Raw genomic sequence first — 71569 nt, 5'->3', positions numbered from 1 at the left:
AGACCCTCTCGGGCCTCCCTGAACCTGCAGAAAAAGAAAGTCTAACCTTCTGAGCCCGGCATTCGTGACCTCCATAGTCTGATGTCAGCCCACCTTCCCAACATGTCACTCTCCTTCCCTTCACTTACTTTATCCCTCAGCCCAGCGGCCTCTGAACTCAGCCTGTCCTGGTTCATTTTGTTACCAATCCCCAAGATGTCTTCTCCTCTCATCTCAGACTGTCGAGTCCTTCCTGTCCTTTGAGAACTGACTGGTTCAGCTGCTCCCCTCTCCACAAAAAGCTCCCCAATCCTTCACGGCCCCTGGGCTTTGCCGTTCTGTCCTTCTCCTGTGAGAACATATTCTCATGTAAAGAAGTCCGGGAATGGGAGTGGGGAATGGGGCGCCTGGGACAGTGAACAAGACTTGAAATCCTGCCCTAGTGTTGAAAGAATTGGGGGCAGGTAGCCCCAGTAATTAAGAGGGAACAGAAGAGCAGTTATCATGTAAGTGAAGAGAAGCTGGAGTCAACAGGGAATCCCTTGAAGATGACCTCCATGGCCCATCTGAAAAAGAACCTTCTCTGCAGCATCCCTGCCAGTAGTCAGCCAGCCTTCAGTCCCACTACCCGGTAATACAATAAGGGGCGGTGGGGGGAGAGTCAGCACTCCCCTAGGCAGCAGATTCCATTTGGACAGAATTCCAATTGTTAGAGAAGCTTTGTCCTTTCTGTCCATACCTGTCCATATTTGCCTCTCCAACCTAGACCTCTGGTGCCTTTCTCTTCATTTGGGGGACAAATGGCACAAGCCTAATCCCTCTTCTACAAGTACGTGAAGGCACCTGTCAAGTCCCTAAGTCCTCCCTTCTCCAGGCTCATATGCCCTAGCACTTTCAACCAATCCTCACAGGACACAGATTCGAGGCCCTTCACTGTGCTGGTCACCCTCCCAGCTGATGGATCAGTGGTCTTCTTAGACGGGGGTGCCCAGACCAGAGCATGGCACATAGGGTGTTATAGGGCAAGATCATCCCTATCCCTGGGTCCTGTGCCTCATTGTCAGTCTGAGGATGCACGCAGAAGCTGGCTCTTCATGAAAATGACATTATGAATAGTATTGAAGATCAATACAATTAATTGTTCATGCTTTGCAACTGTTCACATTTAAATCAATGAAATTCTTCCCACAAAATGTCACAACAACTCATATTTCACTCTTCTGATTCTTCGTCAGGATTCTTTGTTTGCTGATTGTCATTTCTTAAGTCAATTAAAGTTGGCAAATAGGAGCTGGATAAGGACATATGGAGCTAACTTTGTGAAATAATGTTTCATGAAAAGGGCAGATGAGTGAGAATCCACTACCTTTCCTAGCTTCCAAACACCACGGCTGACTTACGTTGAGCTCACAGCCCACCAGCATCCCTCTTTCCTCCTGCCTCCCCTTCTGTTCAAACACACTTTTGCCATGGCCACATCCATGGCTCATCTCATGCTTGTGAAGTAGGCATTTTTGACCTAAGTGAAAGACCTATTCAGCTTAATCATGTTCAGTGTTGTCTCTTGTCAAGATAATTTTGAATCCTGATTCTGCCTTTTAACATTAGCACCATCCCAGCTGTAAATGTGTTGAGTATCTCATCTGTGCCTTTATCTAAGTCGCTCATACAAGAATTGAATAGCACAGGGCCAGAGTCCTGGGGCACTCCACTGGAGACCTTCGTGCAAGTTGACATTGAACTATTAAAAACCAACATTTGTGACCAGTCATTCAACCAGTTTTGAATCTGTCTCATTGTGCTGTCATGTAGCTTCCATATTTCCATCTTTTCCCCCAAGAATAGTGTGAGAGACTTCATGAAGTGCCTTGCTACATCTTAGTAGATTGTGTCAACAGTATTTCCTTGAAATGCCAGTAATAATAATTTTGTTGCTGTTGTTTTTGTTCATTTGTGTCTGACTCTTGGTGACCACCTTCTGAGGTTTTCTTGGAAAAGATACTGGAGAGGTTTGCCATTTCCTTCTTCAGCTCCTTTTCTAGATGAGGAACTGAGGCAAACAGGGTGAAATGACTTGCCCAGGGTCACACAGCTAGTAAATGTCTGAGGCTGGATTTGAACTCATGTAGATGAGTCTTCCTGATTCCAAGACTAGAGCTCTATGCACTATGATACCTCCTAGCCGTCCCAGTAACAATAATAGAAAGAAACAAAGGGTTAGTCCAGTATGACAGGTGCTCCCAAACTGTTATCCTGACAGTCTGCCAGCGTCAGGTCTGAAAAACTACAGTGAATGTTCTGAGCCCCCATGCCCACCTGGAATGCCTCAGGAAAGGCCAACAAGTCTTACTGAGAATCATGCAGTCTGCTTGCTAATCAAACAAAATGACTTGGGTTACCCAGGAAGCCTTCAAATGGCTAGAAAAGAGCCAAGAATAGATGCCATACAATAGGCCACCACAGCCCCAGTAACTCCTAGTGGACTTTTCCACCCGGGAGGTGGGAGGCTGGCCTCACCTTGGGCATGGGAGACCAGGCAGCTTTGTTCCCTCCCATGAACTCCTCTGCCCCCAACTCTGCTTCATGCCTCAGTCAGGCAGCACTGTAAAGACCCTTGCTGCAATGCCTGGGGGCCACTGGCCTTCAGCCTGCTCCAGGTAGTCCTGGAAAACCTCTCATGCTCCTCATGGCAGAAACCTATCCTGATCCTGGTAGGCTGGTTTGACACTTTAGCTGTCAACAACTAGGGTCTGCATTAGGCTGGCTGCTACAAGTCAGTATTTCATTGTGTGTGAGCTGGCAGGAGATGAGGGACAGAAGGGAGAAATCTTAGGGTGGTCCTCTCTGTCTCTGTCTCTCTCTTTCTCCCTCCCTCTTTCTCTCCCCTTCTTTCTCTCTCTCTCCTCCCTCTCCATCTCCCTCCTCCCTCTCTCCTCTGTCTCTCTCTTCTACTCTCCCTCATTTCTTCTCCCTATCCCTGTCATTCCCCTTTCATGTTCTCTCAGTTCTATTTTTTCTGCATCCTATCCTATTCTGTGTTTCTCTTTCCGTATTTTGTACCTGTCTGTCAACAGCAGATCTTCTGCCCATGAAGGGAGTCTCTTTAGGCCCAAACCATCATGGGACAGGGTTCAGCCCATGCATCCAAGAAGTGTATCTTATTGACCCTCAAGCATGATAGGAATATGATTGATTTCCAAAAAGACTCCTTATAGCTTTTCCCAGTAAAAAAAAAAATCAGCCTCCACAAATTCCATGAGGTTCACTGAAGTATCTGTAAACATAACTTTTAAGCATTCATAAGTCTCACAGTCATGAATTGTTGGCATCTGTATGAGAACTGGTAGCAGCAAACATGAGCACCTGCTAACAGATTACTGCATCATACGTAAAGCAGCCTCCAGTGAGAATGTCACGTCATTCAAACCAAGAGCATCAGTCTGATGCAATACACAGCACAGAGTGTCTCCTAGCAGGCTCCCACACAGTGACTGGAGATGTGGTTCCTGTATGCAACCCACCCTCTTAGACTTGTCTTGAGGTTCCTTTATCAGCCTTGTTCATTCTGAGCTTGTCATTCCTGACATTTGGTCATACACCAAACATGATTCTTACACCTAGAGCACAATGAAGACATATAATGTGCACATAGGCCATATACAGAACGCAGGAATTGAGGCTATTATCATATACAAGGAAATCAATTACATGCACGGCATTGAGGGGCATCAGTGGGTAATGGGCTCCATGATGACTCTGCTGCCACCAGTCCCAAAGCATCGCTCATCAGCTTGGTCCCTGCCCATCCAGGGAGACCCCATAGTGACTTATTGTGGTCAAGGACCCCTCTACTGGAGGGTCACAAAGCACACCTGTTGTAACAGAGTCTGCCATGCTGCCAGCAGTTTGAGCTGAGTTTCCTGACCTTGACTTTGGAGAAGCTGCTCCCTTCCCTTTCTGGAAAACTGGGGCATCTTTCCCCTTCCTCAGTCCTGAGGTTCCTCTGTGCTCTGCCATCTTCACCAGACTGTCACCTCCAAAGGCTGAGCAGTCCCTCTGGTGAGTCCTTCTGGTGCCTTTCGTCTGGACCAGCTGCCTTGAACTTGGCAAAGACAGCCACATACTGGCTTGCTTGTCTTCAGTGCCGCCTCCCTACTGGCCGTGTTGGGTCTGTCTTTTACAGGCCAAAGCTCATTTCTCTGGCATGGAAAACAAGCAGAATTGGGAAGGAAAAGCCGGTGTCTCCTGTCACTGATGGTCAGCCCCCATCTACCCAGAGCCGCAAGCCCACTCTTGCCTTTTACTGGGTGCGGCCAAGCCAAAACAAAACAAGGTTAAAATAATCCACTCCTTAACAGTATTCCCCTGACCTCATGCTTCCCTTGAGCACCATGGGCACCCTCTGTGACTGGGCTGTGTTGCCCTCTTCTGTACATGTCCCTTTATTTGTTTTTTTTTTTAATTTTTGCTAGGTAATGGGGTTAAGTGACTTGCCCAGGGTCACAGAGCTAGTGTGCATATCCTCTTAAAAAAAAAGTCCAAGTGGATTGGTATCTAGGCTAGTCTTCTTAGACAGTTTCAGTGTGTTTGTATTGGAAATGAGATAAGATCTGTAAAGTACTTAGCATGCTACCTAGCACATAGTAGGTGCTTAATAAATGCAGTGGATAGAGGCTGGGCCTGGAGTCAGGAATAGTTGAGTTTAAATCCAGTCTCAGACACTTCCTAGCTCTGTGACCCTGGAAAGTCACTTCATCTTTGTTTGCCTCAGTTTCCTCAGCTACAAAAAATGGAGATAATAACACCACTTCCCTCTCAGGGCTGTTGTGAGGACCAGAGGAGATGATACTACGTGCACTAAAGCACCTAATAAATGCTCTCTAAAAGCTTGTTCATTTTCTTTCCTCTTTCCCTTCCCTTTGTGTCTTCAGCATTTTATTCTTAGGGTTTTCTTTTCGAGCACTTATACCTTTTTTTCCCCTTAGGCAAGTAGGGTTAAGTGACTTGCCCAGGGTCACACAGGTAGTAAATCTGAGGCCATATTTGAACTCAGGTCCTCCTGACTCCAGGACCTGTGTACTATCTGCTGTACCACCTAGCTAGCCACTCTAGTGGTTTTCTTACAGGGTCCTACCTATCTTTCCTGTGAACCCTTTGAAATCTCTTCTACCTAAATCAAGAGGGTAGATCAGGCTGTTCTGGGCTTTTCTCCCATTCTCCATTACAAATTCAAGATGGAGCTGTTGCTCCTTGCCCTTCCTGCCAAAGTTTTAGCCATTTTCACCTCAGAAACCAGGTAGAGTAAGGAAAAGGGGTGAAGAGAATCACTCGGACTACATTGTCTGACGTTGGTGCCTCACTTTTTGAAAGATATGAGCATCCTCAAGTCAAGTCAAGGAATAGCTCAAGCAGGTGTCTGTGGATGGGCATACAGATGGATGTACCAGTAAGAAGGAAACAAGTATTTATTAAGTGCCTACTATATATCAGGAACTTTGCTGAGCACTTCATAAATATCGTCTCATCTGATCCTCAAAACAACTCTGGGAGATAGGGTTTATAATAATAACTATATATAATATGTACTTATATATCATAATTAATAATAACCCCCATTTTATAGTTGAGGAAACTGGCTGACAGTGGTTTGTAAGGTGACAGATTGAAAAAGTGGGGGGAGTCCAAATGAGGACTGGAACTGAAAGCCTGGGGGACTGGGAGGATGGTGGTTCCCTTGGCAGTCACAGGGACATTCCAAAGAGGGGAGGGCTTGGGGAGAAAGATAATGGATTTAGTTTTGGACACGTTAAGTCTAAGATGTCTATGGGACGTCCAATTTGAGATGTCTAATAGGTAGTTGGAAATATGATACTGGAGTTCAGAAGAGACGCCAGGGTTGGATGAGAAGATCTGAGAATCAACTACATAGAAATGATTATTAAGTCTAAGGAAGCAATGAGATTGCCAAGTGAACCAGTAGAGAGGAAGAGGAGAAGAGGGTGTGGCTTAATCTGGATTAAAAAGTCAACCTGGGAGTAGTTGGGTAGGAAGGGGAGACCCAGGAGAGAGCAGAATCATGGAAACTCGGAGAGGAGAGCATGGTCAACAGTGGGCCACACAATAGAGGGGTGGAAAGGGATAAGAATGGGGAAGAGGCCATTGGGGTTGGAAATTCAGATCATTGGTAACTTTGGAGAGAGCAGCTTCAGGGGAATGATGAGGTGGGAAGTCCGACCACAAAAGAGAAACCTTGAGTGTCGATGTTTGGGACGAGAAGATTCCAATTCAACACATGGGAAATGGATCTACTACTTAGAGCTGCCTCCAAGTAGAATAGATATGCAGAGCCATCATGGTGTAGAGGCCGGAGTTCTGCACCTGGGGGCTGAAAGACCCTGTCTCAGACACTTACTCTCTGAGCAACCCTCTCTGTGCCTTAACTTCCCCATTTGTAAAATGAGAAGAGGGGCTCATGCACTTGGATCCTTTGGAGGCAGAGATCCCCCCTCACTGGAAGGGTTCCAGCCAAGACAGGCGAGTACTTGTTGAGGGTGGGGGGTGGGGTAGAGAGAATTCCTTGTTTTGATCCAAGTTGTACCAGATGTTACTCATATCCTGCCAACTCAGATTCGGAGGTTCCATGACGGGCAGATCTCTCCATGGTGAAATTAAAAATTTAATAACTTAGGGCTTATCTTTTTGAAATGAGGTGGGGAAAGATTAAAGCTAGTCATTGCAAAGCATGAGTTCATTTTTTCAGCAAATATTTGTTGAGGGCTTTGTGTGTGTGTGTGTGTGTGTGTGTGTGTGTGTGTGTGTGTGTATCTCACTTCTCTTTCTGGGACCCTGCCCATGCTCTGGGCTTCAGGCACAGCAGCAGCAGTACTGCCTACATTCTCTGAGCATTGTGGTTTGCAAAGGACTTTCTTCACTACAACAGGGTGAGGTAGGTAGCACAAAAGTTACTATCCCCATTCTGCAGACAAGAAAACTGAGGCTTGTAGAGGTTAAGCATCAGAACTGTGATGTGAACTCAGGTCTGACTCCAACAGTACAGTTATTGTTGTTGTTTTTCAGTCCTGCCCAACTCTTTGTGACCCCATTTAGAGTTTCATTGGCAAAAATACTGGAGCAGTTTGCCATTTCCTTCTCTAGCTCATTTTACAGATAAGAAAACTGAGGCAAACAGGCTTAAGTGACTTGCCCCAGGTCACACAGCCAGCAAGTGTCTGAGGCCAGATTTGAACTCAGGTCTTCCTGTTGCCAGGCTTGGCTCTTTGTCCACTGAGGCACCTAGTACAATACTTGTATCTGGCTTGTGAGGTGAGTGGGTGGCCATTTCCCCCATTTCATGGAAGAGAAAGCTAAAGCTCAGAGAAGCTAGACTTGAGATCATAGAATTTAGAGCTAGAAGTCTGCTCCAAAGCCAAACACTCTGATTTCACTCTTCTCTTACAGAGGAGGAAGCCAAGCATCAGAGACACTAAGTAACTGGCTGAAGGTCATACAACTCATTGGTGGTAGAAGGGTCCAGAAGCCTTAACTCTGCCCTTCCTGGTGAAGGGCACAGAAGGGCCTGAGCACCCAAAGGGAGCAGTGCCAGAGAGGACGGAAAGGGCTCAAGAGCTGGGTCAATAACCCGCATGGCTGTTCAGGGAGTGCTCTCATCCATGGAGACATCACAAAACTCAAGTATGGAAGATGGGAGCGAGCGAGGGTGATGGAGAATGAATCCGACAAAGTCTCTTTATCCTCCCTATGGTCAGGATGTCCATTGCTGGAATGTTTGCAGGGCATAGCTGTGGACTTCATCCTCAGCTGGAGGGAGTTATGAAGTGACCATTTGTTTCTGGGCTGGGTCTTGACTTGGCATATGTTGCTGTGGGTATTAATTATTCTGTATGCTCTATTCTCTGGAAGCTCCATCAACTAAGATGAAGTAGCTGGGGGGCACATTGGTTAGAGTATGGGAATTGTGGTCAGGAAGACCTGAGTGCAAATCCTGCCTAAGATGTGTATGAGCTGTGTGACCCTGGGCAAGTCTTGGTTCCTTTCCACCTTGGTTTCCTCACCTGTAAAGTAGGTATGATAATAGTACCCACCTCCCAGGGTTGTTGTGAGAACCAAATGAGATTATACATACGTACATACATACATACATACATACATACATATATATATGTATATATATATATATGTATGTATGTATATGTGTGTGTGTGTGTGCGCACGCTCACACACACACACACATACACACATATTGCTTTGCAAACTTTAAAGAGCTGTATCAATGCTAGCTACTACTGTCATTGTTCCTAAGAGGACAACATTGGTAGGTAGAAAGGATAATAGAGGTAATGAGAGCCCAAATCTACTATACCCAGCAGAGGGGACAATCTTGTCCTTTCCATTTTACAGATAAAGAAATGGAGGAGGGCCAATGTACCCCTCAGTCATTCATTCTTCCATTTGGTATATTTGTCTTCCACATGAAGCCTCCTGGGGCTGATGGAGCTGGCAGGGGAAGGGGAAGGGAGGACAAAGGAGACCTCTTCAAGTATGTGAAGGATTGTAACATGGAAATGGGATCAGCCCGAAGGATGGAGCCAGAAATAATGACAGGAATTGGCCAAAAGGTAGATTTGGGTTTCCATAGTGATGGCAGCTCTTCCAAAGCAGAGAGAGCCGCCTTGGGGGAGGGGGAGGGGCTTCCCCTCATTGGAGGGCTTCCAGGATAAGCTGGACCAGCACTTGCCAGGCTTTGCACAAAAAGTGCCTCCTCTGCCATGGGTTGGAGCGAAGGATGTCAAGCCTCAAGCCAAGGCTGGATACGAACCAGCCACTTGTCAGGGACATGTAGAAGAGATTCCTGTAGAGGCTTGGGTTGTATTGCATGTCCCTCAAAGACTTTCCATGTCTGGGCATCTGTGAGTCTGTGAAGTCAGTAAGGGGCTGAGGAGGGACATCAAGCCAGGTCCTTAGACACCAAGTGACTACAACCCACATTTCTCAGAATCTTATGGAGGACAGAATGCTATGGAGGCAGGCTGGAACAGGCAGGTACTAAAATGTGTTCACTGGGGGCATGGTCTCCCCTGAGATCACAGACCCATCCTAGTAGTAGCCAAGGGTCGTTACACAAGATTCAACTCAAAGAGATGCCTTGGTTTGAAGACTTTGTTATGCATATGATTTCACATTTTAATAATCTACAGAACTGGTTTTCCCTTCAGCACAGCTCACTCCTCTCCTCTGTGCCCTTCCAACGAATGTTCCTCTGGGTCTCTAGAGCCAGGATGTGTGGTTGTGTCCACAGGGGGCTCCCTGCCAGGGCCTCAGGTCATCCCTGGGGACCTGGCTGATGAGGAACGCCTCACGCTTCCCTGAGCTCAACCTCAGAAGACAGCCCCCCCCCCCCACCCATCACTGGCCCTTGTCATGGAGCCCGTGCTAGAGTGCAAGACAGCACTGCCTGCTGGCCCCTGGGGCTCAGAGGGCTAGAAGCTGCAGAGGGCAGCTGCAAATCAGAATTGTGACCAGCATGGATCAGGAAGGGATGGGTATTTACCGCCTGGATGACACAAAGACGCCGGGACCGTCATCTACACATCCAACTCGGGCTCCATCTCGTTTGAGAAGAACAGAAGCAAAACTTTTATTAAGCTGCAACAACTTGGCATTGAGTCGCTGAGTGGCCAAACATCCCATACAGTGGTCTCAGTTTACAGGTCAGGAGGCTGAGGCCTGGAGAGGGCAAAGTGAGTGGCAGAGCCGGAAATCCGACCCCCGGGCTTGGTCTTCCTGGTCCACATCTTCAGCCTTCCCGTCCCCCATGCCTTGGTTCCTATCGTGGATTGGTCATTTCACATGGATTCTTTGGTGAGCTGGGCTTCACGGTCCTGTCAAATAATGACAATAACAAGCGAGGCATGGTGACACATTCTCTGTGTTTTTTTCCTGCTCTTTGATGAAGGAACATCAGAGCAGACTGTGGCACTGGCCACTTGCTCCCAGAGCAAACCGCCTGAGTTCTGGAAGCCGAGGTACACGCAGTATTCTGAGGATAGCTGAGGTCCCTCCTCCGTGGCTCGTGGATTTCCTCACATGGGTATACGTCCTCTTTTAAATATACAATGCCACTTGATCTCGGTGGCCTACTCTGTTTGTTTTATTTTATTTTGGGCAATTGGGGTTAAGTGACTTGCCCAAGGTCACACAGCTGGTAAGTGTCAAGCGTTTGGTGTGAGGCCAGATTTGAACTCAGGTCCTCCTGACTTCAGGGCCAGTGCTCTATCCACTGCGCCGCCTAGCTGCCCCCTCTATTTTAAATAAGGCTCACTATTGAGAGCTGGAATCCCCTTGGGTTTTATTCCCCCAAGTCTCTGTGATATCTATGAGGCATCACAAGTTTGCCCCCTTGCTCAAAGAGCCGTTCGCTCTTGTTGCTTAAGTTTTGGCTATCCCTTCCCCCCCCGCCCCCCATGTGAAAGTGCACCCTTCCCTCTCCATATTTTTAGGACGATTTGCTTCTCCCCTTTGCCCTCAAGAATTCTATCTTTGTCTTACATGCATTTATACCTGTATTACTTCAGTAGACTGAAAGTTAGTTGAGGGGAAGACTGTCACAGTCATCTCTGTATCCTGAGCAGGGAGCAAAGGAGCAGGAAGGAAACAGACATCTAAGAGAAAGGGAAAGGCTGACCTTCAGACTGTACTGTAAAGTAAACCTAAGTGCGCACCAATCCATTGAGGCAACGTGGTCACCAATCAGAAAGCCTTTTTTTCTATCAAAGCAGAGTCAAGCATCCTTACTTAAAATTTCAGTCTTATTTATATTGCAGTTGTAACCCAGCTCCACAGAGCTGCCGAGTACCTTCCTGGGACTGCGGTTGGGAAGTTCAAAAGTCACAAAGATCAGCAGGCCAGAGCACACGTGTGCAAGCATGTGCCCACACACATTCACCAGGTGTGTGTGTGTGTGTGTGTGTGTGTGTGGGCTTTTGGCCTTGAGGGGAGCCTTCTACCAAGAAGTCATGTGGAAAGAAAGAGCGGAGAAATTTAGAGAAATTTAATTCTGCCCCAGAGGACTGTGACCACAGCCAGTTCCCACGCTACTTCTTCCAACGTGGCAGGGAAGGAGGGATGGAGAAGTGGGACCTGGAACCCAAAGCAGTCAGAGCAATAGGAGGGGAAACCTGGTGGCTGAGGGTGGCTGGAGGACAGCTGTGCGGCAATCAGAAAAGTAGAGGAGAGATCAGGGTAAACCACCCACTGCAGGGACTGCTCAGACCCAAGCCCCCTTCCCAGAGCAGGTGAGGGAACGCTCGTAATGGAGTCTGAATGAAGATCCCTGCCTCCACCTGGCAGGGAAAGAGCCACCTGCTGCTGGCCCTCCCCCAGCTGTCTATTGAATCATTGAATGTTTCCTACGTTTTCTGTGCTTGGCTTTAGAGCTAATAAATCACCTGGCCATTAAGATGATTTCTGCTCCAGCCTGCAAATTGAGGGAAGGGAAGTCAGACAACAGGACAACCAATCTCTCTGGGTTTACTGGAAGGTGGCTGCAAGCCAAGGAAAAGCACCTGCATTTGGTGGTGATTCACTATGTGCCATGATCTTTGAACCTGGAAAGAAAGGTGGTCAGGAGAGAAGCCCAAGTCAGGTGGTGAGCAGAGTCCTGAGGCATCTCCTGAGCACAGCTTTCCATAAGCTGCTGTCAGCTGGCTTTTCTAGCATCAGCACTTTGCCTGCCCACATCCATGTCTCTATCATAACCAATGAGAAGGTGAGGGATCTGGTTCCTCAGGCCCATGAAATATAGAGAGGCTTCTTTAGGGACACCACCCTGTGAAGTATGGATGAAGTGTGGGCTACGACTATCTCCATTTCATTGATAAAGAAATTGAGTCTCAGAGAATGGAGGTGGGTTGTCCAAGGTCTGGGGTTAGGCACCTAACCCAGACCTCTGAGCACTCCCCTGTGATCCCTCCAGGGCCTTTCGGACTACTGCTCTGGTCTTTGCTGCCCCCATCACTCCTAGAACCTGTCTCTAAGTATAGGGAGCTGTCATTAAGGTGTCGGCCTTTCTGGGGCCTCTGAGATTGGGGCTCACATCCTTAGAGTGGCTAGGCGCCTTGGGGACTGGTATGGGCCAGCCACCACAAGGCAATCAGCATGCATGGCTCTCTGTATGGCAAATGCTGCTTGCTCAAGTCCAGAACTCACTTTCACGTCACAGTTTTTGTGGGTTTACATTGAAAATTCACATTGTTCATTAGTAAGAGCTAATTTGCCTCCTAAGTGCGTGTTTGTTGGCATTTCTGGGAATCTTGAAATAAACAGAGCTACCCGAACACTTTGTCAAACAACGCTCGAATCTTGGACTTTACACACAGCCCCCCCTGAGTTTAGATGTCATGGAGTCAACACCACTGAATTTAAAGTCACAGGACCTGGGTTTGAATCCCATACAGCTAGCTAGTGGGTATTTATTTACCAGCTGTGTGACCTTAGGCAAATTGCTTGACCTCTCTGGGCTTCCGTGTCCTCACCTGTAAGTCCAGAGACTTGGACTCAGTGGTCTGTAATGTTCATTCCCACTCTGGACCTTTTGCTTCTTCAGAGGGAAAAAAGCCCTGGTGCCATTTTGGAACTAACTTCTTTTGTGTTTCCTGCCTTTGGTACCAAAAAGATATTCACCTATGCTATTTCAGTTAGCATAACTGATCAGGTTATTGAAGGGGAGCTCCCTCTCCCATGTTCTGATGGGGGATTCACCAATGACCCATAGGGAAAATACTCCTCCTCCCCCCTCCTTCCTGGCACCTCATCCTTCAGGATGGCTGATGGCACAGCCTAGGAACACTCTTCTGTCCTTTCCTCCTCCTGCAAGAGCACCTGAAGTCATTCTAATTGGGCCTCCTTTGCTACTTCATGGAAACCTCACCTCCCATTTATTCATGAATTTCTTTCTTATGGAGGAAAGGCACAGGAAGGGAGTGTGCTGGCTTGACAGGGACCTGTCCAGTCATTCTACTATTTGAAAGGTTTTACTGAGCATCTGGTACCAGAAAGCTCTCAACAGGCTAGAATATTGGGATAAATTGCATAAAATTTAATGTAATAAGTATAAATACATTGGGGTTCAAAAACAGCTTTACAAGTACAGGTGTGGGGGAAGAATGGCTTGATGGGTGTCCATCTGAAAGAAGATCTGGGGCTCCTAGAGGCTCTGGTGGGGCCACCATAAGAGCAAAAGGGGCTTTGGCTGCAGACATGAGGTCGTGGCTGTCCTGCTCTGGACAGACCTCCTATGGACAGGTGTGTTTCACTCTGCCCATCACACTTAGGGAGGGTGTTGTGGATGGGCTGGAGAAGATCCAGAGAAGGGGGATCAGGATGCTAGCTACAAAGAAGTGAGGACTGGCTCAATGTGAGCAAACAATTGCCAATAAATCTGCCACTTAGAAGTGGAATGGGCTGCTTGAGGAGATGTTGGGCTCCTTGTCCCTGGGGCTTTTCAGTCTTGTGTGGGCATCCCTCAAGGCTCTGTCCTGGGACATTTCTTTTCTTCATCTTTGATCATTCCCAATCACACCCATGGACTCCATTGGCATCTCTATGCTGATGGTGCCTGCATTGTTCCATCCAGCTCTTTATGCTGATGGCGCCTGCATTGTTCCATCCAGCTCTAGTATCCATTGACATCTCTATTCTGATAGTGCCTGCATTGTTCCATCCAGCTCTTTATGCTGATGGCGCCTGCATTGTTCCATCCAGCTCTAGTACCCGTTGGCATCTCTATGCTGATGGTGCCTGCATTGTTCCATCCAGCTCTTTATGCTGATGGTGCCTGCATTGTTCCATCCAGCTCTTTATGCTGATGGCGCCTGCATTGTTCCATCCAGCTCTAGTATCCGTTGGCATCTCTATGCTGATGGCGCCTGCATTGTTCCATCCAGCTCTTTATGCTGGTGGTGCCTGTATTGTTCCATCCAGCTGTAGCTTCTCTCTGGAATTTGAGTATCTCCAGCTGCCTTTCATGCAACTTGACTAGGTGCCCTGGAGGCATCTCAAAGTCAGCTGTCCAAAGCAAATCTGGTTACGTTTCCCCATAACTTCTTCTCTTCCAAGCTTCCCTACTTATCTGCAGGGCCTTACCCTATTTATAAACACCCAGATTAGTCTCCTTGGAGTCATCCTTGTCTCTTTCCTCTCCCTCAATCAACCAACGTTGACAGCAGGATGTGAGATGCTCAGGATTAGTGATCATTTTGATAGGTTTCATTTTTTGACAGTGGTGATCATAAGTTTGTGTTTCTGGGGACACAAGGCTAATTCAGAACCTTGGACATTCTATGAAACTAGATTGAATGGGTTTTCTCAACTTCAGCCTTCTGTTAACTAATAGAGTTAATCCTGAAAATGCTGGATTTGGGGCCATACTGTGTGTTTTGTTTCTTTTTGTTGTGTTTTTAATTTTGTGGATTTTTAGAATGATTGTTACTCTATAGAAATATCAAAATTGTAGCTCTTAAAAGCACATTTCTTCTTTAATTTTTTTCTTAAATTAATATTTATTTCCTCTTTTCTGACCACACTCACATTACTGCTAGAACTTGGGAATGCTAGTTGTAGGAGAGGCAGGCAGGTCCCAGGAGCACCTTGAGGCTGGGCATTCTTCTGCAGTCTCTGAGAGTGGTATCGGAATAGGATTATATCAATATGTAAAATGTAAATAAACAATAAGTAAAATCTATCTCTGGTCTAGGAATATGGTGTTTAGGGGTTCAGAAAGAATGCTTTTTCTCTGGGCACTCAATGGGGTGGGTGGCCCTCAGTTTACACTTGGAACTTAACTCCCTCCTGCTAAAAGCTAGCCACACACACGCACACACACACACACACACACTCACTCACTCACTCACTCACAAATATGGAGAAAGTCCATGTATCTAAGTAAACCAGCAAACAGGAATTGGAGAAATGATACAAAATACAAAGAATTCACACATATGAATGAGTTCTTGAGGTGGATATGAGTTGAGATCTCAGCTCACACCAAGAGAGAGATTCTGATTTTATCGATAGTCTCCACAGCCTTTGGAGATGAGGGCATGTGGAGGAGCTGGCTTCACCTCCTCCTCTGAGGCTCCTCTCCCCATTTTCCCTGAAGAAGCTCCAGAACCTGAGGTCTTCTCTCCCCAAGATGCTCCAGCTCCTCCCTAGCCCAGCCCTCAGCCTCAGCTCACTGTTCTCCCTACCAAGGAGGAACCAGTAATCTGCACCAACACAGCCCCACCCATAGGGACCCAGGTTGGGTTACATATGGATAAGCCCCTCCCACCCCAGGCAATGAAATCAAGCTGCTTTTTTATTTATTTAGGTGGCCTTGGGCTTCTTCCTGAGTCTCATTTCCCCTGAACAGAAATGGGTTTCCATGCTGTAGTGTAGGATGAATACCTAACACGGTTCAAATTCAAGGTGTCTCACATCTTTCACCCCTCAAGTTGTATTAATCTAGTCTAGTTTAGAGAAGGCTCCCACGGGCTCCACAGCCTAGCACCCACAGCCCAACTAAAGGACATTCTCAGCTAAATTGCTGAGATGGAAAGATAAACCACAAAATCTAGATTCTCACCTTAGTAAAAATGAGTTGGATTCACAGTTGATTTAATCAGAAGCAATGGATTGGTTTTGCAAGAAGGCTATAGCCTGCTTTTTGACAAATTATTATTTTAATCCTGTAATTATTTGATGTGATTAATCAGAGCAGTCAGGAAAGCAAATATTTTTCATCTGAACTAAATTTGCTGTCGGAATGATTAATTCCCTAACTCACACCTTGCACAGGAGTCTCTTGTGGGACTTTTATGAATAAATTAATTAAAGCCCTGTTGGCATTGTGGCTTGCTCCTAAGTTGAGTCTGCAGGGCAGGGCTGAAGCCTTGTGTAGTGATGGTCTGAGGTCACAGGCAGTGACAACCACCAGAGGAGTGTGGGCGCCTTCTGTCCTGTTTCAGGGCTGGCCCCTTTTAGATGTCTGCAGAAGGAGATAATTGTCTCTCCACTCCCCACATCAGGAATTTGCCTTGGTAGCTCAAAGGATTGAGGAGCACTTTTCCATATGGAGTGTAGGTTAGCAGCATGGTCCCCCAGGAGTCACAGGACGAGATGAAGGGACACGGCTTCCCCCCCCCCTTTAGCTAACCCCCTCAGAGATGGGCACACAGCTGTGAGGTGTCACTTGGCACTGATATCAAGCAAGGGAAAGAGAGCTGAGGCTGCCTCATAACTATGGGGGCAGAGGCCAAAAATGGGGATGGGGTGGGGCAGCTGAAGTGACTCAGCAGTGGGGGCAGTAGATCTCTGACCAGCAGGTGCTGAGGAAGGTCAGAGTCAAAGAGGGAGAGGTTAGGAACTAGGGAAAGGTGAATGTCAACCAACTGTAGCCAAGCTCTCTGCATTTGTGGGGAACTCCCAGGACGTGAGCCAGAAGCCCCTTGGTTCTATGCCAGGCTCCCAAAGCTGCATTTGCTCCAAGATGACATCTGAGGGTGCTGCCCAGGGTCCTTCTCCCTCCTACCTCTTTGGCTCTGTACCAAAGAGACAGTAGCACCATGGACTCGGGGATTGTTTCAAGCAGGTCCTTTGGGAGGGACTTGGCGACTGGGAGTCTTTTAGGGGACTCACCTCAGGGGCATTTCCTTTGCCTCCTTCATTGCCTCTGGGGCAGCAGGCTCCAACATGGCAGCTGCAGCCCCCCTGCTTCCTAGATGGTGTATGGGGCTGCACTGGACCCCTCCCCGCCTCGCCCGTGAGGCCCAGGATGGAGCTACCCAGGCTGCCCCACATGGAAGGACTTTGTCGCCTTTGGGGATGCTGGAGGTACTGCCCACTTCCACAGCAGGGCCTTTCATCTCCTTTTCCATATTCTTCCCTCCCCTTCCTAGCCCTCTCTGCAGCCGCTTTGTCCAGAACAGAAAAGACCCTGCACCTGAATATTCCATGGCCAAGGAGCAGGCCCATCTGTCCTGGGGTGCTCACCTCCACGGGCTCAGTAGACAAGCTTATGCCTCAGCGTCCGGCTGGACGTATCTGCTGCTCCTCCGTTTGGCAGGTGAGGAAGCACAGATCACTCCCCTGCATCCGCTGCCCTGCCTGGCAGTCACCGCCATGACTGACACCAGCTCCCTCAGCCTCCTCTCCCCTCTGGTTGGAGGGCACAGCCTTAATTCCTTCCAGCGCCTTCCTTAACAGAGGGCAGGCGCGCGATTTTGGGGGCTCGCTCCTCTCTGTATCGGCCCTGCCTGCATCTTTTCAAGATGCCCCGTCCCAGACGCATGTCCCCTGGCATCCCCCACTTTCCACTCTTCCTTTTGTGTGCCCTCTCCCCTTTAGATTGTAAGCTCCCAGAGGGCAGGGCCTGCCTTTTTGTTCATTGTATCCCCATCCCTTAGCACAGTGCCCGGCACACAGTAGGCCTTTAAAGAATGTGGATTGCACTGGATTGGGTTGCTGAGAACCTTTCTTCCTTGTCTCCTCTTCCCAAGTGCTACCTCCCCAGGTCTTCTAAGGTGCCCCCAGTGGAGAGGAGAGAGGCCCAGCCCCCGAAGCCTTCCATGTTTGGGGCAGGAATTCATTTGCATGACAGCATTGCATCACCTCCTGCCCCACCTCCTCCCCCACCTCCTGCCCCACCTCCTCCCCCACCTCCACCCTCACCTCCTCCCCCACCTCCTGCCCCACCTCCTCCCCCACCTCCACCCTCACCTCCTCCCCCACCTCCTGCCCCACCTCCTCATTTGGCATTTGATTTACATTACTTGTCATTGCCCCATTGGCTTGGTCAGGTACTGGGAGACAGAAAAAGGGAAAGAAGCAGACCCTGACTGGCTGTAGGTTAACCAGGAAAGGACAAGTAAGGGGTGACCAGCTTCCCATTATGGGGCAACATTAAGGGAGGAGCTGCCCAGACTCAGAATTCATGCCTCCAGTCAGGAGTCCATTTGGGGGCCCTGCCATAGGTCAGAGTGACCGAAGTGAACACACTTAACAGAATCCCTGCTCTGATGTGGGGAGTCAGGGGGCTTTTATAAAAACAGACCCTGAAGCCCCTCTCCTTTTCCAGAATGTGGGAAACAAGCTTCAAGAGAGAGAACACTCCTTGAGTTGGTCAAGGTGGGGCCTTGTGACCATTTACAAAGTTATCCTGGCTCTGAACCTTACTTTAAGGGAGCGCCTTTATGCAGCCCCGAGCCCAGCCTGATAACGGCATGCTGGGGGTGGGGTGGGGGGCAGGGGCCCTTCCTAACCACAGCGGGATCTTACTGTCTGTGACTCCAGAACATGGTGCGCAGGTCACCAGCATCTGCAAACAAATAAAATGAATGCCCTGTGGAACCATAGAACGTCTTCTCAATTGCTTGTGTCTCCAGTAAATTTAGGGTATGAAATAACCCAGGGAAGCACTATGTATATGTTATAGAAAATGCATGAGATGCAGGGCAGAATGCAGTGTGAATAAATTAAAGCGTTCAATCATAAGACTGTTAGTGTCAGAAAGTAATGAGACTCAAGTGAAGAAGAGACATCAGTCAGGGAGAGACAGAGGAGGAAGAGATTTGTCAGGGAGGCAGGCACGTCATCACGGTTAGGCTTATTGGTTTGGTTAAGGAGCGGCAGGGAAAGCCGACAGAACGGGACCCTGGACCAGACAAGTTGGGGGAAGAGGAGCTTGGAATGTGGGAAGGGCACCTCTCCTCTGAAGGCCTTGAGCTGTGAGCAGAGAGAACAGCACTTTCTTTTCCCTGTCCCTGTACAGGCAGCCTCACTACTGGTGATCTGGCTGGCCCGAGCTCCCAATGCAGTCTGCCCCAATAGGGGAGAGGGGCCATGGCATGCTTTGGTCACTCCAAATGGGGAGTGAATCCACGACCTCCTCAGCTGTCCCAGGTAACCAGTTTGTAAGTCGTCACAAGCCCATGAGTGGGGAATAAGAAGAAGCCAGGTTCCTGGGTTCCTGTCTGATCTCCTGGGAGTTGAAGAAGGTGAACCCCACCCAAATTAAAGTAGGTGAAAATCCTTCTCAGTCACTGAGTCCAACCAAGCCTTCCGCAAAAAGTCCAGAAAACCATTGGAGAAATTGGAGAAACACTGACAGGCAGCCTGTTCTGCCTGAAGGCTTGGGTCACACTTGGGGTATGGAGGGGAGGGGAGCAGGGTTTACATAAAGCCAGGAGCTATTTCCAAACTCAGGAGGTTTAGCAAGTGGGGAGCTAGGGGAGTGAAATTCTGGCCAAGCCCTGAAAAAAGTGGCTTGGCTGGGCTCACATAGCTTGGCTCCTGGGGGAGAGGACAGCACCTCAGCCTTCTCCACCCCCACCCCCACTGCAGCCAAAAGGAAACTCTCTGGACTTCAGAGGGTTTGGACTTTGCCTTGGCATCCGAGGCTGCTGGAAGTGTCTTCATCTAAAACCAAGAACATGCCAGAAACAACAAGGAAATCCAGATTCGTGACTCTCCAAGGAGTCCAGCACACCCAAGGAGAACTCTCCGAGGGTCTCATGAAAAGGAACAAAGGGGATTTGTCCTCTTGGCTCATATGCTGTGGCCTCTGCCTGCCTGCTCTTGGGCTCATACTCCATCTTAACGACAGACTTTGTCTGGGACACTTTGTACCATGTTTCTTATTGTGCCACATTATTGAAGGCCCATTGCTAAAAGCTAATTGAGTCTGGCTAAGGGATATGAGCTAATAATCATTGCTGGGAGCCTGGTGGGGGCTGAGGCACTCTAGCATCAGAAAGTCCAAGGGGTAGCACAGCCAAGCTCTGGGGACCCAGCCTATCCATGGGAATAGAGCTCTGGGAAATACCCCCAGAGCTTAGAAAGGCTACAGTTACATAAGAAATACATTGGTAAATTTGAGAAAATGTCAGGAAAAATACAATCCCAGAGTGATGGTCAAGGTAGACCTGATGCCTAAGTGCTAGCCAAATTCTTGTGCCAGGCTGTCTCCTCTAGACACCCCCCGCCCCTGCCAGGCACTCCTGTGTCTGCATTCTGAAATGCTATGAGTAGATACACAGAAAACCAGTCCTAAACCAGCCCAGGGGCTCAGAAGGTCCAGAAGCTCCAGAGGGCTGGGTATGAATTTATACTCAGATGGTTCTAAATCAGACCTGATCCAAGGGTTGGGGAGGTGGGGACAGGAGGCCCCCACAAAGCAAGGTTCGAGGGAGGACAGAGAGCATCTTAGATGGACTCAGACCCCATCCTTCCTCAGCCACATCTGTGCTGCCACCCACGTGGTGCTCCAAGAACACAGGTCACCCCTGGAACTCTGGCACTGGCTGTGTGCCCAGGAAGTCCTTCCCATCCTGACAGCCTCTGCCCCCACAGCAGTCATCTCCACCTCATCAGATTCTTTTCATCCTGCAGGAGCAACAGAGAAACAGAATCATTTGGCATAACCTCAATATTACCAAAATAATTTAAAAGTTTGATTTAAACTGCTACCCTGGGAAGCTTTATATCCATATGAAAGATTCTATGGAGCTCAGATTTCAGGCAGATGTAAATTGCTCCTTTTCTCTTGAGGCCCCACACTGGAAGTTCTAGAACAAGTAGGTTGAAGTTTTCTCAGACCCAGTAGCACTGAATGCTTGTCTCCTCCCTCATTCTGGAAATCCCCACAATCAGGATCTCAGCACATCCCTTTCCCTTTAAAACATTTAAAACATTTCTTGAACGCTGGCCATGGGCCAGACACTGGGCTGGGGCTGCTTAGACCCAAGACCCACACACCAAACAGAGAAATAAAACCAAAGCCCATACACAGGAAACAAAAAGAGATTTCAGAGTGGGAGGCCTCCCTGGGGAACATTAGGAAAGGCACACGCCCATTCAGTGATTAAGGCTAGGTAAGAAATGAGGCAGGGAATGGCCTCTTTACCTGGTCCAAAACCCAAAATCAATCTGGGAGGGGAAGACCCCTAGAGTTTCTGGTCAAAATAGAAACAATTGCTATTTACACTCACTCTGAGCCATCAGAGCCCAAGCAATGACAAAGTGAGGCTTGGGCTGGGACCATTGTTGGCCAATCAAAGAAAGCCAGAGTGATTTGGGTTTGAGGCTTGGTGATGAAGAAAGAAATCTAGCCTGTAAACCTCAAGATATCTTTCGAGGTTTCAGTGATCAAAATTTATATTCCTTTGGGCAGAGCATCCTCAGATAAAGGTATGGTAGCCTATGTTCATCATGTGTGTGTGTGTGTGTATATATATATATGTATGTGTGTGTGTGTGTGTGTATATATATATATATATATATATATATATATATATATATATATTATATCTATGTATTATTCCCTCTTGTACCTTAGTGTCTCAAAGAAACACTTCCTGCTCCCAAGGCACCAATGTAATGTCTAATACTTCTGGTAAGTTCGCTTTGCCTTTGAGATCACTACTTCCCCAGAAAGATGGGAAACAATTTTTACAGCCAGTATCTCTGATAAAGGCTTCATTTTTAAAATATATAGAGAACTGAGACAAATTTATAAGAAGACAAATCATTCCCCAGTTGATAAATGGTCAAATGATATGAACAGGCAGTTTTCAGAGGAAGAAATTAAATCTCTCAATAGGCATATGAAAAAATGCTCTATATTACTATTGATTAGAGAAATGCAAATTAAAACTACTCTATTAAACATACTTTGGGCTTGAGACCTGGTCCTTACTAGCTGTGGGATGTGAAGAAAGTCACAATTTCTCTGAGCTTGTTTGCTCATCTGTGAATCGGGACCATAAAGCACACTGGAAAGAAGACCATGTAGTGCTGATGGTGGAGTGAAGAGAAAGCTGGACTTGAATCCTGACCCTGGCCCTCATGAAAGGACCCTGAGGAGCGGGGCCATTAGTCTCTGAGATTCCCGGCTCTGAGCCTGTCTGCTTGTACTGCCTGCCCATGGAGAGGGTGGGAGCAAACCAAGAGATCTTAGGTACTCGTGATATCCTCGGGAAATGATGCGGCTGTTCTGGGAACCAAGAGCCACTGTGGTCACAGAGTGGAGGCAGCAGCCACAGAGGAACATTGCTGTTCTGGGAAAGGGCTGGGCTATATTTCCAGGAGGACGGTGGACAGGAGGTGAGGCCTGGGTCGAGCCCAGGACTGCCCCATCAGCTCTTACCTGCAGCCCAGAGGTCTGTGGTCTAACCTTTTCTGAAAAGGGGATGGCAAAGGGGGATGCAGTCATCACAGTCCATTCCATGAGATTCTTGGGGGAAAAGAGGCAATGAAGAAGAGCCTTCTTGCTCACTGAGAACATCCAAATATCCGTAGTTCTTGAATTCCATGTAAGTGCAAGGCAGGGTTCCAGGGAATGAGCCCTGGCTCTGAGGTCAGCAGATACTGGTTCAAATCCTGCCTCTGACCTTCACTCCCAGGTGACATTGGGCAAGTCACTTCCCCTCTCTTGGCCTCAGTTTTCTTTTCTGTAAAATAGGAGGCTGACCTCTGGGACCTTTGAAGTCCCATCCATTTCCAGACCTGACACCCTATATATGCTATAAGCTGCTCACCCCAACTCTTTGTGATCCCATCAATCAGTTCCTAGACAGCTGTCCTCCTCAGTAGCATTCCCTCCAGGGGTTCAGACCACAATGCCATCCTTGTCTTCCCTTCCCATGTGACTCTTGTCTCTGCCCTCCCATAAATCTCCCACTAGGAGCCCTCCAAGGTGGGGTGGGTGCCTTTGTCTGATCTCCCAGGATTGCATGGATACCTCAGGGACACACGTGCTGGGGGTTATCTGGCCCTCACGCTTAACTCTCATCTTGTCAGAGGTGGCCTGAGGTTTCATGGTGTCAGAATCAATATCTGTTGTCTGGCATTTTTGTTGTGATTTCTTCCAGTCTTGTGTAATCTGTAAATGTGCCGAGTTCATCTTCCATAAGTTCATCTGAGTCTTTGAGAAAAAGCCAAGAAGAGGTTTCTGGGGGGCTTCATTGGAGATCTTACTCTCAGCTGATCTTGGGCTATTGATTTCTACTCTTGTCATCTAGCCCACATCTCTCCATCTTTTCCTGACAAGAGTGTGAGAAACTTCATTCAACATCTAGGCAAACAGTGTCTATAGCTCACATAGCTCTATGTGTCTGAGTCCAGATTTGAACTCAGATCTTCCTGACTCCAAGCCAGTGTTGTGTCCACTGCACCATCAGCTGCACCGGGAGAGGGGGAAGGGGCAGAACCTTGAGCCTAGGGGGCCACGTGTAATTGGGGGAGGGGCTGCCTGGCATTGGTAGGGGTCTGAGGGCACAGAGTTTGTGGGCTAGAATGGAGAATGCTGGGAAACATCCAGGGAAGGAGGAGGGAAAGATCCTTTTGGACTCTTGGAAGGTGGAGCAGGGTGCCAGTGGTCAGCATTCTTCAGTTCTGTGACTGAGCCAGGCCGTGGGATGTCAGCTCCCCGAGTGCTCCCTCAGCATCCCTGATCTCCCCATAGCCCTGTGACCCTGCCCTCTCCAGGACAAGGCCGAGAGAGGCCCAGTTGGAATGCGGTGGGAATGAATGGGCTGCGAGTGCAGCTGCGGCTGACGCCGGCAGCCAGAGGACGTCTGTGCACCTGGTAGCTTCAGAAAACCTGGCGCAGGTCTGGGGGCACATCCTTCTGATTAAATGAGAGCCCCCAGAGTCGGTCCCGGACGAACTCCCAGCTCCTCTGTCACTAACAGGCTGTGGAGTGATTTCCCCAGGGGAGTGAGGAGGCCTGCTTCTCCGCCCTGGAGCGCCCGCGGGCCAAGCAATCTCCCTCGGTTCTGGGCAGCGGCCGGTGACCTGCGCTGAAGCTCCCGCTTCTAATTCCTCTGATTAAAGTGCTCTTATTCCCATCATCTCATATTTTCTAACAATTTTGAAAATCTCTGCTATTAGAACAACATTTATGAGGAGATTGAAGGTAATTACAGTGTGGTTTTTGTCTGGAATCTGTAATCACTTTCATTTGTTTCCCGAGTACAACATTCACGGCAGGTTCAGGCTTTGAAAGACAGCTTGATTAGCGGTTCCTCAGAGCCCGTCAGGAGATAACATTTCAGGTCTTCAATCAGAACTTCCTATTATGCAATGAGGATGCCACTAATCATTTCCAGGCAGAACAGGGTCTGATGAAGTCCTAGCACCCTAGCGAGGTGGGGCAGGTGGGGCCTTGGGGGAGGGGAGGGGCCTGGGCTGCCAGCATTCCTTGGCCCCTCAGGAGCCTCTCCTCTCTATCCTGTCCTGGGGCCTGGAGGACAGACAGTCCTGGAGCCTGCTCTTGGGAGGCCTGACCAGCATGTCCACCCCAGCCAGGAGAGGAATAAGGTGAAACCCACCCCTGGGCTTTGGTAACCCCAAACGAAGATGAAATGAGATCTGGGTAGCTTCCAAAGGACCCGAGGGGCTGGTTTGGCAGCTGGCATGCTGAGATCTTTGGTTTGACAGGTATCCCCCTCCCCCTCCCCACCTTGCTAGAAAAGCACCATGGAGAGGGGGAGGGGGAGGGGGAGAGCATCTCCAAAAGGATCACAAGGGAAACTGATGAAGGGGAAGAGTCATCCAAGCAGTTATGTGTCTGGCTTGCCAGCATGGACTCAGCCAGAGCTAAGATGGCGATCTGCCCCATTGTCTGCAGCAGGGATGGAAAGATAAGAAGCCAGGGACTGGATCCCTCAAAGGCGGTGAGGATCTCAGAAGAGCCTCAGGGACTGTCTTGCCCGCCCCTCCCTTCCTCCAACAGGAATTCCTCTTCTAGTTTCTCAATAGACAGCCACTCTCTTGAATACTTCCAGCCACAAGGAGTTCACTACTTGGGTGAAGCAGCCCAGGTCCTTTTGTGGCAGCTATTGGATATGTTCTGAGCTCAGCACCGTCCCCACAGCCCTGCCTATCATCGTGCATGTCTGGCCATCTCTGGCCATCTGTGCCGAGTGGGCACGGGGCCATGACAGCCGCCTGGGTCCAACGTCTTCTTGGTACACGTAGCTGGCGACTCATGAAGCCGACACTAAAGCTGGGCACCAGAGGCTCGAAGATGTTGGAACATCTGCAGCTGAAGTACTGAGGCTGCCAGCATCCGGGAGCATCAGTCCCACTGAGGACTTGAAACTGGATCTGACAGATGAGAAATCAAGGAATGGGATGGAGCTGCAGAAACTATTCCAAGAACCTAGTCCAAATAAGCCAGGGCCAGACTGCAGAGTGGGAGGTCGATAATGTAGGTGGCTGGGGAAAGGCTGGCCCTCGGCCTGCAGCCCAGAGGGAGAACTGGTTCTCTGGCTGGGAGCATGGCCCTGGGGGCTCCTCTCTGTTCCTGCAAATTCCTACACCGAAGTCACAGAGCCTGGCCTCTCCTGACTGAGCTCCCATCCTCATCCCCTTTCCAAGGCTTCTTCTATGAAGCCAAAGTTTGTGCTGACTGGTACCCCAAATGGCTTCTTGGAGCAGGCTAGGGATAGGCTTCTGATGACCTGGAAAGAGCTGAGGCATAGCCCCCACGGGGGTGGGAGAAGGGATCCACTCTGCTGCCAGACTGCCCCTAACCCCTGCTAGCTCCTCTGTTCAGGCCTCAGCTACAGCCTTTGCTTGTCAGGCCTGGGTGAGAGCAAAGGTCAGTGTTCTGCTGTGGCCTCACCCCTCACTGAGAGTCTCAGCAGAAGCTTCGATTCAACAAACACCGGGTCAGTCCCTCCCACGTGCCAAGCCCGGTGGTGGGCTCTGGGGACACAGAGACAAAACTGAGAAAGTCCCTGCCCTTGAGGAGCTGACTTCTCCTGTAGACACCAAGGACATACATAGACAGGAGAACCCCAAGAAGGATGTACACTGGGGCCTTGACTCACACTAGAGCCTGCCCCTGGACCAGGACCAGTGAAGGTCAGGTGTCATTGGCCCTGGTGACTCAGCTGGTGCTGCAAGCCAAGTGACTGCTTCTCTCTTGGCTTCTGTGGGGGCTCAGGGGGCAGACTGGCTGAAGGACCAGCACATCCCAGTCCCTGGCTTCCCAGACCCAGGCACAAGGTCCTGGAGGTGTTTGCACTGGGGAGCTTAGCCAAGATTTCTGACTTCTTTCTTCACTGATGGGTGATGACAAAGGCTAGCTGAGATTTGAGCTGGGGGAGGGAAGGCAGAGAAAGGAAGAGAAGAAGTGTGTAGATCATGCCTATCAGATAGGTTCTCATTTGAGCCTCACAGTTACTGTACTAGGGAAGCGCTACTGTTATTCCCACTTTACAGCTGGGGAAACTGAGGCAAGCAGTGTTGAAGTGAGTCACACAGCTAGAAGTACCTGGGGCTGAATTTGAACTCAGAAGCCTGGCTCCAGGCTCAGCCCTCTCAGTACTGTGGTGCAATCTGGGAATGGGACCATCCCAGGGTGAGCTCTGAGCTTGTGGTCCTGTGGCACAGGCAGCCCCAAACTGCAGCTTCCCTTTCCTGTGCCCCCTCCTACTGATCTGCTCACTACATGCCCATGAGTGTGCCCCTTAGATGAGGACAGTGAGATTCAATCTTGCTGGGATTCTGCAGTCTTTCCAGTTTGCCAGACACCGGGCAGGGCTACCTGCAGAATGTGCCTGGCTCAAGTCTGGAAGGAGAGCCATCTTTGCATCCAAGCACAGAGGCTAGTCCCTGCTGCTCCAGACAGGCTCCCAGGGACAGAGGCTGAGATAACAGACCCTGGGACCCCTGAGCAGCAGGCAAGGCCCAGGCTGTCATTGCCAGCCCCGATGGGCACCTTCTGGTGCTTGGGAGCTGGGGCAATCCAATCCCCCAGCTTGGCAGTCAATCACCACCCACCTGGGGAATGACAATTGATCACTAATTGTGCTGCTAAGTTTCCCTTGTTCTCCTGTGTTCCCATGTCAGACATCGCCCCCTTACCTGAGGAAAGGCAATCATTCACCTGCAAGATGGAGCCCAGATCACTGGCAGTCCAAGGAAAGTGAGTCAGATTCAGAAATGAGGAGCTAGCTACTCCACCTTCACCCCCCATCCCTACCTCCCACCTTCCTCCTTCCATCTTTCTTCCTCCTCCCTTCCCTCTCTTGGTGACCAGTCAAGGAGTGTGTACAATGGAGATCATCACACCTGCCTAACTGTCCCCCCAGGACTGCTGCAAATGACCCTTCAAGGCCCAGAAAAGCCCCACAGAAATGGAAAAGGCCTGTACAGACCCAGTACCTGCCTCAGAGACAGGGAGAGCTGACAAGGCTGTTTGCTGTCAGACTCGGATGCAGCCTGGGTCCAGGGGCCCCTCTCCCCTCCCATCCTTGCTCCCTCAGGTCAATTCTGAGAGGGATACTGGCAGTGTCTTTCACTACATGGCCTGGGCTCTAGCGGTATCCCTGAGGGGTTGGGGGGTCTTTTCTAGGACTCATCTTGTGTGTTCCTCTCAGATTCATTCACCCAATTAACACATGCCTGATGAGGTTCCTCCAGCCTTTGCCCCAAGATTTCAAAGGATAAGGGGCCACCCCCCTGCAAAGCCCCTTCTACAGTCCAGCAAATTTCACATGAGGGAATTTCCCTCCAGATGTCAAACTTGACTTTGCCTCTTAGCAGCTGCCTGCATGACCTTTGTTCAGCTGTTTGGGGACAAAGAGAAAAACCCTAATCTGTCTGTACAAGAGAGGCCACCAAGCACGTGAAGATGGGTCGCTCATCCTCTTGTACCAGCCAGCCCTGGCCAGCCTGGCTTTCCCCTGGAAGGTGCCTCAGTGGGGGAGGGGCCTCGTTCCAATCTCATTCTTACCACTTGCCACCTTGGGCAAAACCCTTGACCTCTCAGATCTTGGCTTCTTCACCTTTTCTGTGAATGGTTTGAACCAGGTGCCTTCCAAGCATCTTCCAGCTCTAGAACCCCCTGGTTCTTCATTGCAGCTAGAACATTTTATGTCCTTCTGTTTAACAGCTGATGTCTGCTCTACTCCCGAGCTGCTGATTGTGTGATGATGCCTCATGTCCCTGAGCTCTCTTTGCCATGCCTGGAGCAAGTGCGTTTGGCACTTTAGGGCCAGGAAAGATGGATAAGCCAACTCCACAGCTGCACTTCCATAAATAATAAAAGCTACCTTCATAACCAGGCTAATCAATCTTCACTCTTTGGGCCGTTTTCTCAGCAAACAAGGCTCACTCTGCCCCTAATGGCTGGCAATAACAGTGCTCTATTTGCATGAATTTGAACTCATGAATCATGACACAGAATTTGTTTTCCTCTTTGATGTCTCACACGAGGCAATGTCTTCTCCGAAATGTTGAGCATTGAGCGGCTTTACTCTTTTTGGAGGTCTCTATCAAGGAAACTCTGGCCCAAATATTAAATTAAATTTAAATTAAAGGAATTAAAAGTTTTTGCTCTGGGTGGGGAAGAGAGAATGAAACAGGAAGTGTATGAAAAGAAGGCAGGTGCTGACTGAAATCCCTGAGAGTCAGAGACCCAAAACCACTGTCAGAGACCAGGAAATGCTTACTTCATGCTTCTTAATTATAGCTAAATTCAGGCTCCCTCCCTCTGAGGGGGCCACAGCGTGCTCACCAGATGGACCCCAATAAGTTGAATTTGAAAATTCTGGAGAGATCTGCTTGCCAAAGGTCATACAGGACAGGGGCAGGGGACAGAATAATGCTGCCATTGAGGGGCATCTGGGCAAATCTGGGAGCCAAAGAGAGGATGGAAAGGCTGTCTTCAGACCAAAAACCAATCTGTTGGTCCATATTTTTCTCATAGTTGATATTTCGGAGGGAAATGTTGATAGCATAGGGATTTTCTCATGGACTCATATTCTCATGGTATGAACACTGATTGGGTTCCGCAGTTCACAGCTGGCAAGATGCTGGCTGGGGAGGGCCCAGGCGGACAGAAGGCCAGCGCTGATACTGAATTACTGCTGGCCCAATGACCCCTGGAGTTGTTTTAATTCAGCCTGTCTGCATTTGTGGTCTGGAAACCTTCCTTCGTGCATTCTTCTGCTGGTAGATCATCATTTAAGTGTCAAGGGCCAGGTTGTAAAGAGATGAAAGATTTTTTTAAAACGTACTTTTGGAGGTAATCAGGGTTAAGTGAATCTCCCAGGGTCACACAGCCAGTTAATGTCTGAGGCTGGATTTGAACTCAGGTCCTGTTGACTCTATCCAGTGCTCTACCCACTGCTCCACCTAGTCGCCGCCTAATTGTCGTTCTCCTAGATGGAGGGCAAGGAGTGCCTGGGCCATCGTGTTCTGGGTGAGAACAGCAGGTAGCTCATGCTTCTGCTCAAACCCAGCTGTCCTGGCTCCAATACCAGTGTTTTGCCTCCGTGCCAGGCTGCTTTATCTACCTTTCCAGCCTCCTCCACCACCTCAAACGCAAATGTTGCTGAGGAAGAGTACAGGAGGACCGCCCAAGGCCTTGGACGGTCTTGTTTTAAGAGCGAGGGTGTGGCCGAAGCGCTTCATCTGGCAGGAGAGGGATTCCCCTGGAGAAGTCCACGAGCCCAGCAGGCTCCTGCTTTGGGGGTAGGGATGTATGAAGAGCATTGATGAAGAGCTTGTCGGTCACTGACCCTCCTGCCTCCTTGTGCAGTCCTCACCCAGCCCACCGTTTTGCATGGGGCCCCAGGAGTATCACGGGTGGAACCCCATCCCCACCCCTGCCAGCTTCATCAGCTGAGATGCCTCCTCTCAAGGTCCAGCTCAGGAACCCCTCCCTCAAACAGCTTTACCAGGTCCACTCATCTGGGGTTGACTTCTCCCTTCTCACACTGTCCCCAGCCCTTAGGACCCTCTCCCTTATGCTTCTCCCAAGCTGCTCTGCATTCTAGTCATTTGTGCATCCACCACGACTGAAGTCCTTTCCCAGGTGCCGGGTAAGAATTATCGGGTAAGGCCTTTGCCACTCACAGAACAAGGATTTTTGTTCTCGGGGCTCCAATAACAAGCTGTCTATCCTTGATGGGACTGGAATGTCCAGAAACTCTCTGGAAGTCCCTGCAGCCACAGCCGCTGAAGATGCTCCAAAGGAACACACCCCAGAGACAGGTGGGAGCAGGATGCCCAGCCCCGCTGCCTCAGGACCCCCGCACCCCAGCCCAGCCCCTCTCTTACTCCCAGTGGGTGCCTGGTGATGCTGGGGAGGAGAAAGAGGACAAACACACCTGGCTGCTTGCTTTGGTCAGTCCTGAGGGAGTAGCCAGACTATTAGTACTTTGAGTATTGATGGAATAACTCAGTGAAGTCTACAACAATGCGAAGTGCCCCAAGTCAGGGCAGCCTCCCTCCATATCTGCATAAAAGGAGATGAGGAGGGGTTAGCCTCTTTGGGTCAGTTGGCCAACAAGAAAGAGGCCTTAGTGAGTTTCAAGTAGAATCCCTTTGATTCTGGGCTGGTGACTGATGGGAGCCAGAGGCCTGTCTGTCCTGAGCTGGGGCTTGGGTGGGACCAAGGCTCCAACTGCCCCCCAAAGCCTTGGGTGGTTTTTAGGTCCAGCTCCCAGTTTTTCAACTGCTGTTGGTCTGAACCCATGATTGCCCTCCCCTACCTGCCAGATTCTCCCGGACTTCCTTGAACTTGAGAGAGAAGACCCTCATGGACACCACCACCAGGGCACCTTTGTATCCTCAAGGGAATAGGCTACAGGAAGGATGGTGGAGACCCCCAGAGTCCCCTGACTCCTCTTCCTGAGCCTGTCCATCCCTGGTCTCTCTGGTCAGTCCTTCTCACTCCCACCCCAGGCAGGCTCCCCAGCTGTCTTGCTGTCTTGGTCACCTTTCTCTGGACTCGCACCAATGTCCTTCCTACAACGTGGTTCCCAGTACTGAGCATGGAAGGTCCTCTCACTCGGGTCTGACCAGAGACCAGGAGAGCAGGATGGACTCTCCCTGGCCTCCTGGTCATATTGAGCTGGCCTGCCCTGGAGAAGAGAAACAAGAGGAAAGGCGGGAGCGCAGAGCCCCAGAAGATGATCTTTAATAGCCTAGGAGCTGGGGGGCCACAGAGGCAGCTGCTGCAATGCCCTCACTTCACAGCTGAGAACACAGGCCCAGAGAGTCAGGGACAGAGGGCTTCCCTTGCGCTGGTGGCCATGGTCAAGTGCCTACTGCATACTTTGCATGTCCTCAATGCCTGCCCCCCAGCAACATCAGCCTTGTCTCCTTCCCCCTCCCAGAGGCAGTTAGGAGGCACAGTGAATAGAACTTCAAACCTGGAGTCAGAAAGACCTGAGTTCAAATCCAGCCTCAGACACTTAATAACTGGGTCCTTGGGAAAGTTGCTTAACCTCTGTCTGCCTTTGTTTTCTCCACTGTAAAAAGGGGATAGTAAGAGTATCTCCCTCCCATGGCTGTTGTGAGGATCAATTAAGATAATATGTGTAAAGCGCTTAACATACCCAGTGCCTGGCACAGACTGAGGGCTTCATTGATGCTGCTTCCCTGGCTCTCCCAGCTGTTTATGAATCTTGCTGCAAACACTGTTCCTGGGTCCTGGGCCACGTTTCTGTTGGCTTTTTCATACCATCCAGCCTACAGCAGTGGCCAGATGACACAAGTCAAGGGATGATTGGTCATTCCTGCTCCCTACATTCCCTCCATGAAACCTAAATGACATAGTCATTTTTCCTTGGTGGGTTTTTCCAGGTGAAAACAGATCTTGCTTTCTGGAAGACTTGCTTGTGTCTGCAGACTTCTCAGCTCAGGTGAGATGAGTGTGATGCACTGTCTGGATCCTTCCCCACTGTCCTGAGGGGACCCGAGGGGGCTTCCCGAGGGCTGCAAGCCCAGCCCAGCCGATGGATGGCCTCTTAATTCGTGTTGGTTTGCAGAGTCACAGGGGGATGGGAGGGGTCCAGGAGACCCCAGGGAGGGCACCAGAAGAAAGAGCTTGAGAGGCCTCAGCCCACAGTGCCAGGCTTGTGGAAAAACCCACGGTACAAACAACCCCTGTGGTGACCCACCGAGAGCACTTCCTGGAACACTTTCTCCAGGCTTTACCCGGGATCTGCGGCAGAACAGGCCCACGAGCGCAGCATGAGTCAATGCAGACGCAACCCTGGCTTTCATTTAGGTCTTGATCAAACTGGTGCTGTGCCACTGCCCGCCTCACTGATCCCGGGTAATGGGCGAGCAAGCACTCATTTATATTATATTATCTGTGCATTATGTAGGATGGGCAAAGCATCACAGCGGAAGAGAATGGAACCCTGGGTCTCTCTCCTCAGGAGGAGTCACCTCAGACCCCTCAAGAAGACCTGGGTGACCACAATGAAGATCAGGAAATCCTGGAGTTCTGAAATTTGGTGACTTCCCAAAGTGGGTGAAATCTCATAGGGGAATAAGTGCCCTGGGCCTCTGGGGGTGGCTGTCTGGGCTCCTCAGCTTTATTGGTCAGCAAGCATATGCATGAGGTCTGCTCAACAGAGTCCCCCCAAGGCCTCTCTTCATGGATGGGGGACAGGGGGGATCATGATTCTGAAAATGATGCCTGATGGATGGAACACTCCCTCCAGTCTGGCAGACCCAGCCCTAAAAGGGCTCATACCCCAATGCCTCCCTGAATGAGAAGAGAGTCCCCCAAGCCATCCCCAGCTGCCCTTCCCAGCACGGATGAGGAGGAAGCAGGCTGGTCCAGGCCTGGGAGCTGGCTTCCAGTTAAGATTCAGCTGTGCTGCCACTCTACCCCTAGAAAGAGGCTGTTCTGGCCAACTGGCCAGCTCTCTGGAGCAGCACAGGCTACTCCTCCTGAAGTCAGTGCCCAGGCCTTGCAGATAGACGGATCGTGCTGTGACAGTCATGGGCCACCTCCCCACCCAGAGGAGCAGGAACAGAGACGAGCTTTCTGATTGAAGCTGGCTACAGATTTTCCAGAAGAAATGCCCAGTGACTGATCTCCGTGGACTGTATGAGCTCTCCTCCCTTGTCTGGGGAGGAAGCAGCTATGAATCCAAAAGAGGCCTGCTCAGCCCAGGCAGTCTGGACAGTCTTGTCTGCTTGGGGCCTGAGTCTTTGTTCAGATTCATACTGCGTCACCATCCACAACCCCTATGGGTGGCACACACAACATGTTGACAACAAGGTGACTGGAGCCTATTTGCAATGAACTGGGCACCATCTGAAATAAGCAGGGTTCCCTGATGGACTCATTGACTCAGTGGACAGATGGGTCTGGGGAAGTAACTTACCTCTCCGATCATCTGTAAAATGGGTATAATGACCTGTATGCCCTGCTACAGGGAAGCTCCCAGGGTCCAGGGGAGTTCTTGTGGATGACCAACTGCCCCAGATGGAATAGATGTCCTTAGCCCTCCAGGACTGCCTCCCTTTGGGCTTTCTGCTTCTAGTGTCCAACACTCAGTGCTTACTTCAGAAATGCTTGCACCAGTGACTGCCCTTTCTATGTCTGAGAAGTTTTGTTTCTTAAAGAGGCAGAAAAATGACTTTTACGTAAGGAAAATAGTGACCGGTTTGTGAAAGATGTAAGATATTGGCCCTCAGACATGCATTCTGTTTCTTTTCTGTCCAAAAAAGCTGATAAAATCCATGTGTGAAAAAAAGCGCAGTTCTTTACCGATTAGGAAGGCCATTTAAAGAGTTGCCCTCTGATCCACAGGCTGGGCAGAGAAATGATGAGGCTTCGGGCACTGTCATTCCTCAGACTCTTTGTGGATGACTGTTTTTAGAGTTCTAAAGATTTTTAACTGACAAGATTACAATCAAGTACCTGTTTAGAGACTATGGAAGTTTAAAATAGGAATATTAGGTGAATAAGTGACAGAAAGGTGGATTTTTAGAGCTTTCTGTCATAAGGGAAATGTGAGTGACAGACCAATAAAGACAGTTGAAAGCATTGGAGGCAGTTAAAACCAGCAGGAGAGGAGGTGGAAAAGCCATCTTCGAAGGAGGGAGTTCCAAGTGGTAAGGAGAGTCAGTTGACAGTCAGGTTCCGGCCCCTTGGATGGGAGCTTGCTGATTGTGGTGGTGGTGGTGGGGGAGGCACTATTCTGTGGATTGACTGAAGAAAAGGCTGGAACAGTGTCTTGGAAGCTCCTTGAAAGAGAAGAGAGAGAGAGAGAGAGAGAGAGAGAGAGAGAGAGAGAGAGAGAGAGACAGAGAGAGACAGAGAGACAGAGAAAGGGAGAGAGAGAGGAGAGAGACAGAGAGACAGAGACAGATAGAGACAGAGAGGCAGAGACAGAGAGGAGAGAGAGAGACAGAGAGGAGAGAGAGAGAGAGAGAGAGAGAGAGAGAGAGAGAGAGAGAGAGAGAGAGATAAAGAGAGAGAGAGAGAGAGAGAGAGAGTCAGAATCTCTTGTTGTTTGAGACATTCCCCTCAGTGCCCTTTGTCTTGCTCAGTTATTTCTGACTCTCCATGACTCCTTTTGTGGTTTTCTTGGCAATGATCCTGGAGTGATTTGCTATTTCCTTCTCCAGCTCATTTTACAGATCAGGAAACAGGCAAATAGGGGCCAAGTGACTTGCCTAGGGTCACAGAGCTGGTAAGAGTCTGAGGCCAGACTTGGACTCACAAAGTTGAGTCTCCCCTACTCCAGGCCTGGCTCTCTGTCCACTACACTAGGGGGAAGGGAGGGTGGTACACTTCAGCCCTGCAGGGCACAGATTGGCTTTGCAGCTGCTTTGCACAATCCTGCTGAGTGAGGAGATGGCTGGGTCTCCTTGCAATGCCCAGGAAATCATCCTGAGGAGTTCTGCTGTGAGATCTGCTGCATGTAAGGGGACATTGAGAGATGAACGGATAGAGTGTAATTGAGAGGAGTGAAGAGCTAGCAGGTCTTGGTGGAACTGCCCAGAGAGGCGTTTGGGCAGTTTTGCTGCTCTCTGGCTTCAGGAGACTTCTCAGCACTTATTTGTCACACTCTCATAATCCTGTTAAGGGTGATTGTGATTTGTCACTGCTGTGTCAACTTGAGAGCAGCAGAGGAGCAGATTTGCCCAGCAGTAGAGTGCTGAGAACTGAGAGACAAGTGGAAGCTGCCCGGAGACCAGGGGTTTTCCTCACTCACGGGCCTCCCAGAGAGCTTCTCTAGGTGTGTGCTTCCCTCCACAGACACTGCATGAGCTGGTGGCGCAGTGTGGCCCAGGTTGATGGACAGACTGTGATGCACTGATAATTCTTACATTTGCCTTATATTGAGCAACTGTGATTTACAACTATTCTTGCTTTTACCTTATTGTTCAGTAAATGGTTAGGGGTTAACAGCGTTGTGATTTTGATTAATTGATTTCATGTAAATAGGAAGCACACTGGTGGTAGTTTACCCTCTCCCACACAAAAGTCTTCCACCTTCAAATCCCAAGAGAGATTGAGTTATTAAAGCATGGTGGTGGGCCCTCCCTAGGAACCTTGGCTCTGTGTGTGGGGATGATGGAGCCATCCCAGAGACATGGAATGGGAGCCATGCCAACCAAGCACCCTGCTTGATTGAGTAATGATTATCGGAAGAATGTTGATGATGCAAAGATGGTCCCTTGTTTCACGGAGGAGCTTAGGACCGTTCAAAGGACAGTGCAGTTTCTCCAGGGTAATCTTCTCCTCCTGTCTGATGATGGGTCCTTCATGAATGTTGGCAGGTCAAGGACTCCATTCTTGGAGTAATGTACTCAGTGTTGTGTGTAAAGGTAATGCCAGGGGTGATAGGCTAGGAAGCGCACACCAAGCTTGGCCAGGCATTGTTATTTCATTTCTGGGCCTCTCACTCTATGCAGAATATTGTAGAAAGTCTATAGGAAGTCCAGGGATCTCTGAGCCTACCTGGCCCTCACCCCATCTGATGAAAGAACAGAAGGGCTGAGCTGAAGGGCATGAAGCAGGAAGCTTGGGGGGCTTAGGCCAAAAGATCTGACCTTTCAGGACTGATGGAGACCTTGAAAATGCTGTTTGACAGGGGAGGCCTGGGGAGGAGGCACAGCTTGCCTGCTTGAGATTCAGTGACCCAGGCAAGAGGCCTCTGGCATCAGGCAGCCTTGAGCTGGGTGAGCACCGACTTGCCTCACCTTCCAATCTGGCTTCTTGGGTTCTGTTGCTGTCGGTATCATCAGTTTCAGTTCATGAAGAACTGGGGACTGTAGAAGGCTGGCAACAGCTTGGGGAGGGTTAGCTAACATTGGGTGTTTCTACGAGTCTTAGGTAACCACAGCAGCGGTGCCCTTCAGACAAACCGTGAGAAACGTCTCTCTGCTGATAAATATTTGGATATGTGAAGAAAACTGACGGGAAGTGGCTTGTTTGTCACCGTCGATGTTTGTTCGCTTGTTTAGTCGGCTTGGAGACGCTTGTAAAGCTCTTAGCGCAGTTCCTGGCACATAGTAGGTGCGTTAGAAATACTAGTTCATGTGGTTGTTTTTCCATGTCCTCTCTCTCTCTTCCTCACAAACTGTACCCACACAAGGTCAAAGAACACGCCCACCTCTGTCCTTGTTTGCTTTCTGCTTCTAACTGTGCCGGGGCCTAAATGATGTCAAATGGACGGAGGCAGCCAGCTCAAGTCTCATTAGGAGAATTCTCTGCTCCTGGAACGCTGGGCCACCGCCTGGGCAGAGCATGGAGCTTGGCGCTCAGCTCTTTTCACAAATCAAATTGAGAAGACCGTCGATCTGATTCCAGGAGGTAGGTAGCGGGGGCATACATTTGCCAAACAATACATCTGAGAGTAATTGAGTGCCGGAGGCTCTGCGAACAAGGCACACAGCAGGCGGGGGCCCTGCTCCGTCCCTCCCCCATCCCCTTCCTCCTTTTGCTAGCTCTCTATGGGCTCCGAGCCTCCTGGTTTTCAGCCTGTGAGGGACTCGGCAACTTCTTTTGTCTCTTTTAAGGTGGAGGCAGAACATGGAGCATATTTGCTCGTGATGTCAGAAAACTTCCTAAGGAGGAGAGTTTGACACAGTGGGGGAGGCACTCGAAGATTTCCTTGGGCTTCCTGGGTGAGATGCGGAGGAGACCCGGGTGCCAGGTCTGGAGAAGACCCGGGGGCCAGGTCCGGTGCTCTGGTGGTCCCAGTGGTTCTCTTGTACCCTCTCACCCCAAACCACTGGGGAATCCCACACATAGCTGTTAGTTACCAGCAAGGATAAGATATGGGCAGACGAGGCAGTGGGGCGAGCCCAGCTCCCATCGCTCTTCCTGACTGTCAGCCCCATTCCCTCGTGTGCTCTCAGAAGGAATCCAGGGATTCCCCAGAAGCCTCCTTCTCCACCTTGCGCTTTGCTCTTTGGGATACTAGGGAGGATCTCCGTTCCCTCGCTAAAGGCGCAGGCTGGCCGGGGAGTGAGAACGAGGCAGCCTTTGGAAAGCTTGTCCCCCACTGCATGGGTCTACCTGGAAATTGTTCCCGAGACGTATTGACTCCAAGGGTCCGGGTACCTCTATGTGAGGGAAAAGCAAAGTGTCGTGCCTGGGGATCTCTGCTCGGGGCTTTCGGGATCGGCAGGAGAGGACCCTTCGCCCCTCTCGGGAAAGGCTCACCTGGAGAACCGATGCTCTTTGACTCTGTAGACTCCCCTGCAGGAAAAGCTGGGAAAGGGATGCAGGTGGCCCAGGTTTTCTGTTGAAAGCCATCTTCCAGGTCCCTGCTACACGCCACCTTTCATTCCCCACAATAAAATAAAATCTACCATTTACAAAATTTGCCAAGCACTTTACAGGCACCATCTTATCTTATCCTCACAACAACCGTGTGAGGGCGTGCTGATACTATCCCCATTTTACAGATGAAGGCACTAAGCCTCAGTGGGTAAGAGACTTGCCTCCTGGCCCAGGGAACTACACCTTCAGAACCTCTACTTGGTCACTGGGATCCCCAGACTGAACCACACTCGCACTCGGCACCAGCTTGGTGGTGGCATCCCAAGGCAATGGAGGATGAGGCACACTTGCTCTCACTGAGGCTTGGCATCTCTGATGGTTCTGAAACCTCTCTGGCCATGACAGATGATGACTTTGGTGACTGGGTACTGGAGGCCCTATTGACCACACACCAACCCCAGCGCTGGTGCCTCCTTCCTCGATGATCTGCACAGTTCCCAGAAGGCAACCACAACTCTTAAAGGTCCATGTGTGGGATCCCCCTTCCATACCCATTTAGATTATAAGCCCCCACTGGAGTTTTCCCATTAACAATCATCCATGAAGCCTAATGAACTAAAGTAAGTAAAGGTATGTATGAAGATGCCCTTAGTTCTGATGACACTGCTGTTCATAACCTACCCCTTTCTACTTTTACAATTACGCCCTGCTTCCTGCCACATGCTCTTCCATCCAGCTCCCGGCCTCCTCGGTGTTCCAGAAACAAGGCCCTCCATTTCTCACCTCTGAGCATTCTCTCCTGCTGTCCTCTTTTCTTGACTCCTGACCTCCCTGGTTTCCTTTAAGCTCCAACTAACATCCCATCTTTTGCAGGAAACCTTTCCCAATCCTTCTAGATTCCAGCGCCTTCCCTCTGTTCATTATTTCCCATCTATCCGGCACACAGCTCATTTGTACATATTTGTTTGCATATCGTCGCCCTGATTAGACTATGAGCACCTCAAGAGAAGGGACCATCCTTTACCTCTTTTTGTATTTCTAGAGCCTGGCACAGTGTAGATGCTCAATAAATGTTTACGGATTGATTGAGTTATGTGTTCTGAGCAAGGTGCTCAGTACTTCCAAGCCTTAGATTCCCAATCTGTGAAGAAGAGATCTTCAGTGGCAAGCATTCATTAAGCCCCTACTATGTCCCAGCACCATGCTAGAAACAAACCAAGGAGTGAAGCAACCCCTCCTCACAAGATGCTCAAACTCTAGTGAAAGAGACAACAGAGGCATCTATAATATACCCATAACACATACAAAGAGATGCCAAGGGAGGAAGGGAAGCCATACAGTTGGAGGACCACAGAGGCTTTCCATAGAAGGCAGTCCTTGCACTGCATCTTGAAGGAAAAGAGTAGTCTGTGAGGCAGAGGTGAGGAGAAAGAGCATGCCAGGTGTGGGACATGGCCAGCTCACATGCCCTGAGACCAGAGATGATGGCGTGTGGGAAACAGAGAATCGCAGTCTGGCTGAATCCAGAGTGCGGGGGAGGGAGGAGTGGATGTCAAGGCTAGAAAGGTGGGTGGAGGGTGGGTAGCCCAGGGCTTTGGGCAGAGTCATGGCTGTTTCTAGAAGCAACAGAGGGCCCCTGGAGTTCACTGACTAGGGGAGTGATGTCATAAGATCTGAGCTTGAGGAAAATTACTTTGTCAACATCATGTTGGTGGTTGTTCAGTTGTTCAGTCATGTCCGATTCTGACCCTATTTGGGATTTTCTTGGCAAAGATACTGGACTGAGTTGGCATTTCCTTCTCCAGCTCATTTTACAGATAAGGAAACTGAGGCAAAAAGGGTGAAGTGACTTGCTCAAGGTCACACAGTTAGTAAATGTCTGAGGCTGTATTTGAACTCAGCTCCTCCTGACTCTAGACCTGGCTCTCTGTGCAGGGTGGCACCCCCTAGCTGTGGCTGAATTGTGGAGGGTGGATTAAAGTGATGGAACCTTGAGGCCGGGAGACCTTGGGAGTCTGATGCCAGGTGATGAAGGCTGTATGCCCAGAGGGAAAGAGACAAAGATTTGGTGACAGACTCGATAAATGGTGTCACGGTCCAATCAGAGATGAGACTCAAGAAGGACCCCCTGGGACACGAAAAGGATGCTGTTTTCTTGGACAGAAACAGAGAAGTTTGGAAGAAGCCAGAGCAGGGCCAGATGGAGCATGAGGGTGGCTTTGGAGGGGATGGTGAAGAATGGGTGCAGCAGAGGTGAGTCAGGGGATCTCAGTCGCTTCTGCCCTGCTCTCAGAGGCTTGCAGGGGTCAAAAGAGATGTGGGGTTGCTGTAATAGCTGGAGACCTGCAGACAGAAGAGCCTGGGCAGCCTCCAAGTTCAGTCAATGCCCATCAGCTGATGGGTTGATGCCTCACTCACTCTGACACCAGCTAAGTGTCCCCCATGGCCCTGCCTACACTTGCCTCAATTGTGCTTCTCTAGGGGCTGGGAAGACAACACCAGGCACTTTCAGGGTGTCAGCAGCAGAAAGCCAGGCTTAGGTCAGAGTGATGGAGGCTGCCCAGAAGCCTGGCAGGCTTTGGGTGAATCCCGGTGGGCTCAGCAAGGGGAGCGGGGCCACCACTTGGGGACATGTCTGCAACAAGGATGGTGTTTGCCCTCTGTTTACCGCATGGCTCCCGAATCTCAGAGCTGCTCAGTATTTCCCTAGGAGGAGGGATCTGTCCATCCATAATCATGGCTATAAAAGGCCTCTTTTCTCCGCCCTCCCCACCACAAGCCCTACATGTCTGATAAAAGGCAACTTTGGGAATTACACTGATCACTAAGTTATGAAAATGAGCAAGCTTGTCTCTGACCCAGAGAGAATGACATCTCCCTCCCTCCTTTGTAGAAGTGGGGGGCTATGGGTGTGGGACACTGCATGCATTGCCCAGCTCAGCTGATAGGCTGCCTGGTTCTGCTAAACTGCTTCCACTACTATCTTTCTTTTTCTATTTTTTGTTAGAAGCAATAGCTCCCAAGAAAGGGGAGGCTGTACAAATACATTTGCAAATGAGGGTGACGTGAAGAGACATTCATACAAATTCCAAACTATTGTCAAAACCCAACAGCTTCAAAAGTTGTTTTTGAGAGCACCAAATGTTCTCCGTCCAGTGGGTCTACAGGGAGCCAAAGAAATAGCACCTTGGGAGACACTGTGTCCTCAAACCTGAGCTCCGAACGCTGAGTCCTGAGAAGGGCCACGGGAGTCCCCTCTATCCTGTCCCTCCCCACTGTCCCCTGTGCCCGTGACCCCTCAGGGGCAGAAGGACACTGACAGAAACCACAGCCTTTCCCACTTTGGGACAGCCCCAGGCAGAGCTGCCTGAGCCACCCCACTGCATAGGACGGCGAAAGGTGAAGCACTGTTTCATAAACTACAAGCTGGAGTGAGCTTCCTCTGCTTTCCAGCTGCAGCCTGGCTTGGTCTTGTTCTAAACAAACAGATTGTTTTTGGTGATTTGTGCTTCTTTCCCCCAATTCTCCCTCTCCATCTTGTCTAGGGAGCCCGTGCCTGCTGGAACTCTCCATCAGTCTCCCCCCACCCCCAGCTGTCACCTCGCCTGTCACTTGGGCTTGTGAGTCACAGCTCCTTTGGGGAATCGTGGGCGGTAATTATCCAGCCCTTCCCTGAGCCTGTTCCTCTGCTCTATTTGAAAAGGACTCAGATGATGGTGGTCCTCCCTCCATCCTGCGGCTGATGAAGCTGCCTCAGATCTCTTGCTCTGTTCCTGAAGACTTATGTCTTGCTGATGCTGGCTTCTGTGGAAGAGGCAGCATGCCCCGTGCACTTAGGGGTCTGGACCCGCACAGGGGAGGCAGTGCCCTCCTTCAGCCTGTACCCCACAAAGGCAGATATGGGCCAGCCCACAGCAGAAAAACAAAACATGAAAGAATAAAAGGAGAGCACATGTGGCATCTTAAAGGAAGAGATATAGACTCCAAAGGACCTGGGTCATGGCCTCACCTGGTTTCTGCCTCAAGGAGGGCAATGCTTACTTATGAAGACTGTCCATTAGGGCATCCAGACACCATTGAGGGACAGACTCTTCCTGGTCCGGCCGTAGCAGCAGCCTCAGACTCCTATTCAAATCCTGCCAGGCAGTGTCTGTTCCATCTTTCACATGGAAGAATGGGGGCTAAGCAGCAGCCCTCCACCTTCCATTGGCTTTAGCTCTTTGGCTGAGTCCCTCCCCCTCCATCATGGGAAGCTATGTTCTCAATATTTAAATGGCTTTGGGCCCTGACTCTATCACCCACTTCTGATGTTGGGCCCCTATAAACTCATAATGATGATGCCATCTATCCCTTCAAGTAGATCTTGAAGAATATATCAAACAAACAAAACCGAGCCCCTTTGTCCTCACTGGAGACTCCTTTCTATATTGACCACAAGCCATGTAGTCACCCTCCCTAAGTCCAGCCTTGAGCCAGGTCTGGGGCCATCTCATTGTCTGATCCTCTGACCCACATCTCTCCACCTTTTCCATGATGGCAGCACGGGAGATCTTGAAAAATGCTTTGCTAGAATCCAGGCAGACTGTACCTACAGCACTCCCTTGATCAACCAGTCAGGTAGTGACATCACAAGAAGAAGTGGGGTTGGTCTGCAAGCATTTGCTCCTTGACAAGCCAGCCTGGCTCTTTCTCATCACTGCTGCCCTGTCTAGAGGTTCACCAACCACCCCTCTGATGATTCATGCTAGAATTTCACTCAGCCCTGACCTGGAGTTCATTGGCTTCTGGCACCAAGATTCCATCCTCCTCCCTTTCTTGAAAATCAGGACATTCCCCTGTTCCAGTCCTACAATACTCCTAGAAGCTCCAGTCTGTCAAATACCAAGGACAGTGTCCTCTTGGTACCAGCCCAACCTCCTTCTTTCTTATCAAAATTGGTTGTGAGCTCCCTATGCAGCCGCCCCAGCCTCCTTAGACAATACCCTTTGCTTCTTTTTGCTTCTCACTGGGTCTTCAGAATTCCATCCTTGAGAGCTCCCCATCAGACTTCAGCCAACATCCCCCATATAACTTAAATCTATGGGAGCTTCCCTCTCCTTTAGAACCTTCAGAAGCTGCTTTCCCAAACCCCCCAGTGTGTTCCAGACTATGCTCCAGGGGGGAAGGACACTTCCCCTCAAGTTCCTCATGTTTTCTCCCTCTTAGTGAGAATCATATTCAGAAGAGTTTTGCTCCGTGTGGCTTCTTCTGCCATTTGAAGGATTAAATTATCACTGAGGCAAGTTAAGAATTAATCTTGACTTGAGTCAAGTAGTAGCTTCTCTGCTTTGAATCAGTTAGGTGGTACAGTGGATAGAGCACTAGGCCTAGGGTCAGGAAGACCTGATTTTAAATCTGGTCTCAGACACTCGCTATCTTTGTGACCTTGGGCAAGTCAATTTGCCCTGTCTGTAAAAATGAAGTGGAGGAAGGAAATATCAAGTCACTCCAGTGTCTTTGCCAAGAAAACTCCAAATGGGGTCATGAAGAGTCAGACACAACTGAAAAATAACTCAATAATTACTTTGGGGAGAGATGGACAGAGAGAGAAAAAAAGCAAGGACACAGAAAAAGGAGAGAGACAGAGAAAGAAATACAGAGAGATAAGAGAGAGACAGGAAGAAAGGGAGAGACAGAGAGTTAGAAAGAGAAAGAGAGAAGGATGAAGAAGAGAGAGAGAGAGGGTGACAGAGTGAGGGACAAGAAGAGACAGAGAGACACACACAAAGATGTGGGGAAAGAGAAAGAGAAAGAGGAGAGTCAGAAAAAGAAAGGGAGAGAAGACAGATACAGTGACAGAGAGACAGAAAGATGTGGGGGAGAGGGAGATAGAGGGAGACAGAGAGGCAGATATAGAGAAAGACAAAAAGAGACAGAGAAAAGGGGGATGGGGAGAGGGGGAGAGAGAGAGGACAGAGGGAAGAGTCTAGTGAATGTCTAGACACTTGATGTCCCTCATCACTAGTTAATCCTGCCTGTGCACCAGGCTTTGGGGGATTATCTCTAGCTTCGTCATTTGTGCAATTTAACTCCCATCAAATGGTCATGCTTTTGACCTGACTATTGTTCTCAACTGTCCTGTCACTTTGATGATCCAGAATTCTGATATTCCTCTGAACTCTGACCAGAATCTTCCATCTTTCAATGTCTGCCTCTGCCTCTGCCTCACTCCTCCTAAACCCAAACTTTGTTTTCCTTGTGACCTACAGTTCATCTATCCATCCCCAGTTAGTCAATATACATTTATTAAGCACCTGTTGTGTGCCAGACACTTTGCTAAGCATTGGGGACACAGAAAGAGGCCCCCAGAAGTTCCTTCCCTTCAAGAGCTCACAGGTTCTCCCTATAGTCCTTCCATTCCATCACCACTATCATGGCATCACTTTTCTCTACTGATTGCTGTAATCACACCCTTTGTGAACCTTAGGTCCTTCACTTCCTCACCAAAGTCCACCCCAAGTCACACCCATTATGAACCTTCTCAGCTGTTGCTCACTTGAACACGTTGAGAAAGTTGTGAAACTGTTGATTTGATTCACTGAAGATTTATGTTATGTGATAATAATGAGAAAAAGATGTGGCTGACAATTTCATTAACCCTGGATTATTTATGGAAGCCACTGACAATTTAAGAGTGTGGCATTGACAGTAGAGGTGACATTGACTCCAACTATAGTCATTGTATCTAGAAGTCTAACCGATGTAAGCTAATTGACAAAACAAGGAAACTAAAGATCCTTGAAACACCTTCCTTAGCAAACATCCGTTCTGCTGGCTAAACAGAGAGTTGGTAACCCAGGGCAACAATGGGTCAGGTGTTTTATTTGTAGGATATTAGAAAGACAGATGAGGAACAGTTATGAGTAATGTCATGTCAGGAAGCAGAAGAAAACAAGGGAGGGCAAAACCAATTTAGAGTAAGCTTGCCAAGAAAGCCAACTGAGCAGTCGTCCCAAGGCCATTTAAAGATGACAGCAGAATGAGGGCTATCAAGTGGGAAATGTTCACAGACACGATTCCAATGAATTATTGTCTCCATGGAGGACAGTGGAACCACCATGTTTGGATTCTAACATCCCAGTCCTGGATGAGCTTACAGAGGAGCTAGAAATGGCATTATGGAGGACAGAGATGGAGAGAGAAGCTGGACTAGATTGAGTGTCTACAGAGGACAGCCATGTTGGACTCAGTTCACAATTGGGAGGGCAAGGATAGTTAAAGCATTTGAAGGAGAAGACGATACCAAAGATGGTACAAATTCTCAGAGCTGATGAATACCTTAAAATGACAACCAAGAAAAGCTCAACAATCCCTCACCCATCTTTTTAAATCTTTATGACACCCAGCTAGATGGAAATGGAGGCATTTTTATTGAGATTATCAGTTGAGAACAATAATCTTTAACAACCAACATTCACCTCTTTACCAATTTATAATTAACTGAAAGACAGAGAGAATGTAAGACTCCACTATACTCATTGTTTGTTGATTCCTAAAAAGCATGTAATTCAGTAGAACAAAGTGACTACAATAAGGTGCCCCTGTCCACACATCAAGACTGTTCAAGATTCCTTAGAAAATGTCATAACAGAAATAACCATTTGATGATCTTCTGATAATAAACATCGGCAAAATCATGAAACAGGGAGATGTTTCCTGCCCAAAGTATTTGCCACTGAGCTAGAGGAGGTGCAGTACAGGGCACAGGATCAGGAAGAACTACTTATGGACCAGGGCTCTGCCAAATGTTTCTTTTATAAATGGTGTTATATCATTTCTATCAAGCCCTGGCTCTCCAGAGCCTTCTGGAAGAGATTTCTAATCAATCAAAGATGTTTGGCCTGACCACCCACACAGGAAAGAGCAAGCTGATGAGGAATGCCTATTGCTCAGATTTCAACATGCATTTGGGTGGACACCCTTTAAAGCTCATCCATCAGTGTATATAGATATAGATATAGATGTATAGCTATAATAGATACATATATGTATCTATTATAGATATAGATATAGATGTATAGCTATAATAGATACATATATGTATATATGCGTATATGTATATTGTGTATGTCTCTCTCTATATACACAAACACACATATTTCCCATCCCACCTACCTTGCCCAGAGCTTGATCCCTCAGTCCTGTCCTTTCTCTCATCTTCAGTCTTTTCTTATCTTTTGGGTCCATCCCTGCTGTCTAGAAACATGCCCAGTTCAACCCCATCCTCAAAAAAGCAACAACAAAAACTCCTTCATTTGACTCTGTCCCAGAAATCATCCTATCTTGATTTCACAGGCAAACTCTTAGAAAAAGCTGTCTGACCTGGAGGCCCTCATGCCACCCACTCTCTTCTCGGTCCTTTGCAATGTAACGTAGAGATTCTGCCTCCCAAGTGTCTCTTTTATTTGTTCCTTTTTCTCTGAATACGCAGCCACTGCCCTGGTTCCATCCTCCTAAGAGCCAGAGCGACGCCTAAAGCGCAAGCCTGACTTCTCACTCCCTTGGTCAATGATATCCCTCCATACAATCTCCTCTTGTTGGGATGTAAGCCCTTCACACCTGACTCCAGCCTACCTTTCCAGCCTTCATAGACATTCTTCGCTGTCTCGTACTCTGCTCCGGTCAAACTGCCCTTGCTGGTCCTCACCTAAGACACTCTAAGATCCCATGTGCCTTTTACAGGCTTTACACATCCCTCCAATGTTCTTCCTTCTCCTTGCTCCATCAGAATCCTTCCAATCTCAGCTCAAACATGACCTCCCACATGAGACTTTACCAGGTTCCCTGTCTGCCCTGTCTGTTTGCCTCCTCCCCAGTCACCTGGTATTTGCTTGTCTGCACTTAGCCGTGTACATGTGATTTCTCTCTGCAAGACGTGCGCTCCTTGAGGACAGGGACTGTTTCATTTATGTCTTTGTACCCCCAGGGCCTGGTGCAGAGCTCAGGAGTTGCTCCACAAAGGCTTGGTGCCAGGGTGCATTTACGACTTCTACCCATCTTGTGGCTCTTACGGCTAGGTCCCACTGCTTCTTCTTGTAGATTCTCTCACCACTCTTACTTGGGAGCAAGATGTTCCCAGTTGTGACAGCAGCCTCACAGAAAGCAGTTTTCCCCACCGAGGGAAAGTGTCAAAAGCTCCTAAAAACAGTGTGCTTGATAAGTCTGAGACTTTTCTAGAAATGTTCCATCGTGGAGATGAAAAGGTTAGCCCCAGAGTCACCAAGACAAAGAAATGGAGACTGTTGCCTATTGTTCTGGTCAGCAACAATTGGGATGTTCAGCAGTAATCCAAATGGATAAAACGCCTATGTTCTGAATGAACTCCATCCCCTGGTGACTGAGCATCACCAGTCCTTTCCTCCCCCAAAGTGTTTTGTTTTTAAATGGAGCATGGCAGATACCCTCTTCCTCAGGTTGTCATGCCATCAGTGGAGGAGAGAACACACACATGGAGCATGGGAGACCATGGAACATGTATGGAAAGGCATGCCAGGAAGCCATGCAGCCACAGTGCAGGGGACAGGTAGCTCCAACAGAACCATATCCTCTGGTGATGCCATTGCATGGGTTTCTTTGATGGGCATGGCACGTCTGTGCTGAGTCTCTCATCTCTGCTTGGTACCTCTCAGTCTTGGCTGAGCTACTATCTCCTGGACTTAGGTCTTTAGGACCTTTAACTGGCTCACTGTTCCCATCTGCTACAGAGCTATGGTCAGGCAGCTTTTCCCTCACAAAAGGAAGCTGAGATCTTTCAGTGCATAACCACTGGATTAATGAGCCTCCATACTTCCCCCGACAGCCAACCAGAGTGTCCCAAATGTAATTGTCTGTTCTTCTGATGAACTGTATTTGGTGTTTAAAGTCCACAGTCCCAGACAACAGTCTGAATTCATACTAGAAAATTCCTTTTAATATCCATGTAACCCCCAATAGGGATCCTGTGCTCCCTAACATTTTGGAGATTCTGTTGGAAAATAAATGCTATGGAAATTGTGCACAGGCTGGGGCTATGAAGACTCATCTACTTCCAAGATTCTTCTAATTGACATGCAAATGAGGTTGAGTAAGCACAAAATGAAATGAAGTCAAGGTCAACCTTGTACCTCCCTTCACCCAGGGCTGGCAAAGGATCCTGGGGAACTCCACTGGAGACCTCCTGCCAAGATGACTGACCCATTGATGTCTTTCCTTTTGACCCACCTAACCATCCTCTCACATCTCTGTCTTTTCCACAAGAATAGCACGAGTCTTACTTCATCAGGCATGTTGCTAAAATCTAGCTAAGCTCTGGATGCCGCAGTCCACTGGTCTCTCCCACTGGACAGATTTGTCAAAATAGAAATCAATGTTATTCCTGCATGATCTATTCCTTTTTTTTCTTTAATTATTGTCTTCAATATGAACATAGTTAGCATGAAATAAAAACCAATTAAAAAGTATAATCAGGGGAAGCTAGGTGGCACAGTGGATAAAGCACCAGCCCTGAAGTCAGGAGGACCTAAGTTCAAATCCAGCCTCAGACCAAACACTTGACACTAGCTGTGTGACCTTGGGCAAGTCACTTAACCCCAATTGCCTTTTTTAAAAAAGTGTAATCAGACTATTTAAAATAAAAACTATCTTAAACACAGGTAACACTAACAACTAAGTAACTCCTAAAATTTTTCTGTGATGTATATTCATATATGTAAATGTACACATTTAAAATTATGATATAGTTGTAGGTAAACATATACATTGTTTTCCTAGTTCTGGTTTTAATTTTGCATTATTTTGTATTTAAAATATTTATTTTATTTTTTTCTAATTACACAAAAAACTAAATTTTAACATCTTTTTAAAAAAAATTTTGAGTTCCAAATGCTCTCCCTCTCCTCTTCCCCTCCCCTTTTTGAGACAGTAAGTAATCTGATATAGGCTACACATGTGCAATCATGTGAAACATACTTTCATATTAGTCTCTTTGTGGAAGAAGACTTGAAAAAGAAAGGAAGGAAGGAAGAAAGGAAAGGAAGGAAGGAAAGAAAGAAAGAAAGAAAGAAAGAAAGAAAGAAAGAAAGAAAGAAAGAAAGAAAGAAAGAAAGAAAGAAAGAAAGAAAGAAAGAAAGAGAAAGGAAGGAAGGAAGGAAGAAAGAAAGGAGGAAAGAAAGAAAGGAGGAAAGAAAGAACAGTGTGCTTTGGTCTGTATTCAGACTCCATCAGTTCTTTCTCTGGGGAGGGAGCGCACTTCATAAGGCTTTCAGAGTTGTCTTGGATTGTTGTATTGGTGAGAATAGCTAAGTCATTCACAATTCTTCATCATACAATATTGTCGTTACTGTGTACACTGTTCTCCTTGTTCTATTCACTTCATTCTCCACCAGTTTGTATGACTTTTCAGTTTTTTTTTCCTGAAAGTATCCTGCTTGTCATTTCTTATAGAACAATAGTATTTCATTACTATCATATGTTGCAACTTGTTCAACCATTCCTCAATTGATGGGCATCCTCTCAATTTTCAATTCTTTGCCACCACAAAAAAGCTGCTATAAATACTCTTCTACAAATAGGTCCTCCCCACCCCCTTTTTATCTCTTTGGGATACAGGCCTAGCAATAGATCAAAGGGTATGCACAGTTTAATAATACTTTATAGCCCTTTGGGCATAGGTCCAAATTACTCTCCAGAATGGAGAGCTTATCTCTTGCTTATGGTATCATCCTTGCTGTTTAAATCATGTGCCAATTTTTACCTTATCTTGGTATATGGTGTTAGATGTTGGTCTATACCTAGTTTCTGCCATCATGTTTTCCAGTTTTCCCAGCAGTTTTTTAATCAAATAATGAATTTTTGTCCCCGAAGTTTGGGGACAAAAACTAAATCACTATCGTAATTTACTACAATATATTGTATACCTAACCTATTCCACCGATCTACAGCTCTATTTCTTAGCCAATACCAAATTGTTTTGATAATTTATAGTTTGAGATCTGGTATAGTGAGTCCAGCTTCTTTCACATTTTTTCCCAAATATTCCCTTGGTATTCTTGACCTTTTGTTCTACCAGATGAACTTTGTTATTATTTTTTCTAGCTCTATAGAATAATTTTAGTAGTTTGATTGACATGGCACTGAGTAAGTAGATTAATTTAGGTAGAATTGTCATGTTTATTATATTGGCTCAGCCTACCCATGATCAATTAATATTTTCCCAATTGTTTAGATCTGACTTTATTTGTGAGAAAAGTGTTTTGTAATTGTGTTCATATAGTTACTGGGTTTGTCTTGGTAAGTAAGCTCCCAAGTATTTTATATTGTCTGCAGTGATTTTAAATGGAATTTCTCTTCCTATCTCTTCTTACTGGACTTTGTTGGTTATACAGAAAAATGCTAATGATTTATGTGGGTTTATTTTATATCCTACAATTTTGCTAAGTTGTTCATTATTTCAACTAGTTTTTTAGTTTATTGTCTTGGATTCTTTAAGCATGCTATCTTACCATCTGCAAAGAGTGACAGTTACGTTTCCTCATAGCCTGTTCTAATCCTTTAAATTTATGTTTCTTCTCCTATTGCTGTAGCTAGCATTTCTAGTATAATATTGAATAATAGTGATGATAATGGACATCCTTGCTCCACCTCTAATGTTATTGGGATGGCTCTTAGTTTATTCCCACATGGATAATGCTTGCTGATGGTGTTAGATAAATACTTACTTGTCATTTTAAGGAAAGCTTCATACATGATCTGCTCTTTAGGACACCATGATGCCTTCTGGAGATCCCCTGTCTTTTCTTTTTTCCTCCACTTAATAGTATTTTAGTTTTTCTAATTCCATGAAATGATGGTTTTCAACATTCACTTTTATAAGATTTTGAGTTCCAAATTTTTCCCCCTTCCTCTACTCCCCCCTCCCCCCTCCCCAAGATGGCAAGCAATCTGATATAGACTATACATATACAATCATATTAAATATTAGTTTACATTGTGACAGAAGAAACAGAACAAAACAGAAAAAACCATAAGATAGGGGAAAAAAAGAAAATAATATATGCTTTGATCTGCATCATACCTTATAGTTCTTTCTCTGGATGTGGATAGCATTTTCCATCATGAGTCTTTTGGAATTGTCTTAGATCATTTGCTGGGAAGAGCTAAGTCTATCAAAGTTGATCATCCCACAATGTTAATGTTACTTTGTACAATGTTCTCCTGGTTCTGCTCATTTCACTCAGCATCAGTTGGTATAAGTCCAGATTTTTCTAATGTCTGCCTGCTCATCATTTCTTATAGCACAATAGTATTCCATTACATTCATATACCACAGCTTGTTCAGCAGTTCCCCAATTGATGGGCATCCCCTCAATTTCCAATTCTTTGCCACCACAGAAAGAGCTTCTATAAATATTTTTTGTACATGTGGCTCCTTTCCCCTTTCCCTCTGTCTTTTCTAGAGGCTGACTGGACCTCTTTGCTAACAGCACAGAATTTCACTGCCTGAGTCCAAGGGATGTAGAGCTCCCTTTCAGAGGACAAAAGTCTTTCATATTCTTCACCATTCACTGATCTTGCTATATAGTCCACAGCTGTGTATTCTTTCTCCTTTTGAAGCTCAGGAAGACATTTTCCTTTACCTAGCCCTGGCCTACCTTTCCCTTCCCAAGATCACTGGCAGTGCCTCAGCTGGAACATTTGCCAGTTCTTCCAACACTCAAGGATGGGCTCAGGAGAAAAGGAAAGCCAAACAAGAACTGGGCAGTGTGGCCAGAGCCACAGGAGCCTCGGAGACAGAGGGATTGAGAGGGTCCCAGAGAGGGAAGGTGACGTGATGGCAGGAGCAAAGCCAGGGTTGGAGCCCAGCACCCTCGCTCTCCTTTCCCGTCAGAGTAAGATCTTCCAGAGGCAGCCGAGTCTCTCCGAATGACCTGCTGTATGGCGTCTCATTACGGCGCGGCGAGTGACCTATGGGACATAGCCCTCGAGCTGGTGTGAAGCATTAAGTCTTGCTGGGGACATACACCACAATGAGTCAGCCTCCCAAGGCGACGCAGCCACAAAAGCTTGGGCAGTTAGGGCAGCGGAGACAGGGAGCCGGCTGCAGGTGCAGCACCGCGTAGACAGTATTTCCTCCCAGCCTCCCATCGCTGCTGCAGCAGCAGCCCCACGAGGGAGCCAGCAGGGCAAGTCCGTGATACCGAGTAGGGGATCAGGAAGGAGACAGAACGCTCTGGGAAGCGGATGTGGCGTTGAGAGGTGAGACTCAGACCTTTCTCCTGACCCATAGGACAGTGGACACTGCGGGACGGCAGGAAAGAATGTGGGACGATGGATAACAAGGGTTACTGGGGTCCGCACTGGAGCAGAACTCCCAGGGTCTGGGCTAGGGGCTATGAAGGCTCATTCATAGCCATGGTCGGGGAGGCCCCTTCGGGCGCAGTCACAGGGGACTCAGCATTGAGAGCAGCTAGTGCCAAGCTTTGAGGGTCCCGGGCTTTTTCCAGAGACAGCGAAGGCTGCAGTGGCTGCCCCTCAGCATGATTCCATTTCATGACAAACGCGCTTTCTGCGTGACCTGTTTTCCTCTTCTTCCCTGTGAGGGCAAGAGCAGAGCACAGTGTTGCTTGGCTGGAGACGGGGGGGGGGGGGGGGGGGGGGGACTGGGGGCTAAGTGTTGGGGGAGCCTGGAGGAAGGCCTTGGGGCAGACGCTTTCATTTCAGCCTCTCTTCTTGTGCGACGCAGAGCCTATGCCTTCCTGGGGTATCTCGTTCCAGAGGGCCACATTCCCAGAATCGTTGAGGCGCACACCAGCCTCTCTGGATCCCTGCTTAACGTGTGCACAAACCCACCACCTGTTCGGCGGCCCCTCTGCCCGCTGGGCGGCCCACTCGGGCACTGGCCAGGATGCTTCTGGCTCACAGCATCGAAAGTGACCGCCTGTGAGCACGGCCAGTTGGGGCGATGCAGGGGTTGTGGGGGATGAGGGACGCGGGGCATGAGGATCTGGGGTGGTCCGCCAAAGAAGTGGGGGCTATGGCTTAAATCCACCATTTTGGTGAAACACGCGGCTTTTCATTGAGAGCGGTTGTCACCTCTCAGATGAATCCACTCTCTGGGCAGCCTCCAAGGCATTCCTCTTTGCTCATCAGATGCGGCCTCCCACTATTGGGATTGGAAAAAGTGGCAAAGGCAAAGACTGCCCTCCTCTTCCCTCTGTCGCTTTGTCCCCTCTCTTGAAAAGAAGGAAGATGGGGGCTGCTCGGGGAGGTTTTCAGCCTCTCAAAGTCACTGGATGGAATGAAAAGTGGCCCACGACTAGGAGTCTGCTTCCTTCCCTGTGCCAAGGCCCTGCTGGGCACCCAGCACACTGGGCACATTGGACCTGGGGCTTCCTCACACTAGGGACACAAAGATCTCTGCTGCCCACCCTGGACCGACCCCCTCCAGCCTGGCAGCCTTGGGTGTCCAGGCTACGGGCAGGTCTGCTCTAGTATGTGTGTGACAGATGGGAAGGAAGAGAGGAAATGAGCATTTATTAAGCACCTACTATGTGCCAGGCATTGTGCTAAGCACTCTACAAATATGATTTAATTTAATCCTCCCAACAACCCCTTCAGGTTAGTGCTATTACTATCCTCATTGTTTTATAGTTGAATGAACAGGAGCAGGCAGAGATGAAGTGATTTCCCCTGGGTCACACAGCTGGGAAATGTCTGAGGCTGGATTTGAACTCAGGCCTTCCGGTTTCCAGGTGGTGCCACCTAGCTGCCTCTTGGGATGGGAAAGGAACATTCCCTTGCCAACCCCCTCCCCACTCCCGAGCTGCCAGTGCTCATCCACATCCCTGTCCCTGAAGGCCCAGGCATCCCCAGCTTTGGTGCTGGGCCCCAACGTCTCATAGACCCCCTCCCCCCCTGGACCTCATGAGATCCCTCTATCAGTCTGGAAATGAGGCCCCCAGGAACTTTCCATGAGAACAAGGGATGTTTTCTTGTCCAAGTGAAAAGATCTCTAATGTGTCTTGGCAGCTTGGACCTAGTAGACCCCCCTGTCCGTCCGTCTGCCTGTTGTTTGTCTCTGCCTCCAGCTCTCTGTCTCTGTCTCTCTCTCAGTCTCTATCTCTCTCTCTCTGTCTCTGTCTCTGTCTCTCTATTTCTTTCACACACACAATTTTTCCTTTAAGAATGGATTATATATTTATAGAATACATGGCATTAAAATAAGCCCTGGTAAATTGGGGCAATTTTTAATTCAAACCAAATAAGGCAGTTGAACAGATGCCTAAAACCGCCCCCCCTACCAAACCATTCACAGAAATGGGGGGGGGGGAGGGAGGCATGCCATCTCACGTTACCCAGGAGTCTGTCCTGTGGCCTGGGCACCCTGGGTCCAGAAGCCTCAGTGACCACGAAGTCACAGCAAACTCCAGCAAGAATCCCAGCAGTGATCCCAGTTGGGCAGTGAGGCCAAGCCTTCCCTTGGCCAAGAGGCGACAGCCCCCAGGGAAAGCTGACCCGGGTGAAGCAGAGAAGGGCCTGCTCCGGCTCTCCAGTTTGAGTCCATGTTAGTCCTCCCACAAGGTCTCACTCCTTGAACCTGACATGGTCCTTGTGGGAAGCTTCAGGCCCCCCAAGGTGTCCTGGGTGGGCCCTAGGCACTCCCTGGTGGACTCCAAGGCAGCAGCTCGATCCTCATATCTGTTCTTGCCACTTAGCAAGCAGGTTGTCCATGTGAGCCCCTCCCTCAGGTTGTGCATGTTGGAAAGAGATGAGGGGGCTTCAGAGGAGAGCAGAGCAGCCTGGGTACCAGGTGGTTCAGGAAGCTCAGGAGAACATCAGGGAGGAGGCAAGAACACAAGGCCTTGTACCCCCAGCACAGCCACAGATTGGAGCCCACTGGGGTTTATTTGGCCGCATTCAGACTTCTGGCTTGGAGTGAGCTAACCCTAGGATGGTGCATGTCCTGGTACATGGGTCTTGTGTTGTTTTTTTGTTTTTTTTAATTATCTTTTTAAAAATTTTTTGGCAATTGGGGTTACGTGACTTGCCCAGGGTCACACAGCTAAGTAAGTGTCAAGTGTTTGGTCTGAGGCCGGATTTGAACTTAGTTCCTCCTGACTTCAGGGCTGGTGCTCTATCCACTGCACCACCTAGCTGCCCCTACAGGGCTTGTGTTTTGCCAGCTCAGGCTCTTCTGTGCCCTTGCTGGGGGTGGAGGAGGTTGGGGTGATAGAGGTGTCTTTGCCCCATGGAGATTCTTCTGGGGAAGAAGAGGAGGAGGAGGAGGAGGAGGAGGAAGAAGAAGAGGAGAAGGTTGGGGTGATGGATTTGTCTCTGCCCCATGGACATTCTGCTGGGGAGGCTGAGATTGCTCAGGGTTCCCCAGGCCACGGGGCTGACCTGATCCATGAGGAAAGGAGTGAGAAAACTCAAACACAGCCCAGCCTGCAGGTTAACATGACAACTCGTCTGAATTTGTTACCAAAGGGGAAATCTAAGGCCGCTCTGAACTTCTGTCCTAGTTCTGTGAAGGGAATAAAAGAGAACTGCACCCTGTGTCCCAACGGACAGAGAACCCAGCTTTTCAGGGAGCATTTGGATGTGGCTGGGGCTTGATTGGAATCCACCAAGAAGTGCATGGCCAAGGCCTCACTGTGACAGTCCCTGTGGTCAAGGACTTGGGGCCTGGCTGCCATCTTGCGTTTTGCTCATCAGGACCAGAGCATTCTTTCAGCTGTCTCACCACCCCAATCCAAAGAGCAGAAACCAAACATAGTGGGACAAAGATGGCGGGGTGAGGGGGGTGGGGCACAGTGCCCAGAGGGAGCTCTATGGTGACCAAGGACATGTGTGGGCAGGAAGAGGTCACACGAGCAGCCAGGGTGAATGACGGCCAAGGTAAGATGGAGGAAACAGGTTCAGGGCCTGGGAAACCAGGATTAACATCAATCTGGAATCAGAAAACAGGAACTCAGCTGTGGTTTTCCTTCCCTCTGTCTCTGGCTTGTTTCTAGCATGTTCACAGCATTACCGAATTCAAGAAATAGAATGGGCCTTTTCCTCTCTGCCAACTCCTTCCCTACTGCCCACAAACAAGCCCAAGCCTCCCCCACCCTTAAAAAACCCTTACTGAGCCTACCACCTTCCCTCCAGCTGGGGCTCCTCCCTTCCTCAGCCACACACCTCGAAAAAGTGTCTATACTCGTGTGTCCACTTCCTGTCCCCTCACTCTCCAAGGGCACCAATGATCTCTACACTGCCAAATCTAGTCATCTTTTCCTGCTCCTCATCCTTCTTGACCTCTTGGCAATCTCTGACTGTTGCCCCACCCCTTGTCACCTGGCCACCCTCTCCTCTCTGGGTCTCTGGGACCTCGCTCCCTCTTGGCTCTCCTCCTCCTCCCCCTCCTCCTCTTCCCCCTCCCCCTCCTCCTCCCCCCATCTGATCACTCCTCTCAGTTGGCTCTCTGCCTAGAGATATTTCCCAAGGCTCTCTCCTAAGCTGCCTTCTCTCTCTACATTCTCTCTTAGTGACCTCCTCAGGTTCCATCTAATACAATCCCTTTGTTTTATAGATGGAGAAAAGAGGTCCAAGGAGGGCAAATGACTTGTCCAAGGTCCAAGGATAATGTTGGGCTTGAAGTCAGAATAACCTGGGTTCAAATTCTGCCTCAGACAGTCTGAGCAAGTCACTTTACCTTTGCCTGCCTCTACTTTCTCATCTGTAAAATAGGAATATCATTAGTAAGTAATAGAGGCAGTATTGGAATCCACATTCTCTGGCTCCAGATCTGCCTACCACGCTACACTGTCCCCTGGGTGACCATGGGTATGTCTCTTCCCTCTCTGGACCTCAATGATCTCATCTGTGAAATGGGGCAGGATGAGAACAAACAAGAGAGGATGTTCACCCTGACTGGTCCTCTTCTTCTCCATCCTGTGCTGGCATCTCAGCCCTCTCAGCCCAGATAAGGACAGATGCCTCATTTCACTGAAGGCTTATCTCTTGATCACATCCCTCACTTAGTCTGTGTGACAGTCTGGACCATGAATGAGGTCCAATCATGTAGCAGACTTGGAGGAGACCTGAGTTCAAATCTCCTCACCATTACCTACCTCTGTGACCTCAGTGGGCAGGTTCCACCCATTCATGGAAGCCTCAGTTTCTCCATCTGTAAAATGAGAAAGGAAGTGATCACTGCAGAATAAGCCCTCCTCTACCACTTACACAGTTGCCAGAGGCTCTTCGAGGGAGCACAGGGGCACAGAACCAAGCGTCGCAGTGCCTGGTCCAGGGTCCCGCAGAATGACACTAAGCTCAGATCTTCCTTAGTCTGAACCCTGCTTTGTCCTGTCTGCCTCTCAGTCTCTCTCTCTGGTTCTGGCGCCAGCTTTGCAGCCAAGCTTGGGCATTCACTGCTGCCGTGCGCTCACACAATGTGATTCCCCTGGGTGGGGAGACTGTGGACAGGAGGCTCTGGACCCAGGAGAGGGTCAGGTTGGTCCTAGAGAGTCTTCAAGGCAGGGTTTCAAGGAGAGACTCGTATGTCCCAGTTTTGTTCAGACCACTCCAGGGAAGCCAGAGGGATGCTGGGAGCCAAAGACGTGGAGGGGAAGCAGTGTACTCGATCCGTCTCTGATTTCCAGAGCCTCCACACAGACTCGGGAGACTTTCCTACTGGGACCTCTCTCTTGGCTGAAGCTGGCCTCTCTTCTTGATCCCAGAAAGGATCTCATTCATTCTTGTATTTCCTGGCCTATCCCAATCCATGTAACTTCTCTGATTTCTGTTTTCTTGGGTTTCCATACTTGAGTTCACCAGCTAGTCACTATTTGTGATGGTCTTTTTGTGGGAAAGGGCCAAGTTAGTGGGTATAAGCTTGGGGCACCCCTTCGCCCTTAAAGCTAAGGGCTAGCCACCAGAGATGGAGCTTTTGTTTTGAACCAGACCTGTACCCGACACTAACAATGTTGGGGGTGGGGGTCCTGTAGCTCTCTTGGAGGCTGGAGATAAGAGCACACAGCTTGGTGGCCCTTCCTTTGCTCCCCTCAGGGCAGGAATCATCACCTCTCTTAGGAAGGGCTGGGTGAGGTTCCAGAGCCATCTCAATGTATCTCCAGAGCCCCGGGTAGATAGCCAAAGCAGACACACCAATCCTACAGTGTGGGACACACCACCTGACATCATAGTGATATAATGGGCCTGTTTACAACATCTAGGGATGTAATGTGCTCTCTCACCATAAACTAGATCAAGCCTCAGTCCGTCCTTGTGCTGGGGTTCAGACGGTTCACACAAAGCCCTCGGCATGAAACAACAAAGCTAAAACTTTCCCTCCCGGCTCAGAATAAGCATCTTCTTATGTGACAGATGACAAAGGAAGCAATGATTGTCCCCCACCCCCGCTGTGCCATCTTTGCTAGTCAGTCAGCCGCTCCATGGCTGCTGTGGTCCTCTGCCAACATGTCAGCCTTCTCTGCACAGCTGGGAGCAGCTCCATCAGGGAATCATGGCAAGGCACAAGAGCAGTCGGGAACCAAGCAAAGCACTCTCTGGCATGAGCTGGGCATGCTCAGCAGAGCAAAGGGCACTGGGCAATACTAGCAGGCTGGTGTGTAATACCATGGGCAACATCAGCTGGGGTGGAGGCGCCCAAAGGTGCCCACCTGCTGACTGCTGTGGACATTATCCATGTCAGGCAGACGGCTCCCGGAGCTGCGGCCCCTCATATGGCTATCAGGACAGCTCTGGGCAGCGTTCCCTTTACAGGTAAGGGGAGAGCCATGCATTCCCATAAATCATGTGAGAGGCAGGATGGTGTGGTGGTGAGCACGCTTGCCCCAGAGACAAGATAACTGGGCTCAAATGCCACCTCAGACTCTCACTGGCTGTGTGACCCTGGGCAAGCTAGGGGGCGCAGTGGACAGAGCACAGAGCTAGGGTCAGGAAGACCCAGGTTCAAATCCAGCATCAGACACTTATAGCAAGTCCCTTAACCTCTGCCTGATGCCTCAGTTTCCTCATCTATGAAATGTGGATGCAAAGAGCACCTGACTCCCAGGGTTGTTAGGAGGATCGAATGAATTATTCAGAACGTGCTTTGCAAATTTTAAAGTTCTGTCTAAGTGCTAGGTATAGTAATGATGATGATGAGCATTTAGATAGCATGTTTAGGTTTGCAAACATTATTCAGATCCATAACCTTTCTTGACCTCAGTTTTCCCATCTGTAAAAAGGAATGATAACAGAAGTACAGCCTACGTCCTAGGTCGTCGTAAGAAGAGCACTCTATACATCTTAATGCAGGATGGGAATAGGAATTATTGTGGTCTTTACAGGTGCCCAAATCAATGTTCACTGGCATTGAGGGTGCACTCAAGCTCCTTCTCTTTGAGAATATCACTGAGGAGATTGGCTGTATGATTCTAATCCAAGAGATGTGGACTTTGGTTTGGAGGCAATCCCCACAGACCTCCCGCTCTGAGGCGCCAGGGCAATGTAGAGGTGGCCCAGGGGTCAAAGGTTGTGCCAATCACACACAAGCTCTGGCAGGGTCCATCGTGTTAGAAAGGTTTTAAGCCCAGTGCCAGCAGAAGTAATGCACCTTCTGGGCAGAACCAACCTAAGTGCAGAGAGGCTGGGCAAAATGCATCACCTGCCCAAGAACCAGTTGGCTCACCCCTTGGCCATGCAGCTACGAAACAAAGACAGAGACAAAATGGTGCCCTGTCCCATGCAGCCCCTTCTGCTTCCACACTGATGGTGTCAGAGGTAGAACATGGTAATGAGGGGTGATGAGGACTTCCATTTTTATATCATCCATCAATATTAACAGAGCCATTACTACTCTAATTGTATGGTTCTTGTCTCATGGCTAACACTGACCTACAAGAACTGAATCCCAGCTATCTTGCCATTCTCCCTTCAAATAAAGCCACAAAGCAGAAAAAAGTCACAGCCGAAGGGCAGGATGGCTCACAGATTCTCCCTGAAGAGGTGAAGCAAGGTCCTGGATGAGCTAGTTTTACCACCCACCCAAAGGCAACAAGAGACTCCATTTCATGGGTAATCTTGTATTGTGCTTATGATAAATATTTGTGGAAAAGACCGCCATGAAATGATCTGCACCTTATTGCCAACATCAATTTCAGAGAATGAGGAGGCAAAGAAATTTTATGGAGAGCTCATTGAGACCCTCCGAATGAATTCAACATACACTCTGATAGTCAGTGACTACAATGCAAAGGTGGATAGAAGAGAAGACAGTGAAAAATGTGTTGGAAAAGAGAGTTCTGGAGGAAGAAACAAGAAAGGGCAAAGTCTTGAAAACTGCATAGAAGTTTCCTACCAGTGGAACATAAATACTTTCTTCAAGAATATATTTGAGAATCATTGGACTTGAAAAGAAAAATCACAAAACCCCCAAACTGGTTGTATCTGAATGAACAAGAAAAGACTCGCTATTGATGTGGGAGTTATTTAGGAACCTTCCATCTGAGAAAAACAAGTCATATCCACTGATTTCTTAGAGAAAAGGCCAAAACCAACTCCCCAGTAGAAGAAAGTAAGAATAAAAATGAGAAGATATTATGGTGTGTCATTGAATCAAAAAATAAGAAGCAAATAGAAGAACAGATATTGACACAGGCTAGCACTATTCTCTAAGGAAGTTCAACCTTCCAAAGTCCATCACCACAATGAGGAGAGCAAAGGAGCCTAGAAACAGCTTCTGTTGTTGAAGCCTTGACCTCCTTGTCTGGCAGGAACATGGCAGCTGGAGTGCAGAACATGACTTGTCTGTAAAATCATAGAGAAGGATGGAAGAAGATGACTGATATCACCTTGTAAAATAGTAAGCAGAAATCGAGGCTAAAAATGTGTAGAGGGACCCCACTCGGCCGTTAGTCAAAGGGTATTTAAGCTGAAAATGAAAGGACAGAAAACATAGCAAGGTGAAGAGCATGACCAAGAGGTTTATAGCAGACTCTTTTCCATCAGGAACAGAGGAGCCTCCACATCTGGAGTCTCCCACATCTGTGTGAAAAGGTGGGAAGACCACTGGAGAAAACGCCAGGGGAAGGAGGAGCTGGATCATCCCCTCATAAGCAGGGGAAGCCAGTGCTGAAGGGGACCCTTTGGGCTCCTAGTCAGTTGGTGGCACAAAAGGTCACTGAGCAGCCCTGCTCTCCCAGTTACAATAACTGGCCAGTAAAAACTGGGAAAAGGCACCAGATAGAGAGAATAGTGATCCAGAAATCCAAAGAGAAACCAGGATAAGCTCATTCATCCAGCCCAGGAAGGCACAGAAGGACAGCCCAGGCCAGTGGGAGCACAAATAAACAAGCCAGAAGTCTGCCAGTACTCTGACCAGTCATAGTCCAGGGCACCCCAAACCTGCAGAGCTCTGCTCCCAGGAAACAGAAGCCCATGAGGCTCAGACAAAGAAGTTCCTGGGGGGTCAGCAATCAAAGCATGAACATGGGGCCAGGCAGGAGGCATAAGATATGGCTGCAAGGCCCACAGAGTCCCAAAGTCCAGAGTCCTCTGACCTTTGAGGCTCCAGGAGCCTCAAAAACCAAGGCATTAGGACCCCAGACAAATCAGGGGATAGGGATCGTAAACCCATCAGTGATCTGGATGCAGATCCTGGGAAACTGGGGGAGCCATCCAAGGCAGGAACAAGGAGGGCCCATCCAAGAGGGTAGAACTAAGGCCTGGCACAAAAGCCCAAGCCAGTACTAAAGATTGGAGGCAGGAGGAAACCAAAGATGCTGAGTAACAATAATATTAAGAACTGACAGCTGATATTTATATGGTGCTCTAAGGTTGCAACTTAGATTACATACATAAGTGATCATACATATTTAAATACATAATCTAATTCATTCCCCACAACAACTGGGTGAGGTATCTGTTGTTCTTATGCCCAGAAGTGAAGAAATGATGAAATCTTGAATCCAGAAGAAAGTAATTCAGCAACACTTCCAAGCAGACAGAGCTGCAGAGAAAAAATAATTTGGCTGGGCCACCAGAACTCCCAGAATTCCTGGAAGAAAAAGCAAGAGATAAAAAAAGAAAGAAAGAAAGAAAAAGAAAGAAGAAAGAAAGAAAGAAAGAAAGAAAAAGAAAGAAAGAAAGAAAGAAGAAAGAAAGAGAAAAAAAAGAAAGAAAAAGAAAAAAAAGAGAAAAAAGAAAGAAAGAAAGAAAGAAAGAAAGAAAGAAAGAAAGAAAGAAAGAAAGAAAGAAAGAAAGAAATGAAGTTATAAGTTGAAAAGAGTTCTGGAGGAAAGAATCAGGTGAAGAAATAGCTGAGAATTGAGGGGTGAGATTATGACATTTTCATGGTCCCCATTAAGGGACTGGTTCTCAAACCATCTGAAAGAGTGGAGGACACTTGGAAAACTAATGAGCCTTATTGTGAGCAGGAGGGGAAAGACAACCAAGAAAATGTAACTGACCGTCCATCCCCTGATGAGCTCCTTTATGAGAATGAGCTGAACACGGATGGAGCAGCTAGGTGGAGCAGTGGGTAGTACATCGGCCCTGGAGTCAGGAGGCCCTGAGTTCAAATTTGACCTCAGACACATAACACTCACAAAGCTGTGTGACTCTGGGCAAGACACTTAACCCCAGTTGCCTCACACATACACAAAAGAATAAGCTGAACACCCATTAATTCAATTCAACCAGCATTTACTAAGTTCCTACTGTATGCAAGAGCCTAAGAGAGACACAAAGAATATAGATGCAAAAATAAAAGTCAATCCCTACCCTCCAGGAGTTTTCATTCTCCTGGGGACCATACAAGCTGGGCCCAAGTAAGTACAAAGCCTGTGCAGTCATACGCAGGGGAATGACAGCTCAGTGTGGGGTCCAGGAAAGGTCCTGGGTAGGAAGGAGTTGAGCTGTGCTGGGAGGGAAGTAAGAGATTCTGAGAGGTGGAGGTGGGAAGAAAGTGCCCCCAGGTACGGAGACCTGCAAAAGCCTGAAGGTGGGAGGTGAAATATCCTGGATGGGGAACAGTAGCCATTTTCTAAAATTATAAGTTGCAAAGGTGATGGGGATTTCTTTACTGGAAATTTTCTACACCAATGAAATCCCAAGTCCAGATCAAAAAAGACAGGAAGGGAGGGACAGACAGACAGAATGGCAAAAATGGATGGAAAACTTAGCCTCAAGAAGACCTGGGTTCAAGTTCCACCTTTAAGCGTATCACCCTGTGCAAGTCATTTCTTATGCCACAGAAGCTCTTTAAGTAAAAGGAAAATGGCAGACCTTCTTGGGTAGAGGAAGAGTCTTCACCAGGAGTTCCCTAAGCTAATGAAATCTTCCTCTGGACAAAATTAAAAACATTAAGTAGGTTGGAAAAACTGACACCCCCCCCCCAAACAAGATGGCGGAGGTGTAGTTAGATGGCAGTTCATCTGAAAAAGATCTGGGGGTTTGAACGAACGACAAGCTGCATATGGGTTGACAGTGTGAGGTGGCAGCCAAGAAAACAAATGAATTGTTGGGCTGCACCATGGGATGCACAGGGAGTGAGAGCCCCTGTGCTCTGCCCTGGTCTGATGTGCTGTGATAATGGAAAGAATAGCCAGCATTTGTCCAGCGCTTTCAGGTTAATGCTCGACAAATATTACCTCCTGTCGCCCTCACAACAACCCTTTTACAGTCTCCATTTTACAGCTGAGGAAACTGAGGAAGACAGCAATGAACCGACTTGCCCAGGGTCTCCCAGCTCGCGTCTGTGTGCATTGTGGCTCCCCCAGCTGCCTTATTCCATCTAGAACCACACATGATCGACAGTATTGTGTTCTATTGGGGGGCGTCACGTTTGAGGAAGGACTGCGGGAAGCGGGAGCACCCAGGCGCCAGCTCGGATGCAGAAAGGCTTCCACTTTACCCCACGCTGTTTCTGCTCGGCCCTGGAGGCCTGAACCGTACTGATGGCTGGAAGCTACAGGAGGGCAAATTTAGGAAGGAAACCTTTCCGAGAAGAGCGAGACAGAAGCTGCCCCAGAGCGCAATGGCCTGAGCGCGCTCCCTCCCTGAACTTCTTCGGTCCGAAGCCGTCCGGCTCCTCCTCGGGTTTGTGGCAGGGACGCTCTCCAGGGCGAGGTGGCTTCTGAAGACCCTTCCAGTCCGAGGGCCTGAGATCCCGACACGTGCCCAAGGGCATTCCTAGGCCAGGGGAAGCTGGTCCTCAGGTCCTGACTCCGCAGGCGCCCATGGTTCCCTGGCTGTCCCACTTTCCTCTCCGCCCTTGGTTAACCATTTCAAATGAGAGCCAAGGAATTGCTCGCCACCTCCGCCTCAGAACGAATGATAATGAACATTTAAGAATTCAGTTTTTGACAGGCATAAAACCACTGAAAATCCATTTCACTGTGGAGAGCCGGGGGAGCAGCTGCACCACAGGCTCCTGGTGACTCACCCCACCCCCGCTCAGAAGCCCTGTGGGGCTGGGATAGTAGAAAACATCTCCAAGCTTGTCATCCACCCAGCCCTGCACTTTTACAGAAGGGCAAACCAAGGCAGCCCAGAGAGTCCTTGTAGTCCTGGGTGGTGTGCCATCTGGGCTCTCCCCATGGTGGAACAGAAGCTAGGGTGGCCTTGAGGCAAATTCAGGCTCCTGTGTTGAATCCTGGGCTTTTCCTGCAATGCCCACAAGATTGTGTGCATAGAAGGGCAGGTGGATGCGTTTAGGTGCGCTAGCAGGATTCACACCTGTGTCAGCAGGTGGGGAGTTTGGGTGAACACACCTACACTCATGGGGACTCCCTTGTGCCAAGAGCAGTGAGCTGGGTAAGCCTTTCCCTGGGTCAGCTCAAGGGCCACATTCTCTAAGAAGCCCTCCTGATTCCTGAGTTAGTTTTTTCTAACCCCTGAAAAGAATAGATTCATGGGCATTCCTTTCCCCCAGTGCAGTGTCGGCTATCTGAGCAAGGGGCCTGTTTGCATTTTGTCTTCATATGGCCAGGCCTCACCACAAGGCCTGGTACTAAGTAGTGCTTAAGAAATGCTGTTGGAATGAAAATGTCAAAGTGGGAAACCCAGGGTCTTCTCCTCCTCTACCAAAGTGAGAAAAATTATGACTGGCAGTGACTAGGACTGGGAGATCAGGAGTCCTGGGGAAGGGGAGAGGAAAGAGGGAGGAAAAAGGAGAGAGGAAGGGAAAGGATATGGGGGGGAGAAGGGAAAGGAGGAAGGACAGAGGGAGGAGAAAAATGAGAGGGAGGGACGCATGAAGGAAAGGGCTACAAAAGGGGAGAGAGGGAGACAGAGAAGGAAAGAGGAGAGGAGGAAGAGGAAGAGAAGGAGGGGAAGGGAAAGGGGAAGGGGAGGGACGTGAGGAAGAATGGAGTATGAAAAAGAGAGAAAGGAGGGGAGGGAGAGGGGGGAGAAGGAGGAGGGAGAAGGGAAAGAGAAGAAAAGAGAGAGAACCGTTGCCCTCAGGCTCGTGCTGTAATCATAGCAATACTAGGTGACAATGAACTCGTGTTTCAAAATGTGCGGATCAGTTTTCACGGATCATCTCATTTGATCCAAATGTCCCAGTGAGGTTCCTTTGTGGGAGGCAACATGGCCTAATGAGCAGAGCACTGGACCCAGGGTCAATCCAGCCCGAGTTCAAATCCTGATGTGGCCCCTAAGTGTGTGACCATGAGGTAGTTATTATCCTCAGAGCCAGTTTCCCCATCCATAAACTGAGGGTGCTAATGCCTGTAGAAAACACCTCACACGATGATTGTGATGATCAAATGATCTCACGTATGTGAAGGGCTTTGTGAACCTTACAGTGCTGGAGATAAACCCTGACTATGATGATATCTCATTCCGCCCGTAGAGTCATGGTGCCCATATCTTGCAAGGGACCCACCAACCCATGTGAGGCCAGTGGGAAGCAGCATGATGGGATCACCAGAGGCCATCACTGCACCCGTGGTTTCCGAGGTGAGAACTGTCCCTCCATATGTGCATCCAGAATACACACATTCCCTAAATGTGCATGCCTCCATATGTGTGCCTCCGCATGCGCGCTCACCCCACTTGTTCTGTGACTATTTGTGGGAAAGTATGCCCCAGGTTGTCGGGGCTGGAGGTGGGGACACCATATTACTATTTTGCTATGTTGTTTTGTTAAATGTATTTGCTTTGAACTAATTATGTTCTCTGGCTGATACGTAAAAGTAAAAACACTGTTAGGGGCTTATGAGTCATGGGATTTTGAGTGGATGTTGACAGGAAGAGTGCTTTGAATTTGGGTTAACCGTTTCTGGAGGACCCATATGTGGTAAGGGGCCACACCAGATACTAGTCACAGATAGAAAGCTGAAAAGGTAAATGATTCACCCATGGCCACAAAATGAGTGTTTGAGGGGTGGTTTCAGTGCAGCTCTCTCCTGATTCAGGGCCCAGGGCTCTGACTTTAAGCCTGTTGCTTCTAAACAGATGGGAGAAGGGAGTAAAGTCAGCAGCAAGGATTCGCTAAGCTTGTGTTGTCTGCTGGGCACTGTGCTGGGTGCCTGGAAACAAAACCAAGAACTGAATCTTCCCCGCCTTTGGGAAGAAGACCACCATTCTATCAGGAACAGCGCAGATTTCTTTAGCATTTTAAGATTTTCAAAATGCTTTCCTCAAAAAACTCTGTGTGGTAGAGATGAGTAAGTATCATTATCCCCATTCTAGAGATGAGGAAATTGAGGCTCAGAGAAATTAAATGACTAACCCAGGATCACAAATGCATCAAATGTTGAAACTGAAACTTGAATCCAGGTCTATGACCCAGTGAATAGAGTGCTGGGCCTGGAGTCAGAGAGAACTGAGTTCAAATTCAGCCTCAGATACTTTCGCTGTGTGATCCTAGGCAAGCCACTTCGCAGCTGTTTGCCTCAGTTTTCTTAGCTATAAAATGGAGGTAATAATAATACCTCCCTTTCCCAGGGTAGTTGTGAATCCAATGAAATAATCATTATAAGGCACTTAGCCCAGCACCTGTCATATAATCAGGGCTTAAATAAATGCTTCTTCCTTTCCCTTCCCTGTTCACTTGCCCATGGCACCTGCCACATTTTGATTTTTGGGTCCATTTTGGACAGGCACCCACATTTCTGACTGCCTTGACAGCTAAAGGCTTCTGTTTCCTAGCATTCCCCAGCTTCAGCCACGGGATCTTTTCTAAGGAGCGGCCAGGTCCCGCCTACCACCCCCATCAGCATGGCTCTGACAGGAGCCAACGCTTTTTTTTTGTAGTACACAAAAAATGAGGCATGACCTTTGTTGTCACATTATCTGTTTTCTTTGTGAGGAGGAAACCCCCAGCTCAGCTGACAGGCAGTCCGATAGTCCTTTGGCCAGTGCTGTCCCCACTCACTTCAGCCGACGACCAAGCAGGTACACTGGGCTGCAGCAGGCCTCCCTTTGTGACTTATCTCCTTTCCATGGACTTTTTTACCCTATGGAGGACTCCCCCCTTCCACGATCTAAGCAGATCATATTCAAAACTTAAAACTGCATCATTTTTGTTAGATTTTCTTTGTATTGACTATCTACGGTCCCCTTTGGCGTTCCACTATGGCATGAAAGTATGATCCAGGGCTCTGGAAGGCTATGCCTCTGAAGGCCCTCCAAGGAGGAGCTGGCTTCAGGTATGCCTTTCCACCTCTCCCTCCAAACTGTTCTCTGTCCTTGCCATGACCTCCAGTTTCCCCCATCTCTCCTTCTCCCAGGCCACCAAGGGACGATGGAAATGGCACTGGATCTGAAGTCTGAGGACCTGGGTTCCAGCCTGGACATTGCTACTTAGATGCTTACTGCCTTGTGACCTTGGGCATGTCATTTTCTCTCACATCCTCAGCTTCCTCATCCACAAAATGAGGAGAGTAGATTCACTTTCCTCCCAGATCTCTCCTGGCTCCACATCTCAGGTCTTTGGTCTCTGACCCCTGCTCTGGCCTCGAAGTTCCTTCACATTTTTAGGTGTCACCTACACACCATCCACCACATGTAAAGCCCCTTGTCCCCTCTAGGGCTCTTCCTCCATGGGCCCCCTGGCAGTCCTCAGAACAGATGTGCCTGTGAGCACAAGGAATGCCCCATCTCAGTGGCTCATGTCCCTGACATTCCATCAGTAAAGGAGCATGACAGAGTCCTGAGCATTCACTGGTCTGGCAAGCTATTCACACACATTGGGGACCTGGCCTTTTATCCTCCTTGAGACCTGGGGGGATGCCGGCTGTTCTCTGGTCAGTCCCTGAGAAGGTCTCAGATTAACAAGAGCTAGCATTCATGGAGCCCAGTAAGGTCAGCAAAGCACCTGCCCCATAGTGCAACAACTTGTGAGGCAGGAGCGATTAGGACAGGTGTGTGTGGTTAGGGAGAGAAAGCAGAGGAGATGGAGCTGAATGGAGGCGATGCTCTCAGAAGCGTGGCAACGCTGGGAAGGTGAAAGAGGACAAGATTTGAGGAGGACAGGGAAGCTATGGGATGGATCCTTTAGGTTAAAGGATCGAAGGTCAATGCAGAGGGAACAGAAGGAAAAGCTGAATCACCTGGGGAGATGGCCCTGGGCTCTCCCCAACCTGATGTCTGCAGGGTCCTCACTGGCTAAGCATTCTGGCCCAGGGGCCCTGGCTGACACAAGCACTTGGTGGGGCAGCCCCCATTCTTTTTCTGGTTTCCCTTGGCTGCTCATGGGGAGGGAAGGAGGAAAGTACCAAGCAGGAGTCAAGATGAAAATGCAGGAAAAGTGAGAGCATTCAGCCCTTCTGATACACTTCTCTTTGGAGGCCTTTCTTATGACTCCCAGATCCTTCAGGAAAACAAACTCCAGCTTTGGGTGGGAGTTTACAGCCATTTGCTCCCTAGGTCCTCACAATTCTGTGAGATGGTGTTGGTATGACCCCCATTTTACAGCTATGTCCCTGAGTTTCTCCTTAAAGTGCTCTATCAGTAGCTACCAGCATTGATTATTATCACTATGATTAATATTAGTATTACTAACCCACCCATCACAGAAAAACAGTGTTCTTCCAGCATTCGCTTTGGCCACTGCCTCCTCTGCTCCTGTGACATTTGGGGGCCCCTCAGAAGCTCCATGACTGATCAAACAAGACGCCTTGTTATTCCCCTCCCAGAGACCCCCTGGCAGCAGCTCCGCCCCCTCCCTTCAGATGGCACTTGGCAGAGAGGGAGAGAGCTGGCTGTTTGCCCTAATGAATATTTACCTTGTTCTGAATCATTACTCTCTCCTTTTACTGACTTTTTAAAAAAGAAGATCATGAAGCTTCTCTCTAGGGACCTAAGAAGGTTTAAATATTAAAAAGCACAAGAGACTGGCAGCATTCATATTCCTTTTAATTGAAGCTTCTTGGGGTTATTGCCTAGAAACCTACATTATTCCAGTGGCTGATAAAATGACAGCAGATCCCACATGGAGCAAAGTCAGCACAAGCAGATCAGTATACAGAGCTGCCCAGTGAGCTGCCCAGGCCATGCTGACAGCCTCATCTCCAGATGCCCTGGCCTCACCAAAGAGCATGGCTGAGGGTGGGCCAAAATGGCGGCTCTCAGTCTGTTCACCCACAAGTTGAAGGTTGCTACGTGTGCTGGGGAAGCAAACCACGGCCCAGGGTAGTGACTGTTGGGTCAACTGTGAGTTTTGGTCCCTGGAACTGTGAGAGAGGCTCCTGCATGGACAGGATGGTAAAGATGGAGTTGTCTGTGTTGGGGGACAGGTAGAGACCTGTCTGTAGGCAGAAGACACATTGGCTTCCCCCTTAGCTGTCTGATGGTGTGTAGACATTTATGGATGCACACACACACACACACACACACACACACACACACACACATCCCTTTATACCTTGTAAGAAGGGACCAAGTAGGGTGAAGGGTTATGACAAGCCTTCAAGGCCAGCCAGAGCCCAGCTGGAGCCCTCCTCAGCCTCCTCCACCAGCTGTAACATTCAGAGATCTACAGGTGGAGACAAAAGACTGTACCTTGTCCTCCAATCTAAATAAGACACTAGAAATCCCTCAGTGGAGAATGAAAAGTGGAAAGTAAGACCTTACAATGGAGTCTCAGATAAAGAGGCTAAGAGGCTGAACCCATGAGCCCTGAATGGCTGCCTTCTCCATGCCCAACTGGCACTGAACCAGGTGTTGGAAGGCTGTCAGCACCGGGCACCCACTGGACCAGGGAAGCATGTCTCTCCTTCCCCACAAGGCAGGTCATTGACCCACCTGTGTTTTGGGGCAAAAACCAGGGTTTATTCCAGGACCAGTGGGTCATACCGCAGTGTAAGTAAAACTTATATACAAATATGGCTTGTTATTTTACTTCTGGAGTGGCCAGAGGCTCAGCCAATGACAAGCCAATGCATCTCAGAGCCCCAAGCCCCTGATAGCACAGTGAAAACTAGGAACCCTGATGTGTAAGCTCATCAGAGGATGACAGTGGTTATGATTCTGCAGATGTGTGACTGCTCCTTGTCGGTACACTAATGCTGGTGCTGGGGCACAGCCCCTGGGGTGCCCTGAGGGACTCAGGAAGCCTCTGCTAGGGAGGAAAGGAGAGACAGCACAGTGGAGGATCTAGGCTCAGGTCCCACCCTGGCCCCATACTGGCTGTGGGCACTGGGCTAAACACTGAGAATGCAGAGACAAAGAGAAAGACCATCCCTGCCCTCATTGGCACATAAAGAGAGCTGAAAAGGGGGAGGGGGAGAAGGGAAGTGGCCAAGGTCAGGGGACTGCAGCCTGGACCCTCTCAGTGCCCCGGACCACCCGGAAACCACAAGGGCAAAGTAAAATCACTGCCTGTCTGGCTCAGGAGAGGACAATTCTATACTGATAAAACCATGGCCTGATTCTAAGGAATAAATGAATGAATGCTGGCTCTAGGGCCAGGTTTGGGGCTTGCGTTTGAATCTTTCTCCAAACGCTGCAACATTCCTCCTCTGTAAAATGGGGTTCAATGGACATTGGCTCCCCTCCTTTGTAAACCTTTGTTACAGGAAGTATTTCCATCCTGGCCCCAGCAGCAGCTCAGCTCATTCCTCAGAGAAACTCACATGAACTCCAGGCTTGGAGAATCCATGGCATGAGTGGAGCATGGGATGGCACCTTGGGGATGCTCAGGCACTGTCCATCTGCTCAGCAGGGTTGTCTGGGAGAGGCACCATCGCCTCTCACTGAGGGGGTACAACTGCAGTCTGGCTGGCTGGCCTACTGGCCTCTGGTCTCAACTCTGTTGGATTTCTTTGCTTTTCTTCTTCCCAGTTTAAGCTATTTCCTTCCCAGCCCAGTACAGCCAGCTGGACCGTTTCCAGGGACTCAGTTTATTTTACATCTTCTTCTGTCCCAAGGAAATTCTCCTAGCTTCTTGGGGTGAGGTGGGGGGGAAATGAGCCAGAAGTGGGGGGTGGGGTGGGGGAGAGCCTGCTCCTAGGAAAGCATCCACCTCTGCAGCCAGGCTCAGCAACCTGGGAGAGGGACTCTTCAAAATGGATCACTCTCCAAAGATATGTTGGCAGAGAATAAGGAGCAGATGCAGAAGGTGGCACATTTCACTGAGATTAAGTAATTCTTAAAGACAGTGATTAGATTCTGGCTAGAGCAAGCAGCCTCCTAGGCAGTGCCTGCTCTCTCCTATTACTAGCTGATCTCAGGAAAGACCAGACCTCACGGCTGTGGAAGGTGCTTTGGTTCCCCATCACTTCTGCCACTAAGTAAAACTCCTTATTTTCACCAAAACAAAACAACACAAACAAAAAACCCTCTTAATGACCGTCCCTCAGCCCCATCAGTTAACATGGAACCTCTTAAAATCTTACCATGATACAGATGTGTGATTGTGTGTGTGTGTGTGTGTGTGTGTGTGTGTGTGTGTGTGTGTGTGTGTGTGTGTAGATAGATGCATGCAGAGAGCAGAAAATGTCATGGACTCTCAAAGCCATTGCTTTCCTTAACAACAAAACCATCTCTGTACTATGGTTTTCAAATGGCCTTGTAATG

At 48.8% G+C, this 71569-nt stretch overlaps 1 long non-coding RNA gene across 1 annotated transcript; it reads left to right on the top strand.

Moving 5' to 3' along the window:
• Nucleotides 1-51693: 51693 nt before the first annotated feature.
• Nucleotides 51694-70924, top strand: LOC110217622 (uncharacterized). The gene is made up of 3 exons (XR_002327097.2): nt 51694-51808; nt 65400-65506; nt 67282-70924. It is a non-coding gene; the product is annotated as an uncharacterized LOC110217622 (long non-coding RNA).
• The last annotated feature ends 645 nt before the right edge of the window (nt 70925-71569 follow it).

The sequence above is a fragment of the Phascolarctos cinereus genome, unplaced genomic scaffold (genome assembly GCF_003287225.1).
Source record: "Phascolarctos cinereus isolate Bilbo 61053 unplaced genomic scaffold, phaCin_HiC Scaffold_1;HRSCAF=81, whole genome shotgun sequence".
In the NCBI taxonomy this organism is placed as follows: domain Eukaryota; kingdom Metazoa; phylum Chordata; class Mammalia; order Diprotodontia; family Phascolarctidae; genus Phascolarctos; species Phascolarctos cinereus.
The sequence above is the reverse complement of the archived record's forward strand: the minus strand, read 5'-3'. Positions and strand labels throughout refer to the sequence as shown.